Consider the following 72,089-nt stretch of genomic DNA (forward strand, 5'->3'; position numbering starts at 1 on the left):
TAATTCTATGTGCATTCCAATGTAATTATGTCTATCATTTTCAGTTTTGTTACCGTAGAGCCAACAAATGATCTGCTGGTTTCAACTGATGTGTGTGTAAAAAAAAAAAAACAAGACACATACTTCTTTGACATGCTCAGTTGATCATGATCATAAATAACATCATAATTGTAGTAATAACTGTTTTAATAGTTGTGTTGTTCGCAGTATTTCCACCATCTTCAACGCTGATCTGCTTGTCTCTCTGACTTCTGTGTTTGTGGGTGATAATCTTGTGATGCTGCCTGGTATTTCCTGAAAGCAGTTTCAGCAATACATCCAGAAGCTGGTCATGTGGCCCCATGATCAGCTGGATCTGGCATACCGCAGATGTTCAATGCAAACTTCATTACAGGTGAATCATGAGAGAATTGTTTTTAATATAGGCAAAAATTTATAGGCATGTGCAATTAAGGACTGAAAATTTTGTTAACTAGGCTGTAATGGTAATATAACTTTTTTTTTTTATTTTACACTTTAATATTGTTTTGTAATACTGTTCAAATTTAGTGCATGTAAAAGTTCTTTTTTAAGGTTCTTTCAAAAGATTCTGCATCTGAGGTTCTTCTCAGGACGTGTAAACGACCCCCATTGATCTTTGCTTGACCTTTGATGGGTGTCAGACTCAGAACAATAACACTCCAACACATGACGCACTGTGGGTGACCTTGCCAGACTTCTGTGATGTCCCTTGCATCAAAGATCTTGTCTGTATACAGTCAATTGTGTTTTTTGTTCTGGGATAAATCACACCTTTCCCTGTGCACTGCTAAAAGGGAACTCTTTTAAATTAACAATAAACTTTGACTTGGTTATCTGTGTGTTTAAACAGACATTTGTATGATAAACATGTGACAAAGCTGGTGAGGGACCGTTCTCTATGCTGTATCACAAACTGCATTAACAACATAGTGATGATTTTGTAAAGATGTCCTTGCAATACCTTGCTGCATGTGACCAGTTAGGGCATCACATGCCACCAGCCATGCCATCTGTACTGACCACCAAGTGGCACATCTATAACCAGATGTCCAGTATGGTGAGTGCTGTCTTACTACAAAAAGGTAAGAATCATATACCATTTAAAACTCAACTCAACTTTTATTTATAAAGCACTTTCAAAACCATTAGAATGGACCAAAGTGCTGTCCATAAGTAGGCTGATCACTAACTCTAAAATACATACCAACAATAAGTTACATTAAAAACAAGACACAAGAAAATCAAACCATAAATCACTCACAGTTCTCAGACCTAATCAAACGCCAAAGGCTTGATTAAATAAATAAGTCTTCAATCCCTTTTTAAAAATATCCATGCCTGATGAGGTTTTTAAGGATAGAGGCAACACATTCCAAAGTGCAGGAGCCGCCACAGAAAACGCGCGGTCTCCACTACGCCTCAAGCGAGACCGTGGGATGGTTAGGAGCATATTCCGAGAAGAGCGAAGGTGACGTTGAGACTGATAAGGGATTAACATGTCTTTTATGTACTCAGGAGCTTGATCATGTAGTGCTTTAAAAACAAACATCAACACCTTATATTGTATTCTGTATCTAACAGGTAGCCAGTGAAGGGATATCAATAAAGGTGTTATGTGATCCCTTTTTCTGGTATTTGTTAAAAATCTCACTGCAGCATTCTGGACACACTGAAGACGAGTAACCAGTGATTCACTTATGCCCAGATAAAGAGAATTACAATAATCCAGCCGGGTTGAAACAAAGGCATGCACAACAATCTCCAAGTCCTTGTACGAAAGAATTGGTTTCAGTTTAGACAATTTTCTTAAATGAAAGAAAGATGATTTCACAACGCTGTTAACTTGACGGTCAAAGCGTAATTCCGAATCGAGAAAAACTCCAAGGTTCTTTACATAACTTTGCATATTGTTGGACAGTAGTCTATTATTTCCAGCCGGAGCATTCCCAAACTCCTTGTTCCCAAACATAATAAACTCAGTCTTATCCTCATTTAATTGTAAAAAATTATTAGCTAGCCATCCCTTTACCTCAGTCAAGCACTTATAAAAATTAGTAAAAGATGCACAACCATCACACTCCAAAGGAAGGTACAATTGTAAATCATCAGCATAGAGGTGATAGTTAATATTATGCTGCTTAAAAATAGACCCCAGGGGTAACATATACAGAGAAAACAGAGTCGGACCAAGGATTGATCCCTGAGGAACCCCCCAAGAAATAGCAGCAGATGCAGAGACATAATTTCCAATTTTAACAGAGCATGTCCTGTCATGCAAATACGAGGAAAACCACTTAAGGGCTACACCATTGATCCCTACATAATCTCTAAGGCGGTCTATTAAAACTGCGTGATCTAAAGTATCAAAGGCTGCACTTAAATCTAGCATCATTAAAGCAACACTTTTCCCGGAGTCAATACTTAACAAAATATCATTTGTAACCTTCAATAGTGCTGATTCTGTGCTATGTTTGGTCCTAAATCCAGACTGAAAAATATCCATTATGTTATTTACAATCAAGAAATCTGTAAGTTGATTATGGACAACTTTCTCTAAAATCTTATTCATAAAAGGCAATTTTGAAATAGGTCTGAAATTTTTTAACTCATGTGAATCCAAGTTATGTTTTTTTAATACCGGCTCAATAACAGCATGCTTAAACCCTGAAGGTACAATTCCCTGATATAAACTACTATTGATAATCAGAAGTATATTAGGTCCAATAGTGTCTACAACCTCTTTAAACAATCGCGACGGGAGAACGTCATAAAATGAGGTAGTCGGCTTTAAATGCATTATTATCTTTTCCAACTCAACTAATGTAATAGATGCAAATTTACTTAAACAACGAGAAGGATTAATTATATCAGCTACAACATTGCCTACAGGCACAATATTCGACCGAATAAGAACAACCTTATCAATAAAATATTTTAAAAAACTATCACACAGATCCTTAGACGGGAAAGGAAAATAGTTGATAGAAGGACTCAATACTTTATCTATAGTTGAAAATAGTACCTTTGGATTATTTGCATTATGTGATATAATTCGCGAAAAATATGAAGATCTAGCGGCTCTAACAGCGTTTTGATAATTTGATAGAGATTCTCTAAGAATATCATAAGATATCTGCAATTTATCTTTCAGCCACTTACGCTCTGCAAGCCGACAAACCCGCCTCAAATTACGCGTTACATCATTTAACCACGGTCGTTTTTTAACTTTTTGACATCTCATTTTAAAAGGCGCAACATTATCCAAAATTTCAGAGCAAACATTATTAAAAGAATCCACCAATTCATCAGGTCCTACAGCTGACAATATGGTAGGCTCAATATGAAGGGCTAATTCAGTAAAAGCAGTTGAGAACACACTAGATGTAGAAGTAGTGATAACCCTGGACAAGAATGATGGAGGCTGATGAAAGTCATTTGTTGTGGAGGTAAAATTAAACCTAATAGGCATATGATCCGAGATGGCCATTTCTTCAACACAAATATTTTCTATCGTTATCCCCAAAGAAAAGACCAAGTCAAGTGTGTGGCCACGATCGTGTGTAGGACTGGAAACGCATTGAAATAAGTTAAAAGAATCAACTAAATTCAAGAATTCCCTGGTCATGGGTTTACCAGGACAACAAACATGAATGTTAAAATCACCCATAATTAAAATCCTGTCAGCAGATGGAACAACCACGGATAAAAACTCACTAAATTCATCAAGAAAATTCTTATTATAACCAGGAGGCCTATCAAGGCACAAATCACTGGCGAGGGCAAGTCAATCTTCATTAATTGAACTTCAAAACTCTTTGAACTTTCAGCAGGCAGTAACTTGCACTTCATCATGTTATTAAAAATAACAGCCAAGCCTCCACCTCGACGATTATTTCTCGAAGTACTTAAATAGCTACATCCACTTGGTAAAAGCTCAACAAGAGGACTCATATCAGCGTCATTTAGCCAAGTTTCAGTGATAAAAAGAAAGTCCAGTCCATACTTTACATAATAGTCATTCAAGATGAATGTTTTGTTGACAACTGAGCGTGCGTTTATCAAAGCCATGAGCACTGTGGTCGACTCAACGGGCCGATTAGAGGAAGAAACAGCACTTAGCTTCACTGCCCCAGCTCGTCTCACGGAGCGCAAATTTGAGTGTACCGCGTCTCGTCTTTCTCCGTGTAGTCCAGCGCAATGATGTTGATGTGGCAGGCAGAACATGTAACAAATAGGAATGCCGTGACTCCACTGTTGGTCTAGCTCCACTATTCAGGATCCTCAATTTCTTAAGTTTCACCAAGACTCCAGCCCGTATGCCTCGTCTCCTGCGGCGTCTCCTCTTCCAGCACGCGCATCCAGTTACCTGACAGACTTTAAACGGCGGCTGGAACATGCATGGCTGTTCAGCAAAGAATTTCACATTCAAATCACGGCTGCACATATTCAAGGCCGTAGAACGAAGACTTAGCAGCGAAAGGCGATCATAGACCAACTGTGAGCAATCCAAATAATTGATAAAACATAAAAATAAAATAAATAAATAAAAAACAGACATCCTAAATGTAGAGCGACGGCAAGCCAACACACAACCTGGCGCCATCTTGCAAAAGCTTTGTGCAACTGTACATGTCTCCAATAAATACAACTGTATTAAAATACAACTGTATGTCTCCATTTGATTCTTAACTCGGATACAGGCCTCTAGGAGCCAAACGGGAGACATTGATGCATGGTGAGCCTGGGACAGGACTTCCACCTTCCCCTTTGTTGTTAACCCTGACATGTCAGATGAGGCCATACAACGTGGGTAACAACCTCCTCACCATGCCCCAACACTGTCAACATCTGCTTTGCCAGCTGCTGCTCTCTCTGCTTCTCTGAAGTTCCAGGTGTTGCTTCATGAACAACCTTAATCAAAACAACTCAGTTGAGGAAGATGAAGGAAGCAGAGGTTTTAGCTCAAGAGCTGCCCCATCCCCAGCAAACTGCACAAATAGAGTACATGTACAGTAGATACGGACAGCCCAGAAAGAGTTTGGGCAAACAAAGTGTGAGGAGAGAGAGAGATGAGAAATGAAGGAAATAGTTATTTTTGTTAATACGTTTTATATTTAAATATTCTCAATTTCTTTCCTATTTATTTGTTTTCTATTATTTGCCTATCGTTTTTATTTTAAATCATTTATCTGCCTTGAAAAAGGTCATGTAAATTGTATTACCCATTTGTTTTATTTGTATTGCTCATTTTTCTATTAATTCATTAGTTTAAATGTTCAATTGTTTAATAATAAACGAGTATAAAAAATAATAACAATAAAAAATACATAATTAAATTAAATAACTTGATTATAAAAGGTGTGCAGTTATGATGGATTCCTTTAATAGAAATTCTAACCTTAAAACTATTTTTATTTTTAAGTCAAACACATTCGGTTTTTAGTCAGGCTTGGAGAGAAACTGTCTCCTCCTGTCATTTTCCCCTGAAGAAATCTGAGGACACAAATGCATCCACAGCCACTTCATACCTGGTAAGATATGTGATTTTAGTGTTGTGTAGTAATAACCACCCTCAAATTGAGTCATGAAAAAAAAAAAGATTCTCATTATAGACAAAAATTCATAAGCAGGTACAATTTTGTAAATAATGGTAATATCTTAATTTTTTGTAATACTGTAATACTTTTGTAATACTGTTAAAATTAAAACCATATAATGCGTAAATAAACACACTATTTTGTTTTTGTAGTTCTTTTTCAGTTGAGGTTTCATTCAGGATGTGTAAACAAACTCCTGTAATTGATCCTTGCTTGACCTTTGATGGGTGTCAGAGTTAGAACTGACACTCTCACACTGTGATTGACCTCTTGTCAGATTTTGAAGAATCTGAGTTTGTACAGTTTTCTTATTTGTCCAGGAACCATCACACCTTTCCCTCTCCTCTGAAAAAAAGTAACACCTTTTAATGAACTTCAATAAACTTAACAGGCTCTTGTGATAGTTGATAAGGGAGAACACTCTCTGCAATAGCACCGCTATGCTATAATCACAAACTATATGTGAACTACATAGTGTGGACTAGATGAAGAGTTCCTTGCAATACAACCAGTTGTTGCGAACCCAGTTTGATAAACCTTTGATCCTGAAGACAGGCTTTTTACAAAAAACACAACAACAACTAATCATAGCAATTTTATATGTTGCGTTAAATTATTAAAAGTGCATCTACATTTGACTCTTAGATGTAAGGCATGTTTGGAGCACATTAAATCTTCTGTTTTTCAACAATAGGTGGCCAAAAACCTTGTGGAAGCTTCAGTTGGGACTGTATTTTTGTGTGTGATGAGGGAGATGTGACCGTTCTGAAGATGCCAGGGAAACCATAGACCTCCCCTTGATGGACCAGGAGAGGATGGATGTTATCTGGGACAACCAATGGTGTAATCTTCCTTGCATCCATGACCATTGGAGTGTATTTGTACACCCAGACAGGAAGTATTTTCAAAGGGAGGGCTCACTCTTCCTGTAAAGGGTCCACATCCCTGGCCTGAAGTCCTTCCACAACCACCTCAACTAGTTCATAACCAATTAATCTTCATAAAGATTATGCACGCACAACTCAGTGTATAGTTTTGTGACTATTTTTTTATGCAATTTGTAATCATATTGTTAATGTTAAATATCTCATCAGGAACAAGTGCTATTCTTGGGGGTGTTCCAGAAAGCAATTTTAAACTTTCAATCACATATGTGACCCTGGACCACAAAACCAGACATAAGGGTCAATTTTTAGAAACTGAGATTTATATATAGACTGAAAGCTGGTAAAATAAGCTTTCCATTGATGGATGGTTTATTGATAGTTACATTTCTGCCAAATATTGTCCTATTTGAAAATCTAAACATTGAGAAAATCACCTTTAAATTTGTCCAAATTAAGTTCTTAGCAATGCATATTCTTAGTAAAAAATTATACTTGATATATTAACGTAGGAAGTTTACAAAATATCTTTATGGAAAATGATCTTTACTTAATATTGTAATGATTCTTGGCATAAAATATTTTATCTTTTTACTCAAATATACCCTGGGGTTCAGGGTCACATATATCCTGAACTCTTAGTTGATTAAACCAAACCTTGCTTGCTCTGGAGCCTGTACCATGAAGCTAGATTAGCTGGCTAGCCAGGTAAATTTCAGGTTAGTTTGCACTAATGCTGGGTTTTATGTACCACGTAAATTAGCCTTTCGTCGGCCTCTCCCCCAGAACGGCCATTGTCAAATCACACATCATAGCAACCATTACTATGTGAGCAGCTCCGACAAACATTGACTCCAAGCAAGATGGTGAAGCGGTGCGCCCACGGCGTTTGTAAATCGGACACTAGATACCCCGAGAGATTGTCTGGAGGAGTTGTGTTCTTTCTATTCCCAAAGCCGAAAACACAACGTGAGCGGTGCCTACAATGGATAAAACAGTGTGGACGGCCCCACTCCCAGTTAAATGCGTCGAACATTACAGATAATAAAAATAAAAAAATGGATATCTAAATGCCTCATGTTTTATTTTATGAAAGTGAAAGTGAAAGTGAAAGTGAAGTGACATTCAGCCAAGTATGGTGACCCATACTCAGAATTTGTGCTCTGCATTTAACCCATCCGAAATGCACACACACAGAGCAGTGACCACACACACACACACACACTGTGAGCACACACCCGGAGCAGTGGGCAGCCATTTATGCTGCGGCGCCCGGGGAGCAGTTGGGGGTTCGATGCCTTGCTCAAGGGCACCTAAGTCATGGTATTGAAGGTGGAGAGAGAGCTGTTCATGCACTCCCCCCACCCACAATTCCATCCGGCCCGAGACTAGAACTCACAACCCTTCGATTGGGAGTCCAACCCTCTAACCATTAGGCCACGACTTCCCCACTTATCGAGGCTAATGCTTACCGGACTCAAGCGAAATCTGAGAAACCCCATGACCTGTACCTCAAATGCAACTAGCACCGCCCTTGTGGACCAGTCATGCTGGTCATTCTCTTTCATATGTTATGGTCTATTATTGTCTATTGCGAGTAGCGATTTAGTTCAAATACAAGGGTATGTTAGCTAGCTAAACCTACATGTGTGTATTTCATTTTATTATTTTATCTGTTATGCACCTTTTAAGCCAAAGCAATTTTCTATTTGTGAATTCTGTTCATCAGCAATAGAAATAAAACATTCTGATCCTGATTTTCAAAACAACAGAGTAATGTTAGTTAGCTTTGAATGGCTTTGACACACATGTAGGTTTAGCTAGCTAACATACCCTTGTATTTGAACTAAATCGCTACTCGCAATAGACAATAATAGACCATAACATATGAAAGAGAATGACCAGCATGACTGGTCCACAAGGGCGGTGCTAGTTGCATTTGAGGTACAGGTCATGGGGTTTCTCAGATTTCGCTTGAGTCCGGTAAGCATTAGCCTCGATATTATTCGTGTCTCCTTCATTGCATATTTTTATATTTTGAATGTATCCCTCCACTGCATACTGTAACCCCTTTTGCCTTGATCTGGAGGATATTGCGGAGGTATTGCTCCAAAAAAGGTCACTGACATGCACTGGTATACCTCTTCCCAACATGGCAATATGTCACGCTGGTTTAATCAAGCTCCAAATTAATAGTCACTAATGCTAAAAAAAAAGTCTGGCTTAAATGATAAGTAATTTTATGATCATTTTATATAATTATTGTGATTCATATTATTATTAAATGTTTTACACACAAGCAATTTTAGTTTAAAGGGGGGGTGAAATGCTCATTTTCACTCAATATCCTGTTAATCTTGAGTACCTATAGAGTAGTACTGCATCCTTCATAACTCCAAAAAGTCTTTAGTTTTATTATATTCATAAGAGAAAGATAGTCTGTACCGATTTGTTCCAGAAAAACATGACCGGCTGGAGGCGTGACGTGTGGGCGGAGCTAAAGAATCACGAGCACGAGTAAGCTTTTGCGTTGAGAGCGTTTGGAAGCTGTGACACAGTGAGGACAAAACCAACCAAAACAAACCATGGCTAACAGTCAGATTCAGCGTATATTTATGATCCAGAATCAGATCCAGAGGCTGAAATTTAACAAGAGCAGCATCAGCAAAGGCATCTCTATGTGGTATGTACTGAAACTGTATATATTTGCTTAGCGGTTTTGGAAAATGACTTAGTTCCACTTTGTCGTCTTTTTTTTTTTTTTTTTTTTTTTTAGCTGTACATGTGGAAAGTGCAGTTTGATGACAACATCGCATGTTGTTTACTTGATGTGCTCCACATGCGGTTCCAACACACGATCGTGACCCTTTTTAGTTGGGACTGCATTATCCTTAAGAAATAAACGATGTGCAAATCCGGCGTCAAACTGGACCTTGTTTGTAAAACAAGCATCTTCGAAATGCAGGGGAACAAACAAAAACACTTGCACAAGTCCGTTGATGCTCTGTAAAAATAAACTCCATCCACTGGTCCCTTAATGCTGTTTCTCTTTTGGTAATCTGTTCAGGGTTGTCTTGCCCTGGCAACCAAAAACACACTCCTTTTGTGACATTTCGCGACGCTCTCGCTCTGATCAGTGAAGTCTGTTGTGCTCTCAGTGCTCTGCTATATGGGAGCGCGTGCTCTTCCGGCAGACGTGCCCTCAGGACCCATATAAGGAAATTCCGCTCCATCTAACGTCACACAGAGCCATACTCGAAAAAACTTTTCCGAAACTTGTGACAAACCGGAAGGAGTATTTTTGGAACAGAAATACTCCTTCAAACGTACAACTTAATTTTTGAAACTTTGTCCATGTTTAGAATGGGAATCCAACTCTTTAACAGTGTAAAAAACTCAGTATGCATGAAATAGCATTTCACCCCCCCCCCCCTTAACAGTTATTATAAATCATTTATTTTAAATAATGTATAAAGTTCATGTAATATAAATAAGCTGTAGTATCAAAATAGTGCACCATTTTAAAAAAAATCTGACCTTACATATTCAAGTCTCTATCACCATATACACTCACCTAAAGGATTATTAGGAACACCATACCTTATCAAGTAACTGTACGACGCTGTATCCGAATGCAGATAGGAAAAAATGTGTGATTGCTACAGATACAAATACTGGCTGTTACATGACAATTTAAATATGTAATGTCATAATTATAATTTTTTTTAAAAATGTACATATGTAGGCTAATTGTTGCATAAGGCTATACATTAATAAGCGTTTATTGATTAAAAAAAAGATTTAGTGTTTTCATTTACATTAGCATGAACCACGAGTAGTCGAGTAACTCAAGCATTTTTAATTAAAAAAAATCGACTAGTAGAAATCAGTAGCTAGTCTTGCAACCATAAAGATCAGTGCTTGCAACCCCTATACTGTACCACAATAATTAGTATTTCATTATTGTAAAGGGGAAGTTTGAGATGATCTAGGTGTAGACGTAAATAAAACAATCTAACAGGTAGAAAGTTAAATTAGAAACATTTAAACTTTTCAGGTCGCAGTGCACCGCTGGTCATGCACATCCTGTCCTGGAACAATACTGAAAGCTAAGATGGAGAAACAGATGATCATTGCTGTACAAGGAAAGCCATTTTTAAATGAATCTATTAGCAGAGCTACTGAAAGGGATGTTTAGTGCTGGAAATCCATTTATTCTTTGCTGAAACTTCTGCGTCATCATGGAGAGCGGGTCATGGTTGCCCAGCAACAGCAGACGCCACTGGAGCGCAAGCGCAGATTACAGAGTGCTTTGGAAATAAGGAGAGCGGCGCGCCTAGCGTTTTCCACACGTTTTCAGTCGAGACAGCATGCAAATGTGGTTTTGTTTTGAAGGAGAAATTTTTTATTTAATTTTTTTGCTGGACTCGGCCGAGACCAACTAGAAGACTTGGCGAGTCCAATGGCCAAGTCCGAGTGCAAACGCAACGAGTCCGAGACAAGTCCAAGACGACAGAAAAATGTCTCGAGTCCGGACTCGAGTCCAAGACCGGACTCGAGTACTACAGCCCTAAGAACAAGATTATTTATCCTCCTCCTTCATTTTTACACATGACGCTTAAATTTGTCATTCTTCAATCTCTTAACCTTTAGCAAAACCACACATTCATGTGCATGCGCTCCACAAACTCAGGATCAAAGCCTGAGTTGACAAAGAAAGTTGATGAACTAGCATCATGGTACCATCAAAGCCTGATTGGAGAGGTTTGGTTTTGTCAACTCAAAACTAATCCTTCAACTCTGAATTTGTACTGAATTCTGTTTAATCATCCTCTTATTGGTGAGTGAGTTAACAAGCAGAATTGCTGCAAAGGACAGAAAGTTGGCTTGGCTAAAACAGATAGAATTATTATGTGAGGTTATAAGTGTTTACGTTTTCTTTTTGTTGTTTGTAGCTAATAGAAAAAAGACTGAAGCTGTAAAACAGGTGGAGGAGCACCACATTTACTCACTCCGAGGAGTTGGCACTGTCCCTTAATTCAATTCAATTAAATTCAAGTTTATTTGTATAGCATATAAACGATACAAATCATAAAAAAAGCAACTTTACAGAAAATTACGTTTTCATAAGCTTTTAAATGGTGACTGTCAGTTTGTGCGCATATGACAGGATTTTTCAGAAAAATTAATATAAGACGTAGTCGGCCAGACGATGAACATTATTTACAGCAATTATTATGTGCTGCAGTCACACTTGTAGCAATATTTGTTAGTTCTGTTTGTTGATTCATGGTTAGCATCATCTGGGATCCTCTATAGCCCCTTTCACACTGCACGTCGGACCCGCAATATTTCCGGAACATTGCTGGGGCGCCTTCTGTGTGAAAGCAACCACGTCCCGGGATTGATTACCGCATTGAACCCGGGTCGGGGACCTAGTAACATGGGGGGGTTCGACCCGGGACGAGCGCTGTGTGAACAAATGTCAGATCTAATTCCGTGTCGATGATGCGAGTTATCGCACGACTCTTTTACCGGCTGTTTTGAAGGAAGATCAACGTTCGCGACGAAAACATATGTGCAAACTGTAATGAAGCAGAGATCAGTTAGTTCCTCACTTTCCGCGCTGACTCAGAGATCGTTTGCTTGCTTCAGTGAAAGTATAACGTGTCTAGCGTTTTCGACTCGTACATTACACGTCACGCGCTGATGTCACGTGTCTTTACGGGATCTTCAAGGGTTCTGTGTGAAAGCACGCACATATACCGGGTCATCACTGGCAGTGTGAAAGTGCAAAATCTAAGGACCCGGGAACAATTGCAGGAACACTTTACCTGTGTATTTGCCGGAATGGCAGTGTGAAAGGGGCTTATGGGGTCAGCATCATTTCTTCTCAGGTGTTCTGGATCCAGACTGGAGCTTGTGTAAATCCTAGTTATGGAAAAACAGATAAACAAATAGAGACATCATTAGCATAGCTGCTGTCCTCCTTTAGTGGACTTTGCTATCCTAGGAATTACCAAAAGTCCAGCGTTTTGTGACCTTATGGAGCATGATGGATTCTAACTGATTTTTGACTGTAGAGGAAGTAACAGTACATCCGTCTAGTTGCAAGCTGTAGTCTACTAGATTTTGTGTACTGTTTTTTGGTCCAAGAATTAATATCGCTGTCTTATCCAAATTTAATAGGAGAAAAGTATTGGTCATCCAAACGTTTACATTTTTAACACATTCTGTTAGCTTAGATCATTTAGAAGTTTCATCTGGTCTCGTTGAGATATATAGCTGAGTATCAACAGCATAAAAGTGGAAACTAATCCATAAAGGGGCAACATGTATATACTGAAAATAGAAGGGGACCTAGGACGGATCCTTGTGGCACTCCATATTTTACTGGTGATAAATGAGGACTCCCCATTTAAATAAACAAAATGGTAACGATCAGACAGGTAGGATCTAAACCATCTTAGAGCATACCCTTAAATACCTGTATAGTTTTGTAATCTATCTATGAGCATGTCATGATCTATGATGTTGAACGCAGCACTAAGATCAAGTAAAACTAGCAATGAGATGCAGCCTTGATCTGACGCAAGCAGCAAGTCATTTGTAATTTTAACAACTGCAGTTTCTGTGCTATGGTGGAGCCTGAAACCTGACTGAAATTCTTCATACAGATAATTTTGAGATAGGCCTATAATTTGCCAGTTCACTAGGATCTAATTTTGGTTTCTTAATAAGAGGCCTTATAACCGCCAGCTTAAATGGTTTTGGGAGTTAATAATATTGAGAAGCGGTTCTTCGGCTACAGGTAACAACTCTTTCAATAAATTTAGTTGGTACAGGATCTAATAAACATGTTGTTGGTTTAGATGCAGTGATAAGTTTATTAAAAACCTAGGATTGTTTTAGTTATTTTCTATGAGTTTGTGTATATGCTTTGCCCTGGCAGTTTTTAGAGCCAGTCTATAGCTGGACATACTGTTTTTCCACGCAATTCTAAAAACTTCCAAGTTAGTTTTTCTACATTTGCATTGAAGACTACGAGTTTCTTTCTTGAGAGAATGGGCATTACTGTTTTACCATGGCACACTATGTTTTTCTCTAACATTTTTCAATTTGATGGGGCAACAGCTTCTAATATATTAGAGAAAATAGTGCCCATGTTGCCGGTGATTTTGTGTAGTTCATGTATATTTTTGAGTACAAATAGCAGTTGAGATAAATCAGGAAGTTTATTGCGAATCTGTCTTTGGTGGCTGGAACAATAGTTCTGCCCAGACGGTAACGCTGAGCCATATAGTTAATATCAGTGATACGCGGCATGCACGATACAAGGAAATAGTCGGTAACATCATCACTTTGAGGTATGATATCTATATCAGTAAGATCAATTCCATGCGATATAATTAATCTAGTGTATGATTAAAAAGATGAGTGGGCCCAGTGACATTTTGCTGAACTCCAAAAGAGTTTATTAGGTCAGTAAACGCAAGTCCTAATGCATCATTTGTATTATTAATGTGAATATTAAAATCTCCCATGATTAGCGCTTTATCAACTGTAACCAAAAGGTCTGAGAGGAAATCTGCAAATTCTTTTAGGAATTCAGCATACGGCCCTGGTGGTATATACACAGTAGCCAGAGCAAGAGACACAATAGATTTCTTTTGGATATATGACAGTGTAACATTAAGCAAAAGTATTTTGAATGAGTTAAACCTGTAACCTGTTTTCTGGGTAACATTGAGAATATCATTATATATATTGTTGCAACACCTCCGCCACGACCAGTCTGATGGGTCTCATGCTTATAACAGTAGTTCGGTGGAGTAGACTCATTTAGACCAATATAATCATTTGGCTTTAGCCAGGTATCAGTCAAGCAGAGTACATCAAAACTATTATCTGTGATCATTTCATTTACAATAACTGCTTTGTGTGTGAGTGATCTAATATTTATGAGGCTAAACTTAAAAAAAATATTTTTGTTCATTTACTTTAAATTTGTCTGGTTTAAATCATGATAAGATTTTTTCTAGATCCTTCATTAAATTTATATTTTGACCTCACTTAATCAAAGGCGACCTATCATTGAGTAAAAGTTCAGGGTAATCCAAGGTGCAAGGGATCCCTTTGATAAGTCAAAGTGCCATCTAGTTTTCTCAGATGCTTATCGCATTATTACTGAAAGATAGCATACTCCAGCATTGATGGCTTTAAGAAGAGGAAGATTTCCTCCTGTTATCTCCAAAAAAAGAGGCAAAATAGGGAGAAGTTCTGGCAGAGACTCAAAAAGCAGCTCAGATTCTTTCATGCATGTGCACGACTGGTTGTGGACCCTTCATCTGCTATGGCAGATGAGCTGAAGAAAACTATTATGAGAAAACCACTGCAGAATCCAAAATGATATCTCTGCAGACAAAGAGGTTGGATTCTAGAAACATCTTTTTCCAGAAGGAAAAAAAAAACAAAACAAGGAAAGACCTGTGACCGCAGTCAAAAACTAAAGGCAGTCATGATTTACTGGTAAAACCGTCGCAGCACTTATACAAGGAAGACAGTGGAGCTTTGGCTGGTAGAGTAACAGCTCTTGTTGAGACCCATAGTGGTTTATTTCTTTATCATTTAATATTGTAAAATGCTTTTACTGGGGACATGGTGACCCCATCAGGCTACATGTAGAAATCAAGGCATTTCTCTTGCCTTTTGTGATGAGTGCAACGAATACATAACTTTGGAGTCGAAATAGTTTCTGACTGGAGAGCAAGCAGGCCATAACCTTTTCAGCCGGAGCTCCTCTCGCTCTCTCCCTCTATACAAACAATTTTCAGAAGTGGATCCGAATGAACTTTGATATGTGTCCTCTTGCTCTTGGGGAGCTGTTTGTGGAAATATTATTGCCATTAAAAACTCAAGTGTCACACACGCACACCAAAGACATTACGTTGAAAATGTTAGTAATTGTTTAACTGATTTTACTTAGATCAATTTGTTCCCAATTGTATGAGACATTTCTTCCACAAAATAACTTTTTAATAAACAACTACTTCTCAGGTATCACTCATAAATATCGTTTTTTTGCGTGCATGTGTCTGAAAATAGCTGTTGTGTTTCTGATATCATGGAGACGGCTTTTTGAAAAAAGGTTAATAATAATAAAAAATATTCTCCTAAGAAGACAATTCAGCAAGTTTGAGGATAGCCGGTGACATGCTTTTATCTCATTTCAAGCTCTGCTTTAAAAAAACATGAGAAAAACTGTGAGTGTCTTTTTGTTTTTTTCTATCAATAACACATATTTCTTCAACACACAATATCTCACACTTATTTCTTAAACATGCAGTTTCCCACACCACACTCCACTCAATCTTTCCTTCTTTAAAAAGCCACAAACTGAGAGCTATTTGAAGACTCCTATAGTAACTTGCAACACCTGTTTACTTCCTGGCCCATCCCACAGCAAATCAGCCCAAAAGTGAGCTGTACACCCCAAAAACACCAGGAGAGGGTGCTAGAGACACATATAGAAAATATATTTCCACAAAAAGTAACTTTGGCAGAGACTTTCAGCTGCAGTGTTTCCAGTTATCGAAATATATATATATATATATATATATATATATATATATATATATATATATATATATATATATATATATATATATATATATTTTATTCTGACAAAGCATGGTGTGTTTTATACACACACACACACACACACACACACACACACACATATATATATATATATATATATGTATATATATATATATATATATATATATATATATATATATATCTATATATATGTATAGAGAGAGAGAGAGAGAGAGCAACAAATCACCATTCTAGAATGATTTCTGAAGGATCGTGTGACACTGAAAACTGAAGTAATGATGCTGGAAATTCAAGTTTGAAATCACAGGAATAAATTATATTTAAAATCAATCAAAAAAGAAAACAATATTCAAAATATTACTGTTTTTGCTGTAGGCTAATTTGGATCAAATAAATGCAGACTGTTCAAAAACGTTTGTCTGGTAGTCTGTGTGTTTGTGTGTTTATTATAAAACGTGTGTGTGTGTGTGTGTGTTTGTGTCTTGTATATAGGCTATACGTATATCAAATTGTCTTTTTTACGATGGTGTTCATTTTGTTAATATGCTTGTTGCATTACAGTTTTTTTAATAATGCCACAGGAGCAAGAAACATTCTTACGACATATTTTTTTTATTTATTTTTTGCTAAAAAAATGTTTATGTATAACTTAAAGCAATTTATAAAATGTAAGAAATTTAATTTAAGAACCCACTTTTTAATAGTATTTTCCTGATAAAATGCATAATGTATACCTACTGTTTTTTAATTATAAAAAGCACAAATTTCTGTCATCTCACAAGGGGGTATTCCTAATACGTCATCGATGGGCGGCGGTGATTGGCTGCGGAGTGAAGATAACCCCGCCCACGCTCGAGGCACGCTTGTAGGGCGCTCGAGGTACGGGAGGCAACAACAGAAGTGATGGAAGTTTGATCCTGTAACCAGTGAACTTGATCATTTTAAACGTGGCATGAATAACACAACGGAGAGAGTGCAATTCAAAGGGAAATACACAAGAGATATGGTGGATAAAATACACGAGATTGTCTTTTTAAAGAAACGTTTTGGGATGACATCCAATGGTAAGATATGTTTTTCTTTTAATTCAAAAATGTTTTATTATAATAGCGATTGTTATTTATTTTGAGTTTAATACACGTAACAGATCACTTAAGAAGTATTTAGAAGTGTCATTTTTCTATTTGCTGCTAATTAAAAATGACTATGACTTACCAATGACTTTGTATATCCAATGTACCAATTACCGTATTTACAGAAGGGACTTGTGTTTCTTTTTTTTCTGTTTTCGGTGAGAAATAAATACAGAAGAGAGATTTTTAGGAGGAGAGGAGTCAACAACAGGAAAGTTTTTATTTGGACATGGGTCACTGTTCTTTAAGTGCTTGTAAAATGTGAACTTTTGAACTTGGGAAAACCTGCACCCCCATCCAGCAAATTCTAGGATCATTTAGGAATCTGGGCCCTCAACTTGGTCATTACAGTGTTATCTAAACAGCCTCCTTATCTGTACGAGAAAATCATAAATTATAATTTTTTCCCCTTTTAATTAAAGTTGCAATCAACGATAATCACCTGACTGTGCCATTATACTTTGGACTAGAATAATAAAACATCATCATTTACTCACCCTCAAGTCTTTCAAACATGTATAACTTTCATTTTTTGTATGGAACATGTTGCGCTGAAGCTGAATGTTGCCCCGAAGACTCTTTTCCATATAGTAAAGGTGAATAGGTACTGAGGCTCTCATGCTCCAGAAAATGCATTGTGGCAGGTAAAGCATTGGGATGGTCTGATCTAATGTCACAACATCTGTGTTATATTTGAATATATGGGGACACATAGAGAGTTATGGCAGAATTCATATTGATTGATTGTCTCAAATTTCAGTTTGAAGTGCACGTATCACACAGTGTTCATGTCAGCCCCCATTCATGTTAAAAAGTATGAAAAAGAGCAGCTTGGACATTCTGATAAACCTCTTTTGTGTTCAGAAAATGAAATCTGAAGGGTTTGGAATGACTTGAGGGTGAATAAATAATGCAAGAATTTACATATTGATAGGATCAGTTCTTTTAATGCAATTTTGTCATTTTAAAATTGAATTATAGTCTGATCAATGCAGATCTAGAGAATTAATGATTTCAAATAATCCATTTGCATATATTACAAAAACTACATCAGGATTGTCAAATAGTGCGTCTGTGATTAAAAAAAAAACTAACACACCAACTTTTTTTTTCTGGGTGTGAAGTTGAAGGTGTTGGAGAGAGAAAATTAGCCTGTGAGAACTGAATGAGTCGTTTCTCTCTGTCCTTCAAAACCCATCCATAAAGTCATTCTTCTGCACTAACTGCATTAAATGTCCCAGGAGACCACAGATGTCAAATACAGTGGCGTCAGTCGGGTCACTTATTCTCAAAGGTTTGTAAACAGCCAATCAATACAGCCATTCAAACCAATCTTTACAAATTAGGGCTTTATATAAGTATCTTCATTGTTGTTGTTTGACAAAGTGTAAATTTGCTTAGAATCTTAAGAGGAGTGGTTTATAATCGCAGGTAATGTAACGGGTTTCCATGCATTAAAATATCCATGCCACCATAGTTTTTGTTTTTCTAATCTAAATGAAATCAGTCTTTTACTTCACAACCTAGCCACCGCGGTGTGATTTAAAAAGGGGACAGGTTTCTTATCGATGCCTTGCGATATTTGGCATAGATGGGGGGATTAGATTAGTAAATTTCAGTTTTTTTTTTTATCTCAGAGGGCTGTTTAATGGACTTTTGATCAAAGGCAGAAGGAAATAAGGTATATTTCATATGTCTTTTTCTGGTGTGTGTGAGACACATTCTGTGTCTATGTTTAACTGTATGCATTGCAATCTTCTCAATGCAGGTTTCTGTGGTGATCTAATGGATACAGAGAGGCAAGGTAAGGTCAATTTATTTGTAAATGAAGATTTTTTTGTAATTATTATTTTAAGCAAAGAAGTATGGTTTAGATCAACATGTAGTTCGTTTTTATTCTTATGGATTAATTGACTCTTGCTGTGTTCATTTTGAATAAAAAGCATTAAAGGATCATTTTGTTAGATTTCGAAAAGTTAATAAAAATCACTATTTGATGCATGTGTGGCTGTCAATGGCTGTCCCAGGTTATTGTGTGTCAACATCAAATGTCCACCAGGGGGCTTCCCGTCATCGCTAAACCGTTGTTGTTCACTGTGGTTGCAACAACCAAAATGTTGCTTAACATGTACTTGGGCAGTTATGAGTGTTGTGTGTATATGTGTTTGCCGTACTTGTAGTTACTAAAGTTGCTGAGCCAAATACAATGACATGTGATTGTGAAGGCGGCATTTTTCAGCTTTCGGATGCAGCTTGGAATTTTGTGTCGCATTCCAGGAATGCGTATTCCAGGTTTGACCTCTGACCTTTGTTTTGATCATTTGGCTGGCTCTGTGAAAATGAATACACTTGTGCTTACTATCCAGTTAGATTGCCTGGATTAATAGTCTTCTCAGCATATTGGTTATTTCTGTATGGGAATTTCAATATGTAAATTTGATATCAGTTCAAACTCACATTTAAAGTTTGGTTTTGTATGTTAGATTTCAATATATATATATATATATATATATATATATATATATATATATATATATATATATATATATTATGCCAATATGTTAAATAGCTGATTATTATGTTTTTGTTTTTTCTGAAACTGAAAGTATAAACTATTGTACTCTATACCAAAATTTTACTTTTTTTTCATGTGAGCCAGCAGGGTTACACATTTTAGTTTTAGCCCACTAACTTTGGTTGAATTGACTGTTTTCACATACATCTATAAGTCCAGGTTCATCTCAAGTTCATTTCTTCCTCTTTTAGTGTGGCTCATTCTCTACAGACTCTATTGCTCTCTGTCTTTCCCCCTCCTTCTGTATTTCTCTGTATGTATGCTGTGGTGCCAGGTGGTGGCTGTAAGAGGAAAGGTCACTTTCAGTTCAGCCATCGCTGACCTCACTGTGACTGCTGCACGTAAACCTCTGGGAAGCTGTGATGAGGGAAAAGAGGCATGAGGGACCTGTTGAAGCAGCACACCAGAGAAAGACCTCTGTTGTTACTGAGGGTTTTGATTGAATTATGAGGTAAAGCATGATGGGCTGTAAACGTGAAGGTGAAATCTGTTAGCACTGCACTCTGATAGGTTTCTGGGTGAAAATGGATATTTGACAAGAAAGCTTTATATTTTCACTATATTCTTTGGAATCATATCCATTAATAAATCATGGACAATGTGATCAGGAAAGTGCATTTAATCCAGTTTGGATTGACTGATTGAACCATTTAACTTCAAACTTGGTTTAATCTTTTTTTTTTTTTTTTATGTTTTTCACATTATTTTCTCTGTAGCAAATTAATATTATGTCATTAATCCGTTTGATCGCTACTAATACTGCTTACTCAAAGCAACAAACTTCAAACTTTATCCACAACATTGACTATTTTTCCTTTTGGTTGGTCTTTATTCTATTGTATTAGTGCAGCACTTGTTTATTTTATTACTCATTTCTTGCCATGAAAATAGCCCAAGTTGCTGACATGGCATTAACTATACTTCTGTACTATTCGACTCAAACTTATTTATCTGGCAGTTCTGGGAGTGCAGGCATTTAACAGTCCATGGATAAGTTTTATATCCTTTCCAAGAGCACTGAAATGACTCTAAAATGGGTTTTGTCATCTAAAACCACTCTGTACATAGCCACCTCTCAACAATATAAAAGCAGAATAGAAAGGTAAATGTATAGTGACATTAATTTTAATTGCAATATACTATATATTGTATTAGCCGTGTTGATTTGGTAGTACTTGAGGTGTTAAGTGAGGTTTTTAGTCACTGCACATCACCCTTCATTCTGGCAAGTCTATAATCCAAATCCAGTTGCAAAGTAAATTGTCAGTTTGCCTCAGTGTGTGTGTGTGTGTGTGGGCATGTGTGTTTTGCAGGCTAAGTTCAGCATTAGTTTCAGTGCTAATAGAGTTGTGTAGGGCCTAAACCCCCAGTAAAAGCAAAGCACTGCCCTTAATCTGAGCAACCTGTCAGCTTCCTGATCCATCCCTCTGGTTTCCATGGATACTCCGGCTCCCCGTCCAATCCCCAGTGTGTGTGGCTGGTGTGACCAATGGGATTAGGGGGAAAGGGGCCAGTCAGCACGCTGGGTGCTGCGTTAAAGCCGGGAAGGCATCGGATGCTTTTGTTTGGATTTGTGGAGAGGGTCGCCACACTCGCTGTTGGGATGTTGTGTCTGGCACAAGGGTTGTGTTGTGTGACCTGTGCATGCAAATGAATACACACACACGTTTATTTGTGTCAAGTATATACACATATACTGAAAAAAATGGTGTATAAAATTTTCAGTCAGAAATAGCTAAGAACGGAAATAATCTTTTCATTGTCTTTCATTGTTTTCACATTTTTAATATTTTTGTATTTAATATATATATAAATATAAATATATATATATATATATATATATATATATATATATATATATATATTCTTTATATAAATTAATTTTTATATTTTTTGTTTTCATTTTAATTTTGTTAATTTTAACATATTTAACTTTTATTTTAATGCTTTAGTATTTTGTTTTATTTTTACATTGTTATTATTTTGCATTTTATTTTATCATTTTGGTATACATTGTTATCTATTTTTTAATTTTAGTTATTTTAATACATCAACTAAACTATATGAAAGTAAGAAACAATCCTTGGCAACTAACTTAAAATACATTATATCAAATATATTAACAGTTAAAAATGTTTTGGCCTAGAAAAATTAATGACATTTGATTTTATGTGTAAAACTGTATGCTGATAAGCCAAACTTTATCCTTTTTACAAAGACTATTCACTTGTATACTAATGGCATCTCTCAATCACATGCAGCTGTATATATAAATATATGGGCACCTGACAATAATTATGAGCAGTTTGCAAGATTAATATGTTACCCACTGACACATCTTACCTCACTTTCTCCTTGTACTCCAGACACCAAGTCATTGTATTATATTTGCAGATGCAGTTTTGTGTGGGTTTTATTGTTATGCTGTAGTTGAGTCAAACACAAGGGGGCAGTGGAGAGCAGCGGGCTGAATATAAAGGGCTTTTGCTCCTCATGTGCCCTCGATGAACTCAGCACCCAGATGCAGACAGTTGGCTCCGTTCCAACACATGCTTCTCTGCTGTCCTCACATAACAGGGCCAAACACATACCGTCTTCTCTCTCTCGCACACCATTTCTTTCTTTCCCCTTTTAACGTTCTTATCCGTTTTCAAAAGTTGGCGGCAGGTACATTTTTAATTTAACGTTTGTTTCCAGACTCTTTGTTTATGTGTTTCGGGTTATTTTATGAAACATGCCTTTTCCACTTTGATAAGGTGATTTTTAATAATAACAATATTTTTGTAGCACCTTAAAGTTAAAAAGTTAGACGACAAATAACAAACAAACAGAGCAAAACTAAAGTTCACAAACAACGAGCTGAAGAGTAACATTTAGAAAAAAAACATTCTAACAAACATGTAGCAATTAAAGGGATAGTTCACCCAAAAGTGAAAATTATGTCATTAATAACTCTCATTCATGCCGTTCCAAACCCGTGAGACCGCCGTTCATCTTTGGATCACAGTTTAAGATATTTTAGATTTAGTCCGAGAGCTCTCAGTCCCTCCATTGAAGCTGTGTGTACGGTCTACTGTCCATGTCCAGAAAGGTAATAAAAACTTAATCAAAGTAGTCCATGTGACATCAGAGGGTCAGTTAGAATTAGTTGAAGCATCGAAAATACATTTTGGTCCAAAAATAGCAAAAACTATGACTTTATTCAGCATTGTCTTCTCTTTCGGGTCTTTTGTGAGATTTCAAAACACTGCGGTTTAGTGATATCCGGTTCACCGGTTCTTTTGCACGCAAAGTAATGACGTCATTTGCGATGATTTCGGTTTACCCGCGCTCATAACACTAGCACAGAATCAGTTCAGAATCAATCACCAAAAGAATCAGTTCAGTTCAGACGCCCTGTGTGTCGGTTTGCTTCACGCTGAATCACACGTGCGCAGTATCATCAGCTCCTCAGTTCATGAATCGGACGCGTCTGACACAAACGGTTCTTGACTCGTGAACGAGTCGTTATCGGTCTCGGCTCTGTGTTCATTTTCAGTTCTCTCTTCACAGCAGTTCAGTCAGTGTACTGTTTGAGTACATGAATTACTCCGGGATATTGGTTTGTTTTAACTCAAAGGGAGTGAGAGCCACATTAAAAAAGTTAACAGCTTAAGTCTTTTGTGGATTAATGTGTATTGGAGTTTCAAACGATTCGGACTGGATATCACTAAACTGCAGAGTGAGTCATTAATGTCATAATTTTCATTTCTGGGTGAACTAACCCTTTAAGCATTAATAAGCTACATGAACTATGGACTATATAATATAAATTAACTGTGAATATGAACTAGCTATTTAATATATGTTGGGATATAATTATGCCTTTAGTAAGGTAACAAGGCTGACAGTTTCATTTTGTCATTAAAGGTCTTGTTTCAATTTTAAACTAGTTAACCCACAAAGTGCTACAAAGACAGAATGCAATATTGATATATATATGTATTATTTAATATATTTTCAACCAAAGCCTTGAGAAATGCAAATCAGAAGTATTTTCACTAGTGATGCTTCCTTTCAGAGAGCCAGTTCACAGTTTGTTGGAAACGGTGTTATTTTCTTTTTATGCTTGATGCATCTTTTGCTGGTCGTGTTTGACTGGGGGTCAGGCTGCCGGAGTGCTTCCCGGAAATGGGTCAGACTGTTCTCCTGTCACTTCCTGTAGCATCAGTGCGCTCAGTGAGGGAGACGAGGATGTAACTAGCATGAGTCACTGATTTATGTGACAGGGCCGCACACTCGCATTTCCTCTGTGCGTTTCATAGCCTGCCACGTGATTATCTAATCAGCTCATATCATAATCAAGCTATCTGAAACAGAAGCCCAATATGATATTACACAAAACAGATTTTTTTATGCTTCATGCTGTCCCACATTGTGTAAATTGACTATTTTGCTTACATAAAACACTAAATACATTTGACAGTTATGCTGTTTATGTACAGTTCACATCCATATTCAGTGATCTGGACTGAAAACGCCGCAAATGCACATTACAGAATAGAAGGATAGAAGCAAAAATTGTTATAATTGTCTTTCTCTTACAGTACTTTCATCCGTCATGTAATATTACTGAATTTACATGCTACTTTGTACTCTTAAATATTAAGTCTGTTTTTAAGTAGACTTTCAAAAAGTTTATTTGATGTCAAATCAGAAGTTTTACTTCAAAGTACAATTTAAGTCACAGTTTTAGGCATAGTTTAAAGTAAACTTATTTTGATATGCGGCTTCATAACATTAAAGTTGAACTGCTGATGTCACATGGACTATTTTAATGATGTCCTGACAACCTGCGTTGCTGTCTTTGGAGGGTCAGAAAGCTTTTTTCATCAAATATTTCATCAAAAATTTCATCAAAAATATCTTAATTTGTATTTTGAGGCCGAACAAAGGTCTTATGGGTTTGGAACAGCATGAGAGTGAGTAATTAATGACAGATTTTTCATATTTGCGTGAACTAAACTTTAAATATAGTTTTTAATGCAGTAAAATGCAACTTAATCATTTCAACTATTAATTACAAATATATTTAAATACATGACAAGTTTTAACAAAAATGACATAAGAATATTTTAGTTTATCCTAAATGCTTGTCAGTGCATATGGTTCTTCAATTTAACCATATTTCAAAGACAAAAGAAGTAATTATGAAATTCAACTTAAATGTAGGAGTGCTTTTTGACTCATTCAATAAGTAACTTCATGTAATATAAGTTGAAATTATAATGCATTTTTCATTTATTCATAACATGTAGTCAGGTGTATGAAAACAGAATATTAGTTCAAATGTATATTGTTTTCCATAATATGTACTCTTTTTATAAGTATGCTAAAGTGTACTTCTTTGTCTCTTTCCTCTGCATATTTATGAGTTCATTAGAGAAATAACAATGTCTGATTTCTAAATGAATAGTTATAGTAAATTAATAGTAATAGATTTTTAAACCAGTCTGATTTTTATTTTTATTTTTATTATTATCAGTGAATAACAACTTAAAACATGGTCTGACCATTTTTTTCTTGTGATTCTAGTTCAGAAGAATCACAAGTTCTATAGACAACTAATTAAAACATGAATGGCTTTTTGTCCTGTTGTAAAGCTTCAGTGCCCAATCATTGTAAATGCATGGAAAAGAGTGACCAGTCTTCTGAATTGTTTCTTTCTGTTACACAAAATAAGTCATACAAAGTGGAAAGACATGAAGGTGAACAAATGATGACACATTTTTTATTTCTGGATGAGCTATCACTTAAGTGTTAAACTTATTAAACTAGTTAAACTAAGCGAGTTTTCTCCAGCCAAAGACCAATTTATAGCTTAAAAAATGTCCAAGAAATCAGAGGCCAAGACTGTGGTCAGTGCTCTCTCTGCAGACTTGGCTTGTTTGCATGCTTCGGGTTTTAATGCTATTATAGTCCTGTGAGTCAGGTCTCTCTCAGATAGTAAAAGCTCCATATGGGCAGCAGAGACACAAACCCAGCTGTATTCCTCCTTCACCTCAGACACTTTCCACTGTAAAAGACAAACAGAGAAGAGAAAGAGTGGGATTGGGGAGAAGAGAACAAAAAATAAAACGATAGCTTGGTTAAAGCTGACTGGAAAATGTCAATGTGTTAGAAATTTCCCAGCACGTAAAGAAAGCTAAACAGGGCAATTACGTTGGGATTGCTTCCAGATGATTCTATCTCTCTTCCTGCTGAAAAAAGGGGAAGCAAGCTTTTTAAGAACTGAGTGTGCTGAGTGTTTCTCTGTTCATTTGTGCAGAAAGGTCAACGTGGATGAGTGCGAAAAAGGTGTTGCTTAGCTCCTCAGTGGTTACTGTTGTATTTTTATACATTTATTTATTTATGCTGGTTTTTGTGCTGAGTTGTCATCTATTTCGAGTCCGATTTATTTTAGCATGATGCTGGTGAGAAGTCTGGACGGGGTTTAGAGGTCAGCCAAAGCACAACCCCGCAATCCACCGACCAGACAATAGCACAGTTTCATAACTGAGCACACCGATACGTGAGAACTTTGTTATAGGAATTTTCATTCGGTCCTGTGTTTGGTTGAATACAAAAGAAAAGTCAGTGTCTTTAAAGGAGTCTTTTACAAACAAGAGCAAGTTTGGACACGTTAACCTGTGGTGCTCATTTGGGAAATGCAAATTCAAATCTGGCTTGCAACACTTCCCCCTTGTGTTATTTATTTTCTGAATATATTGGGAAGATTCTTTAAGAACTATGTGGTTGTTGAAGTGTCTGAAGTTCAATTTGTTATGCTGGAGTTTGTTATGGTAGTCCTTATATATATATTGGGGTGATGTGGTAATATTTTAGTATTTTTATATACTACTGCAGTTTTTACTAATATGTTGAATGGCCTTTTATTTTATTTAATATTTAGTATTTTTTATATTTTTAGCTTTCCCCCAATTTTTATTATTTTCTTTTTTTTAAATAATTTTAATAATAATGTATATTTTATTTATTTATTTATTTTCAGTAATTTTAATTAACTTATTTTGGTTGGCTGCCAAGGCAACATTTCTATTTTTTTTTATGTAATATATATATATATATATATATATATATATATATATATATATATATATATATATATATATATATACAGTATATATATTATGATTATTTTTTTAATTGACACAAATGTTTTTAATAGTTTTAGTTAACAATGTTGATGGGGGACTCAGTGTCAGGAAATGTTGCGAGCCAGACTCTAACATGTTTTTCTTGAATGAGCACCTCAATCTCATGTTTTGCATTTTTGGAAGAGTTTGCTTGCAAGGCCATTGTGGTCAGTGCAAGGGTGTTCCTGTGTGGTTCCTGAGGCATCTCAAATGATTTTAAATGACAGTTTTCAGGGTGCTTGTATCACTCTATTTATCCATGTTCACAACGATCCAGACCAGAATATGTGAGTGGTGCGGAGCAGAAGTGGAACAGGGAGTGCATTGGTGGGATTTCACCTCAGGCAAAGCAAGGTTATTGGAAAACTGGAGCATCTGTGTTTGCTTGGAGCAATCCTGAAGCACGGCCTGCGGCTTCTTGACTACATCTGAAACTCCGTGCTGGTATTAATTACAATAGCACCCTTGTTGTTCTGATATCGATTATTATAGTAAAATTTCTACTTTATATTTCATCTGTGATTAATAGCGTCAGAAACATCTTGTTATTATGATATACAAAGTAGACTTACTTATTAAGTGGACTTACCTTTCCCCTTTAGTCTTTGCCGGTGTGCTGCTGTCCTTATAACACTGCCCAAATGACTCTTCCCAGAAATCCCTTCACTCCTCCTGCCATTTTTGACTGAGGTTCTTGCACCGCAGTTTGCATTCATTGATCAGTGAGTTGTGTTCATTGGAAACCCACCGACAGCAATGAATGTTTATTGCAGACATTAGTGGGCTAATACACCCATACTGCTCTTTCCAGATCTGTTTCTAGATTGCTCCGCTTACGTCATTTTTTTGGCCACCCTCAGGGTACAGTCAACGGTCGATGGTTTGTTACAGAAGCTCAAAACTCACCGACAGCGTTGAATGTTCACCAAGGGACCAGCAAATCTTGTAGGACAATGGGCCTTTTAGTGTAGACCTACTGTAGAAGCACCAGGTGCGTTTTGGTAGAAAGCTGATCAGAAGTTTTACTTGAAGTTGGAATGGAATTGAAGTCAACATGAAACGGTGAAACTATATAAACAGCATTGGAGCACTTGGAAAACTAAAAACACAATTATGTTGCCTTTTAAACACCCCATGATACTGTTTCTGTCACTTTTAATCATGTTTATTAGCGTTTGTATGCTAGTTTACAAACAAGTTGAATGACGATGACTCATCCTGCACTACACAGATTTTGGTCCTATCAGATGCTCTTTAGAATGCAAATGCCCCGCCCCCTGTACCACCTCCAACTAACTAGCCAGTAAAATGTTTAATGTCTCACCCAAACTTCCCATTTTAACTGTAAATACATCAACACATGACTAAAAGTGGCATTCTTAAGCAGTTTCATGGGGTCGGTAAGAAAATCTGAAGGCTAGAACACGACAAACACATCACAACCTGGCTTTTACTGTTCTTTTAATGTCTCTCTCGATCTCGCCCACTTTTTCGCTGTCTCTCTCTCCAGGCCTGTTCTCTTTACCCTGATCTGAACCCCAGTCTGTGTTTCCTGTGTGAGAGCTCTTTGAGGCAGGCATGCATTATTAATGTATGCTCCCATTTGACTGCTCCTCCAAACTACACAACCAATCCCGGTGACTTTTAAACACTATATGCTGTCATTCCCCCCCCCCCCCCCCCCCCCTCTTCGGCTCAGAAATCAAGAGGGCTGAGTATGCTGGGGGATTTCAAAAATCCCTGATTAGAATATCATGCTAGGTCTGACAATGAAAAGAGAGTGTAAGTCTGCACGGTTCATATGGATGGGCATTTGACATCATTTTATGGCACAAAGAAAGAAAATGTTTAAGGAAGGAAACGTTTAGGGCTGCAGAACTAATCAAATAGTCAAGGTTACGATTAGAGCTGCAATTAAGCGTTTTTCGCTGGAATGGCTTTTAGCAGCCGCAGACATGTCTGTTGAGCACAGGAGTCTTCAAAAGGGGGTACTTCTGGAGCCAATTATTGTTGGGTATGTAACTAATTTTGAAAAAAGTGGCCAATACTTGTAGTTATTGTGTATATAACATCCAATATTGTATATTTAATTGTGCATTCTCTTATTTTTATTTTAAGATTGCTTTCAACAATCATTTAAAATAACTTTGCCAAAACATTAATAATTTAATAACAGGTTAAATTAACTTTTTAGAAAATCTATATTATAATGTTTAGATGCATAAATTCACTTGAAACATAGATTCGTGTGTGTGTGTGTGTGTGTGTGTGTGTGTGATTTATTAAGTCAAAATGGTTTAGAATTTAAATATCGTTAACATTCTCAGCTATAAGATGAAAATAATAACTTGCTCATCAGTATCGACCAGAATTTTAATATTGGTGCATCCCTAACCTTTTGAAAATTGTAATTGCACTTAATTATATTGGCTGTGCACCTATAGTGTACTTAAAATCTTAAATGTATTGATTAATAAAACTGTACTTACAGATAATATTAATGAAACAAACAGCTAGTTGAGTGTACTTAAAAGAGAGCATGCTTTCATGACTATAGTTCTTAACACGCAAGTAAACTTTTTAAAAGTGCACTTTGTAATAAAGATTTGGGAGTAATTATGAAATTTAATCATAAAGATGTACTTAAGACCTACTAAAGTGATTTAACAAAAGGATACATTTTCATCTAATTGCAATTACGTGTCCAGAACAATACATTTATATTGTACTTTTATCTTTTTAAAAGTATGCTAATGTATTTTCACAAGGGTACCCAAATATGCAACATGAAATTAAAGATAAGAGGATAAAGTTAAACGAATTAACTGTCCCTCCAATATTAAGTATATGGCTCGTTTTGATGTAAAATGTACAATATCATATTAGTTCAAAATCCCATAAGACTCTAAACTTGCACGTGATTGGAATGTTATAGTATTGTTACATTGCTTACTTTCTGTGTTTAATTTCATTAAACTAATTCAGTAAAAGCTAATTAATACAACTACAAAATCTATGATTGATTACAATGTGACAATGAAGTCATAAATGTGAATTTACCCTTCCTGATAATCATGCAACCCTAACTGTATTAACAAATACACTTCAGATACTGACTTGAACTAGGTCTTTACTGAAACTAAGCACTGTAGCTTGGGTTATTGCACCTGGTTTCAGCTAAGTGGAATGGTTTAATTGCTGGTGACCTGAATATGTGTGTGTTTGCGAGCAGCTGAAATCCCTAGCCTTGGTGAACCCCATAGCAGACTCTGTACACATCTGCTCACACCAACAATGGACAACTAGTGGACTGGTCATATGTGTGTGTAAAACCTCCCTCATCAGCAAGCGAAAGCATGGTAGTCTCTCTATTCTCTATTAAAAATGCAAACACATTAGCACACGATCCTGATTTCCCTCATTCATCTGAAGCACGCTTGCTTACAGTGTCGGACTGAAGTGCATTTATCGCTCTGTTCCAATAACCAGATCCAGGCCATGAAGCATCTGGTTAGTAAAGCAGCGAATGGGAACGGGAACTTCCCCTTCTGATAGCGCATCCAGTGAGTCTTTCAGGCCACGCTTCCTGCTTCCCGCTGCTAGCTGTGTGTGAAGAGAGGAAAAATAGACCTCAGGCACCCTCTTCTACTTTTACAAGAGTGTAGAAGCGCTGAAAATGACCAATTTCACACCACTGCAGCATTCATTTGAGCAGATATGCCCAGAGACTGCTTTAGATGCAGCTAAAAATGTCTCCTTTTTGAGGCTTTGAACTAGGAATACACTGATATTGAAATTTTAGATGATACTGATTGCCGAAAAATGTATCTATTTATATCCAGTATGAATGCAGATATTATACCGCAATTCCGAATAAATATGATATACTATTTGTATATGATATATACAAATATTTAGAAATTTTCTTTATGTTTCTGTTTCTAAAATACACCTAAAATTCAGACAGGTGTTTATAATTTGGAATCAGTCCTTGGGTTGCACTTTATTTTACAGTACATGTACTTACTGTGTACTTAAAGTGTATTTATCTAAGAAAGTTCTGGTAATACAAGGTAACTACATGGGGTAGGGTTAGGTTTAAGGGTAGGGGTAGGTTCAGGGCTAGTACCTAGTCGTTGACGAATTGCTTTTCCTCTTTTTTTATAAGTCGCTTTGGATAATAGCTTCTGTTAAAAAGCATATGTAAATGCAAATGTAATTCATTGCAGAAAGTTAACTTCTAAAGTTATTGCTTTCTTTTTTTTTCCTTTGGTCTTGTTTTTCTTGTACTTATGCCTAAAGAAAGCAAAAATAATCTTTCCAAACACTCCTCATCTGCCAATGGTCTGACAAACCAAAAGACCTCCCTGAAATTATAAGTATCGGCGTATTTGTTGAAAAATAAAATCACTCTTATATCATTGCTAACCTGTGGTCACATAAGTACAGAACAGTGTGGCGAGAATGTTCTGCTCAGCAACTTTTAGAACAAACGAAGTCATAAAGGTTTGGAACAACATGGATGATGATAGAACTGTCTTTTTGGGTGAAGGATCCCTTTAAACTCAAACATAAAGACAGACTTCAGCCTTAAGTGTGTCAAGTGAATCAAGTGATGAAATATAACAGGACGCTCTCTTAAAGCAGCATTTAAACCGAACACAACTAACCCTGCTGTGTAAAGACCACAGGAAAGAATCAGAAGCATTTGATCTGTCTCTTCACTCACTCCTTCTCTCATCACTTCAGCCATCCATCTATTCATCTTCATCTCTCATCCGTCTCTCTCTTTCTTTGGGAGTTCAAAGACGGTCTCTCCTCTCTCTTAAAACCCCCCACTCACTCACCCACCCACCCGTATCTCTCCTCTCTTTCATAGCCCGCTGGTCTAGGCCTCATTAGAATGGCGAGGACTTGAGCTGCTGAATATGTATGCTGCTCAGGAGAGGAGAGGAGGGATTGTGGATTAAGGGAATGAAAGAGGAGGCTGCCGGGTCTCTGATGTTGGCCGTGACATTTCCATGATGGCGGCTGTCTGTCGGAGCTCATTGTTCAGAGTCAGAGCCGAACGACTTTCACTTCTCCATCAGCGTGTATCTTCGTCAGTCAAACTCGCGAGGCGTTCTGTGGGAGAGAGAGAGACAGTCACTTAGACACTGACCTATTTACTGCAAGTGTCAAAAAACAGACACCTCTGAAATGAGGAATGCACCAAACAAGACTGCATTGATATTCTACAACATAAAGATTTCTTCTGTATTAAATAAATATTAAATAAATGTATGTTTTGGCTTTTTTAAGAAATGTAAGATACAAATTTAAAGATCCATTTGCAAACATTTACATTGATAAAACTAGAACTAAATAAAATTGAAAAAATTAAATCCAACATTCAAAATGAAAGACTACATCATAACATTCTGAATACAAAAAAAATGACTCATCTTATCATTTTTTGCAATTGGCTTTCTTTCTTGCATCTATTTGCATACTGGATTTTGATTGGTCTTATAATTTTGTAAACACAAAGTGTATTTAAAAAAAATACATATAATGTTCAGAAAAACCATGAAAACTCATTATTTTCTACACATAGCTACTATTTGAAGTTGAATAAAGCATAAAGTAACCTTGATGAGGTGATACGCCACTAAATAAGTGTTTGTCTAAAGATGTGTGGAGCCAAATAATATCTTAACACACATATAACAGACACTTGATTTGGAGGTCTAATCCGGGTTTAATCTGTTCTGTAGTCACCATGCTGCCACAGTGTTTGCTTCAAACTGAGGCTAATCTCCATAGCTCACGTCCGATTGCTCTTTATCGCCACACACACGCGCGTCTCGCTAATGCGGCTGTGGAAAAGAGTAAAATTGATACGCTTAAGCTGTGGGGCAATTACGATTACTAAATGTTGACGTATCCCTTTGTCCATGTGTGAGCGATTTACTGTGTCTACTGTGTTTGTTTTCACATTACCGTTAATGTCAGTTTTGATATGGCAGGTTATCAAATGATGTCAATTAAACATGGAAAATGTGCACATCCTAGCCGACTTGATGTGACAAAACTTGTATTCTAAGTGGTTTGCATACATTACCATCCAATACACTCAATAAACGCTGCACGTTCGCGACTCTTAGGTCGACTTGGCTAATGAGGCACTTGTAAAGTACTTAACTTAAGCGTTTCTCTGCATTCCGAGAAAGATGCTGACACCCTGACGATGACTGCGGGTTGATCTTAAAGAAATCAGGAGGCTTCTCCATTCACATTTCAAAGAGCGACTAAAGCTCAGTGGATTAGAGCGAGCGAGCGGTTTGACAGGCCCTCGGAAAGCATTAACCACAGTGCTGGCAGTGCCACAGCTCCGACTCTCATCCCTTTGTGTGGGTTAAGAGCATTATCATACACACTCCCCTTCTCATGCTGCCGTCTTCACTCCTGGCTCCACTGTTTCATCTTTCTCTCACTCCCGTCTCCGCTTGTCTCATGCACACTCAACCACACACCTTTCGCTCCTTCAGCGAGTGTGAGGTGCTTTAGTAATGTGTTACAGAGGAACTTCAGTCCTTATCTTCTGCTGAGGCTGCAATCTTCCACAGCTCAATCCCTTCCTGTGTCTTTCTCCACATCACTAAATGGATTTGATCTACTTGATGTACACAAACAAACTATGAACAAACTAGGTGCAGTTTTTGACCCTTTTTATTGATTTTAGAAGCAAAGGTGGAGTGAATTGTATAAGTGCATGTTGCATGCCGAATTCAAACCTAAGAGCCACTTCTCTGAGTGTTTTAGGAGTAAGCGGCACTGACAAAGGAATCAAAGGATTTGAATGATACCTGGTTAAAAAAGGACTCACTTTATGATCCAAGACGCATTAAACACTTAACCCCATTAAAAGTATAGTTGGCCCCTAAAAGACTTTGTTTTTCTGTGAGATGTTTTGAAGAATGGTTTTGAAAAAGCTTTTTGCCCTAATATTCTTTAAAAAAGATATTCAGGTTTGCAACCCTAGCTGTCTTGGTATAATAAAATCTGCTTTGATTTTGACAATCCAAGATTAATTATGTCTGTTTCATACCAGGTGATGGCCAACCCACTTGGGCATAAATACATTTTTCTGCACATAATCATAAGATTGCTCACTCCAGTATTCACATTGCATTGAATAAAAGTCATTTTTATCATCTGAAATGGAGCCTACCCACTTTCCCTTCTTAACTTCAGAGAGGGCAAAAAGGTATTTCTTTATGACTTCACACGCTCATGTAGTCTCTGGCTGCGAGAAGACCATAAACTACTGAAGGATTGTACGGCTTACACCTCAAGTGGCCGCTGAAACTGTGCATAGATGATGGTGAACTCGTAATTTCACCTCCACAGTGTCGTTACAACGCTGCACTTGAAAAGCTGACATGATATTTACAGCGTGCCATTTCTCTGAACATTCACTTTTCTCAGTTCGATCTATCTGGAGAGAGTAGAGGAACAGTGAACAGATGTGTGACACAACCGTCATGCTAAACCGCAGCGGCACATCTGCGATGGAGGGGTGCCGTAATCTGCGGGTCTGGCCAAATCACAATAGGCTGACCTATTCTCTCCTGTCTGGTGTATAATCAGAGCAGGGGTGAGAGGGCCAAACAGGATTCCCGCCAATGGATTAGGCCGGCGTATTATATTGAGAATGAAAACGGATGATGGGAGGAAGCGTTTTTTATGTGTATGCATGTCACTAAGACAATTTTACAGAATGTTGGTCAGTGGGTCTGATTAGGGCACTCTTCCTCTCCGCCTTACAGTCGCATCAAAGACTTCCATATCCTGTCCCACACTCTCCCGCCCCTGACGTCCCATCCCCCCAGACTCAGAGCTGTCTGATAATCTTGCGCACAGAGTGTGTATGCATGTGGAGCTTTGTATTGGCTGGCTGGAGACTATGAATCTTTTTTTTTTTCAAGCGTGGGACTTGTCTCTTCTTAACTCAAAGACATCAAGCAGTGATATGATCTTTGATGGGATTTTTTGTGGCAGATCAGTCAAATGCTCTGTGAGTGAAGGTGGGGGGAAAGGTTGAGCGAGTGTGTTCCTGCCTGTATTGGTACAACTGAACAAGACTCTACATGTTGGGTAATTCACAGCGTCTGCCATAAACACTGTCTGTATCCTGAGCAGGACATTCTTGGACATAAACACGTTTTATTGCGTCAGACTGGTTCCTGTGAAGATTAGAATCATGCCGGTGTTGCTGGTTTGTTTGATTATCCAGGAATAAATATTTTCAACCACTGGCTCGTTTAACTATTTAGTGATGCTTTGAGGACTCAATAATGCCCCTTCTTGTCTCTGTGGATTAAGACCTTTGGACAAAAGCATTGGAAAAATAGGCAGACAACATTTGCTGTCACTCAATACATTCCTACCCTTGTGACCCCCACCCACACGTACACACACTCGCACGCACAAAGAAAAAACACAGGCTTCTTGTCATAATTACAGACCTTTTCCCTCCCTCTTGTTTTAGCAGTTAAAGTGAACTCACTGCACTCTTTTTTTTGCCTTGTACAAATCTGCCCGATCACACCCCAGCACAAACCAAAACAGTGAGAATCCAGCTTCATGCAGCATCAAATTCTTTGCTCCTTTTTGTATTTAGAGAGCAAGAGTCTGGCAACCTCTAACCCTTGGGGGCCCCATCGCTCACCCCATCTTTCTCTCTCTCCCAGCAACCGGCTGACCCCAAACAGCTCCAAGCCTCGATGAAGCTTGGACTAGTCTGTCTGGAGGGGGTCTGATGCTTTTGTCTTGCTGTCTGCTTTTAACCCCCCCACCACACACACCTCCTCACTTCTGAACGCTCTCGGCCACATCGCACCGTCCCGCAGTGGACCGGATGGAGAAACTCTCCAACTAGGACAAGGCCACGAAAACCTGCCATCCAGCTCATTCACAACCCTCTCTCATGTCTGTCCCAGCGGTATGACTAGGGGGATAGTGGAACTAATAGGGATCATCACACTTTTTCTCTCAGACGGCCGTCTGGACGCGGTCTGGCCCGGGAGCTTTGCATGTGAAAAGCGTAAGCCCTCATTCAGAACTCAGATAACAGAAAAGCAAACAAGCACATAACGGCGGAATGCCCTGAATGAACTCTGGCAGAGTGAAAGCGCACGGCACATTGCCGCGTCACACTCCAAACGACTTTTGAGCCACAACAAAGGGATAGAATTTGAAAAAAATAAGAGGTTAGGAAGTGAAATGAGATTAAAGTACTTACCCCTCACTGTAAGGTCACCAAAGCCCACTTGCTGTTTTGAGAATATTAGAGACCAAAAATGTTTTTCCTATCAAAAAGTAGCTTCCAAAATCTCGAGTCCCTTCTTGAGTGCAATATGAGTTAACTTCCAGAAAAATCAGTCTTTCCTCCGTACATATTTTTCTCTCTCTCATCTTTCTTTGCCTCTCTCACACTCATTTGCCCCTCTGCATTTGCTCCCGAACCAAGCACACGCAGTCAGTTACAAAGCAAACTGTAGGTAGACAGAGTCCTCAGCCGGTCCCACACACACTCACAGCCTTGTCTCAGGCTGCTGGAACGAGCTATATATGACTCGGTTGATGGACAGGGGCACATTCTGTCAGGTGACAGAAAGAAGCTCCTCCTATTGGCTGGCTGAGGCCAGGCCCGGGGCTAGAGTGCTGTGATTGGTTGGTTTTGAGGTTGCTGAAAGAAGAATCTCTCAGTATTCCAGACTACTGTTCTGGCCGGGGCAGGGCAGGACTGCTGCACTCTGTCAGTCCTAACACTAATCATTGTGAGCAAGCGAGAGAGAGCGAGAGAAAGAGAAAGAGAAAGAGAAAAAACTATTTAGTTGCTGCGGACAAGAATAGTCAGAGTTGCAAATCTTGCTTGGCTATTTTGCCTCAATAAAAGTGTCAAGTTGTGAGGTTTAGGAAGCAGGGATGTTGGTTGCCAGCTTCTTTCAGTGCTGTGTTTCTCATTTAATGCAAAAAAAAAAAAAAAAAAAAAAAACAGAAATACTGAAATAACACACAGAAAAACATGTTTTGTTATTGTTATTGTTACAAAATGGAGGACAAATATGGTCTGTCTTCAGAATTGCATTAAAACAATCCAAAATTTTCTCTAGTGTTTTATTTAGTTTTCCATCTTTTCTGTTGGTAATTTAAATGGTTCAAAAGTATTGATTTTACTTAAAGCATAATTTTAACAGTAGAATGTTTTCTGATGACTGGCTTTTTGTTGACAGTTATAAATATGAGATGAAAGGAACATAACAATAATTTTTTAAATGCGCTGTTTACAAAAAAATAAGTTAATTAGCTCACATAAAACCATCATGTATATACATCAGTGGCGTTCCGTCCATATAAGCTGCGAATACTCTGCATACACAGGCCATTTCAGAGGATAAGTTCACAGAATAATTAATACAAAACATGATTATAAATTAATCCCTTGTCATTTGAAATGTAACTTTAAGCTTAAAGAGTTAGGAATAAGTACGTAAAATTATTTATTTGCCAAACGGCAGTAAGTTTATGTAAATCGACGTCAGTTACAGAAGCTTCCGGGCGAGTGGATTCTCTGCAGCTTTGGCGCCTCCGCTCTATCGCTGTGACTCGTCAGGATTGTAGCGCGTTCTCATTGGTTTACTGGCCTGCAGCTAATTTCATGCGCAAGGTAAGCTGTCCGCGAAGCACTCGCCCAAGCGGAAAAATGCACTGTTGCTGTCAGATCTCAATTGACGAAAATCACATTGTGTTTGATGCAAAACCAAATTGACTAAATCAAAAGAAAAAACATGTTGTAACTGTATTTTCATCTTTAAAAACGTGGGCTATATAAAACTTGAATAATACAAAAACATCAGGAAAAGAAAAAACCGTGAATCCTCGGAACCTTTTGGACATTAACATGTTATAGTTCCCTTTGTTTTGCGTATGCGCTTACAGTTAAAGTCCTGCTCTGATGTTATTTGCAATGTTACTTGGCAATATTTTAAAGATATTATTTTTAGGGCTATTTTGGTCTGTTATTGGAGTAGTATCACCTAGGTGGGAGTTTTAACTCCAATTCACTAAAAATAAATAAAATAATTCAAAAACAATTACAATTTTAGAGATTCCCCATCTCCTTCTGAATACTACGTACCATAACGTAACTGTAAACGTTATTTTGTGTTTTTTTTCTAGCATTCAATTAACAATGAATAAAACTGACACAATATAAAAAGGATTGGAGATGAATTTAATTTACAAATAGGGTTTGAAATGTGCATAATTTTTAACTACATTAATTTGAACAAACAATTTACAGGTGAACTTAAAATAAGCACAGCCAACGTTTTGAATATACTACTGGTGTAACAACACTACATGTATTCTTGTATATATAAATGTAAATCTGTCTCCAAAACATGGAGAATTATAACAATCTCGAAGAAAATTCACAACAGTAAGATCTAAACATTATCTAATTTGTGAATGCAGATATTAAAATTTGACACGTGATGATTTGCACCAGATGACGTCACTGACATGTTGTATATCTAGTAACCTGGTTTGGGTTGAATATGAGCTTTCCATGTTTAACTAAGATTTCCGAGGGATTGCATAAGAGAACACACAACAAATAACTACGTAATTTCACATACATTATTTTAAAGAATTAATTTTTCAATAATGTACTAACTTTTTCATATTTATGATAATTTTGTGTATATAATATATATAATTTGTGTTTTGTTTTAGTATTTTTTTGTTGTTGTAAATTTAATACTTTTAAATAAATGATAAGTTTACGATTAAAAATGTTTTCAAATTTGGTCGGTTGAATACAGTTTGACGCTAAAATATGGTTGCTGTTGACTATAATGATTGCAATTTTTGTAAAATGGACAGAAATTTTTGTCAAAACTTGCAACAATAAAGCACTGTCTCAATAGTAACACTGCAAATTAGAAAATCGTCTATCATATCTGTTAGCAACTGTGGTAAAAATATTTTTCAAACTATCATATCAGACATAAATAGGTACTCTGCTACTCGAAGATTGTGAAATGTCCTCCTCCCTACATGTTCAGTTGGTCTTTCTCCCTCAGCCTGGTTTTATAGTCTGCTATTGTTTTCTATTGCTGTTCAGATGTTACAGATAAGGCTGCAGTCGTACTGTATCTCCGAGGTGATGTGAAGCGCCATCACGCTTTATTCTGTTCCCCCGATCATGACGACAAAGCCACGCTGGGAACGGAACCAAACACTTTCATTCTTATCTAACGTCTCGCCCACGGCCATATAACTCCTTTTCCTCTTGTTTCTCTTGACGCCTTTTTGGTCCGCAGAAAAGCAGGCCTCTGTCGAGATGGGAACATTCTCGCCATGCCTTTGCATTCAAATGCGTGTCCATATGCATGATTGTGTAGCACAGTGAGCAGTCAGATGGAATAGATGTGAGTTGTGCCCAAGATGGCACCCCGGTGCCCCCCAGCGTAAACAGAGCATGAGTGTGGATGAGCAGGGCCGAGGGGCGGGGGCAGCCGAACCATAAAATCATCTCGTTAGTATCCTCTGATTGGCACATCCGACTGAGGCTGATGTGAGGAGATTGCTAGGCCCATTTCTGCTGCTCGGCTCTCTGAGCGTTGGCCTTATCCTGCTTCCGCTTCACTTAGCAGAGCATTAGATCTTCACTCAGATATGCTTCCTCCCCCATGCTTCCTGGCACAGGGAGTCGCAACACAGACATGTTAATTGAATGTAAACCTAGCTGTAGTTGTGTACGCAAAGCAGGGTTGGAATCGGCTGCTGATGTAGGTGATGAAATGTGGAATTTGCTAAAATGCTAAAAAGACCAATTTCCGTTCTATGAGGATGGATGTGAGAGTTGTAAAGTGTCACGCTATTTAATCACCCTCATGTTGTTTCAACTGTAAGTGATACAAAAGAGGACATTTTGAAGTGCTACACTGAACACTGAATCCTTTTTTATACCATTGTGTGATATGTGACTTGGCTGGAGACTTCAAAAGCTTGGTCTTGAACCTCCTGTACTGTTAGTTCTTTGTCTCATGTGAGGAACAGATATCTTGCATTGAAGTTCATTGAATAGTTCACTAAAACATGAAAATGTTGAAATGTCGAAGTGTTCCATTTGTATCATCTCAGGTTTTATACATGCACAGTAATAAAGCAATAAGCCCCAAGAAGCCGTGGTTCATGATTGCTTTAATAAAACGGTTATTCCATATATGTAGTAAGGTTTCACAGAATAAAACAGAGCAAATAAGATCTAATGATATAAATAAAAACAGTATTCTTTCACCAAACAATGTAGTCCGTCAGAAACAGTTGTGGTTCCAGAAAAGTGGTTGCCGAGTAACACACAGAAGTGGTTCCTGTGGCTCAGTGGTAGAGCAGTGTGTTAGCAGTGCAAAAGGTTGTGGGTTCAATTCCCAGGGAACACACGTACTAGTACTAGTAGTATAAATTTATATAGCCTGAATGCACTGTAAGTCGTTTGGATGTATGGTGTATGTTTTTAGTGTAATTTACAACAGCTTCAAACACAGCTCAACCAATCAGAATCAAGGACAGGAACTATCCGTTTTATAAGGTGAGTTTAACGTTTTCAGAAGTTTTTAATGTGAATTTGAAAGCTTTGGGAAAAGCATGAAAACATTAGTGTGGACAGGGAGAGTTTTTAAATAAAAATTAAAGCTGATTAATGTAGCTGTTGTTTGTATGTATTGTTGGAAAAATTAATTAGCCAAACAGTTTCCTGAAACGTAGTGACTTTGTTGCACTTCCGTCACTTAAACTATGTTTTTCTAACAATATAGAATGTTTGGTAATGGTGTCAGATTTTGTTAATGAGGTGGTGCAGCAATAACTTATTCTAATTAAATGGTTGAGATCAAATTAATCTAGATTCAAGAATTAAAATTTTTGTTAAACCAGTTTACAGTGGTACAAATGACAGTTGAACAGTTGATTTGTAAAAACAGATAACTCCGATAATTTTCAAAAGTCATATTATGCATTCCAATTAATCTCAATCAAACTGCAGTTGGGTTATTTTGATTAGGTTAAAAAAGAACAAAACAATACAGCTAACTAACACAATAATAATAATAATACATATATATTTTTTTTTATAAAACATGATAACAATAAAAACACACACACAAAAAAAGAAAAAAAACAGAGTTATCTGTTTTTACAAATGAACTCTTCTCGTATCCTACATGTTCAGAAATTAAATAAGAAAAAAATTCAAAAAAAATTTTTGGCTAAAATGTAGATATTTCGTTTTAGAGCTCAACTCAAAAGACAATTTAAATTCAAAATAACAAAGTACATCACAAGTAGTAGGAAATTATTAAACAGTAAATGTTTTAAAAAACAAACAAACAGAAAATAACAGCAGAAAATATCAAACATCAACCATAGAGAAGTAGCTTTTGCATTCCACTGCACTCTTTGTTTCTTCTTTGTAAACCTGCATTTGATGGAAATTATGTTTTGACCATAGCACTCACATTCTGTGAATTTTGCAGCGATAATTAAACCATGGCAGAACAGTATAGTAAAATGTATTTCTTTATAAAAGGGAAACTGCCCAGCCCTAAGGCTGCCGGCTAATGCACTGCATTAGGGGTACTGTAGTTTAGAAATCTAATTCCGCTTTGGTGCGAACAATGGCGTTTGGAGCTGCTATGCTTAGCACTCTCTCTCCACGAACACATTAAAAACAACATCTGGGTCGTCTGGGGCAGTGCTGGCCACATGTGCAGCCCGAGTGAAGTAATCTCTGCTCGGCCTTTGTCTCAGATCAGAAATATCCACAGGCTGAAATGAAGTGTTGCATGCTTTTTTATTACAAAAACATTTGTGAAGTTGCATTTTATACATTGTAGAATGAAATAAATGTTTATTTTTTTAAACTTTAAAGATATGTACTGTAAATAAAATCTGATGCAAACAGATGTGATTTTGCACACGCTGAGCTAGAAATCTTTGCTTCAGTAGCTCTTACTTACAACAGACTTTCACTAGTTGTTTTCCTATCTATAATTTTTACAGAGGAGTTTGTTCATACACAAACTTTTTGTGGAAAAAGTATTTTCACTCAGAAATTTCTAGTAATTTTCCAAATGGCAAGTAACACACTGAATTAAACATGAAATTTTGTAGCAGGAAAACTGAAAAAGTATTTTCTTATAAACTATAGTATATATATATATATATATATATATATATATATATATATATATATATATATATATATATATATATTACAATAAAAAAAACATGTTCTGCAGTATACATAATTTGCCTTATTTAAATAAGATATTTTATACATTATAATTAAAAACGTTTGCTGTTTCCAGCCACCAATTTTAACGTGGATACCACATTTAAAAAAGAAATAATAATAAAAAAAAGGAATTGGAAGGGAATGGCAAGCTATAAATTCTAAACAATGTGCAAAAAAACAACAACAACATAATATATGGTGGAAAAACATTAACCAATTAATTTACTTGATGTACAAGAAAAAAGGGAGAGGAAATAAAAGATAGTTAGTTTTTTTTTTAAACACAAGCGTTTAAAAGCTGGCCTTATCCAGTGTTCAGGCTGTGGTTTGTTTCTGGTTTGAACGAAAGTGGGTTTGTTGACATCTCTCCATCTGAAACCCAAGGTGGACAAACAATAACAGGGAAGCACTTTCTCCGGTTCAAGACTTCCCATCAGTCAAATTCCCATTCCATTCCCCTTCAATTAGAGCAAATCTTACACCCAAGTCTGCTACCTACTCATACTAACACATCCATTAGATAAAGATGAATTCATTTTTTTTTTTTTTTTTTTTTTTACATAACATAAGAGTTAGTCAAGAGTAAAGATTGGGGGAGGGGGAGGTACTTGAATTCCCCCCAAATGAACCCATTGATTCTAAAACACGCTCTAAAAGTGATTGGCCTCTTCCTGTGCCGCCCCAACTCAAAGTTTAAGAGGCTTTGTGCAAAACACAAAGTCATTCCAAGCTTACATATTTGGATGGGGATGAGTTTTGTGATGTGTTTGTTGCCCTGTGGCCTATGCAGCTTTGAAAGGTTATCATATCTGAATTGTTTAGACTCTTGCTGTTATAGATTGGCCGTGTGCTCTCTTACATCAGACAATTTCATCAGTAAATGTCATGCTACAGAACTTGTCTCCCCCAGCCAGGCTAGAAGTGCTTTAGCTGGTTCTTTCTGTTCACTAATGGCCTGGGTTTTAGATTTTGGCAGCAGTGGCAGTGGCGGTTTGGGCGGGAATGAGAGCCACATGTCGAGTGCTGAATCGTGCCTGCAGTGAGCTGGATTATTTTAGGGAAAACCCTCTGCTTAGGGCGCATTTTTACTTTACTCTGTCACCAAGCAGAGTCCTGCAGAGATTCACGGGCCCTGCTGCTCATTATGGTGTCAGCACAGTACATTGGAGACTTGGCCAAGCCACGTATGATGTCATATTTAAAATGGTGTACGACTGAAATTTTATTACACCATTATTGGATGAGAGTCATGGAGTTAGATCAGCTGTGTTGGCTGCATTGTTTAGGAGTATGCAGTGATTTGTTAGTATTGTTTGCACTACTAACTAACTCTGGAAATGCACAGTATTTAAAACAACATCTATATAAAAACAAAGATAGTACATTTATTTGAAACATTATTTTTGTCAAATGTATATGTTGAAATAGAAATTCTAAATGCATTTACTGTTAATTTTGATCAAGTTATTGCTCACTTTCTGAATTAATTTAAAGTATTAAAGTATTAATTTTCATTTATAAAAGAATTACGCATGTGTTTGCCTGTGGTAATAAACAAGAGAGCAACACCACAAATTGATTTTGATTTCTAAACACTGCGTTCAGGACTTAGATTTAAGCATCATATTGATTATGAAACCAGTCTAGAGTAGTTTATCTAGACTAAATAGCCATAAATAGCCAAATTCATACTTTTTTATGTTGTTTATTTATTGGATATTACATTTAAATTGAGCTGCAATATTTGAAATAATTCACAAAATGAATGTGCCAGAAATTCAGACAAGTTAAAGCTTTTTTTAAATTTGAGAACTGTTTGGCCAAGTATGGTTTCTATTATAGTTCGAAGAAGGAAAAAATAACAAAAGCAACAACTATGATTTGTTGGAATGCTGAAGGTAGACATATAACAGACAAAATAGAGTGATTTCAGGGAAAGAATGAAACTCTTTGTTGAAATGTTATGATCTTGAGTAGTTTATGTTATAGAGTCATACACATCTGTGAATCGTGGATGCTTTGATTGTTATTACATAGAGAGACAATGGGTCAGTTTCAGTGGAATGTAATGTGAGCAGAGAGGCACATAAAGCAAGCACAGATTGTTCTCTGGAACTATTATCCCATCAACACAAAGAAACATGTATCCTTACAATAATTCCATATTTAACACAGAGCAAGGGTTTGTGAAAATGATCTACATTTAAAGGGATTGTAGGAAAAAAATTCTAATTTTACTGATAAAAAGAGTGAATAAAAAAAGTCAAGAATGGTCATCTATACACTGATAACAATTTTGCATCTTTTACACAACTAAGATAAAAATTGGATTTACCCAGCTCCCATTTATTTAGATACTTTCGGACACGGAAATTGACAGCTATGTCAAACTTATCCTGCTTATCTAAACTATAATCAAAAGTAAGGCACTCTCATGAATTAAGTCCAGGTATGTGATACACCCATATATTAATTTAACAATATATTGGTAACTATAATCATTGCAGCTAATTGTTAGACAAATATTCTAAGATCTCCTCCCAAAAATCTTTTATTTTGTTTATGTTTTGAGCCATCTGTCAAATGGCTTTTTGGCTGTAATTATCACTAGTGATTTCATTCACTGATCATCTAGATCTTGTAATGTTAGACAGATTTGATCTTCTGGTTATAGTTGTAAACCTGATGAGATCACATAAACCTTGTCTAAATATTGATTTTGGGACTTGAGGAAAGTCTTTCTGTTGCTGTAGTTAAGTGTCATAAATCAGATTGTCAAAATCCCCATCTTCCATTATTACTGGCAGCTAAACTCCACTTTGTGAAGATGATTGCTCCAGGAATGTTTCCAGGTCCTGGCAATGAACTGGATAAGGCACAAACGTTAATAGAGAAGTCAAAGGAATGTGTGTCAGACTGTTTTGTGAACAAACATAATACAAAGGGACATAAAAAAAGGTCTTAAATGCTTGGCAAGGTTGGATTAATTTTAATTAAAATACATGTAATCCTTTAGAAATTATTCTAATGCTGATTTGCTGCTCAAGAAACATTTCTCATGATCATCAATGTTGAAAGTACTTTTTTTTTAAAAGAACAGAAAATAGAAATCTAACATTGTAGATGTCTTTACTGTCACTTTTGATCAATTTATTATGTACCTGCTGAGCAGTACACATTTAATAGTTAATGTATTATGCATTCGGTGGCAATAGGAAGTCTGAGCAATTCTGTCAATGGAGCAGAGAGAGAGTAGCTGAAAGACATTTATTCTAGGTCACAATACAATAATGATCAGTAAAGCACATACATGAATATGCATTGGTTATCTGCTGAAATCCAGCATGAATCATTTACCCACCTTGTAGTTTTTTACAAGTTTGCAATTCTTAACAAAATCACATATTTAAAACTTACTTAAACAAGGAAATTCATGCATGTCTTTTTTCACCAGTTTTTGGGGGTTTAACTATAGCCCTTCACATTCCACACAGTCTGCATTCGCAGAATTACTGTCTGCTTGGTTTTTAACAGGTTGTTTAATTAAAATAAAGTTAATACTAGTTTGCAACCCTCTTCAGTCACTCTTTGAAAGATCTTTGGGTGTTGATTGATTGGATTTACAGATAGCCTCTTCCGGAATTTAAACTTCCACTTATGATACAGTGACAATATAACATTTCAAAAGACTAGGGATTTTTTTTTTTTCAATCTACATTCCCCACACATACTCACAGACTGTAATTGGTGTTACTAACATATAATTTTTAATGCAATCATATGGGTATATCTAACTTTCTGTGATTTTCAACCAATTGGTCAAGCCTTTGTTCTGGTAAACAAGCATTTGTCTTCAGTTTGTCTACTATGGGGCTGTTTATATGACGTTTTCAGCTAAAAATAACTAAAAGTTTGCCTGTTTGTTTACTCGACAACAGCATTTTGGGGATTGAAAACTAATATTTTTGAAAACGGGTTACAAAGTGCAAGTTATCATTTCCGTGTAAACACCCCAAATGGCAATCTTTGAAAACAATGGTGTCATGCATGTGCGTAGTATGTGTAGGGAAGTAGACATGCGCAATACGTGTCGATTTTAAATGCAAGAATGAACAAACATACACAACAATGGCGGAGTACATGGTACTGTCGTTGCTGCTCAAGAGTTTGCTAATGCTTCTTCAGCAAAGTGTGGATTTACTTCACCAATATTACAATCAACAGCAGAGATGCATCAAATACAACATATAGTCATCATCACTTCTCTACAGGTACTGTTTACTAACAAGGTGACAGCACCAACTACTGGCCCGGCATACGTAATACAGCGTTTTTGGCCATTTTCATGGATAAGTTTAAACGTAAAAACTTTTTAAAAACGCAAGGTAGATACTTTTTCTCTTTTTGACTACATCGTTGTCATGTAAACGTAGCCTAAGATCCTTCAGTGCTTGTGTGTTCTGCTCAGAAACTTCATGATCCCTGACATGTTCCCCACCCCCAACTCACACACACACACACACAAGGAACTTGGGGCCCCCTAACCGCATCCTGCAGCTGTCTCCCGAGTGACAGACTCATTTCAAACTGTTTTAAACTCAGCTATTACCTTTAGCTCAATGAGGCCAGCCCAAACCGGCACATGCTGTACTATGGTCTGATTTGTGCAAGTTAACAAGTCTAAAATGGGAATCTATTACATTTTGGGGGGAAATGTCTTGAAACTAAATATAATCTTTTCTGCCATTCTAGTGGACATTAAGCAATTATTCAGTTTTTGTGCTTCTCTAGTTTTCCTAAAGTAAACTGCTCTTTAAAGTGAACTTACAAATTTAAGTTATGGTTTGGTAAATACCTCAGTTTTGACGTCAGGGTTGGGTAAGGTTTCTTACAGCTGGAGGGAAAAAAAACTATCTATCTATATACTGTATATAGGAAGGGATGATCGCGGTTACTCGTGCTCCATGCTGCCGTTAGAACTGAGCCATTTATACAGCGATCTATCACCCCAAAGAGTGCCAAAATGGCATGTATGGCTGAATTTCCTGAAATTTTTTCATGATTTGTTCTGGACAAATACCGAACCTAAAGACTTATACCAACAATTTTCAAAAAATACATGTGCCATTTCACCCCAAGTGATAACTAATCACTGCATTTATGTCTACAGTTTTCCTAACAATTATTATTATATTTTTATTAACTCAGGACGTCTTCTTAGACTCTTTTCACACCTTTTACATTTGTTAAAATGCATTTTTATCAGTCTGATCGCAAGTCAATAATGCTATAGTCAAGTCACCTTTATTTATGTAGTTTACTTTTCATCCATAGCCTCTGTGCAATTAAGTCAATAATATTGCTGAATATTAACTGTCCCCAAATAACTAGTTCTCCTTATAGTGTGGTTTAATTCCAGGATCCATCATGAAGCAGATCTTTCAGTATATTTCTTCTAGTTTGTTCTCCTTGAAGATCAGGATACATCATGCCAGCATTTGGTGGGGAGTTGAAGCTGGCCATAGGGTCTGTTCAGAAGGCTTGTTTGGTTCTCTTAGTCTTTGCTTGAGATCTGTACCAATGGCTGTTTAAATACAGGTTCAGATGTGGCCTAAAATGTTTTGAGCTTGTTCACTTTTCGTAAATGCATTCAAACAAATTGCTTTTGCTGTGTAGACGAATGTGTTTGAACTGGCACAAAATAACTCATGTTTGCCACCCACTGACCTAACAAACTTTGTTATGGTGTGCCAAAAGAGAGAAGTTTGGCAACTCAAAAAAAAAGAAAAATATAAAGAAAAATATAAATGATAAATGATTAGTACAAAAGTGAATGTTTAAAGAGCCAGTAAGATGAAAATTTTAAGCTTCCTATCACTGTTTATAAGTTTATAAGTACATTAGGTTTAAATCCATCCAAGGTTAAAAAACATTGTCATTTTGTCAAAATATCATTTTAAAATTACCTCAATTCTCAGAGATCCCCAAACGGTTCGCGCGAAGCTGTTCAAAAGATTCAGTTTCCTTAAACCCCACCTTTCGGTAGCATACTGTGTTCTGATTGGTCAACTAACATAGTCAGGTTTGATTGGTTGTTCCGCACACACCTCCACGGTAAACTATGTGTTAGCATCTGTTTGGGGTGAATTATGTCTCATTCCTCTCATCGCGAAGAAAACAGTAAAATAAAAAACTTGAACAGCCTCGCTGCTTTTTCTTCTGCGTGGGTGTATTCAAGCTGCGCGCTTCAGTTTGAATCTGAATAGCACGTTCAGCGCGGGGGCGTGGTCACATAACGAAGGGAGACATGAAAAACAGACATCGCGTTGTTTTCAATATGGATTACTTTATCACAGAATATCTGTTAGCAGCACTTGTTAAGTTTTAAAGTAGACATGTCAAGCTTTCTATAGATATCTCTCTCATGTCTCTTCGTTGAGTATTCACGGAGTTACACTTCATTTTAATGAGGTGTTTGTACATGACGATCAGCACAAACAAAGGCTGCAGACAGCACACATACTGATAAGACGCTCGGGAGAAAACAGACACATAACTTCAAAATCATACTTTGCGTTGTGATTCGGAGATGCTCGTTCTAAATAAAGTTGGCAATGAACCATCTTTTATGGCCAAACGCTTTGAAAATCCCGCTGTACTCACAGTCATCAGTGAAATGTTGTGAACACAACAAAAGGGATTTGTTGTACTGCTCTGGTATTGTGGTGAAAATGAATTTTAGCCATTGGTTCTTCTGATCTTCATTCTTTGGCAGTGAAAATAAAACAAACGGTCTCCTCGACATGATGCTCTCACACCAAACAGAGCGTCTGTGTGGGGGGTGGGGCAGGTCAGAGTACCGTTTCTCTCAAGACAGTAGGCGGAGATTATTATGCAAAGTGCTCCTAGTGACGTACATAGAGATGGGCAAAGGATTTGAAATCTATAACGACTCGTTTCAGCGACTGAGTCGACTCCTTACTTTAGAAGCCAATAACTTTATAAATCGTGTACTTTTTGGTTTAATTATTTGCACATTGTTTACACAGATGGACAGCTACATCATACACTGTAAATTTCATGCAGACTTTAATCTAATCCAGACAGAAATATCAGTGGATTTTTGTTTTGCACAGTGTTTTGCTCTTTAGCACATGTTCATTATGGATTAACATCTGTTTGCCTGCTTTTCAGGTGAAATACCAGTTTATGATCCCAGTACTGCATAATGGCATCCTATCTGATATAAAAGTACATTTCACTGTGGTTAGGGTGACCATATGAGCCCTTTTTCCCAGGACGCGTCCTTGCCAGGATTTCTATATTGCCTAAAACATCCAAAGGAGTTTGACCAATAGCATGCAGGTCTGGTACATAATCAACCAATCGTGGCGTGTGAGAAGGTGAGATCTACAGAGAATGATCAAAGCAATGCAAATACACGTACATGTTAGGTGTTTGTACCTTTATTCATCTTGAAGCGTCACTGCGCACCGATCATTGTATGACACCAAAGAACCAAGAGAGTGATTTGAATGCATAAGGAGCCATCTGCTCTGCTCTCTATAGCTCTTATGAATGTCATACTATGATCGATCTGCACAACACAAACAGCCAGAATCTGGATATTTTAGGTAATATAAAAATCATGGCAAGGACGCGTCTTGGGAAAATGACTCATATGGTCACCCTACAGACTGTGGTTATGTCTGTTTGTATGTAGCATATTTTAAGGTAAGAATAGCTTCTTATCAAGCTATTCTTCCTTTCTGACGCTCCTCGCACTCGCTTCAAGCGGGGCTCGAACCCAGGTCTCTGGCACACACTAACAAGGAGGCTAAATGGCTCCGTTACACTCACCCCCCTAAACCTCACTCCCATCCGGGTCACGGCACCAATGTAACTCCTCTCTCCTGGGTCCTCTCCGCCACTCCTCATAATCGCTCCGTGCGGGGTTCAAACCCGGGTCTCCGGCATGGGAGGCGGACCCACTAACAAGGAGGCCAAATGGCTACAGCCACTAGCGCCTGTCGCTATTGCGTCTCTTGAGATCGGGGAGTGAGGTTTACCTGCACAGCACTACTCGCTGGCCTCCGTTACATTTACATTACATTTACATTTATTCATTTAAAATAACGCTTTTATCCAAAGCGACTTACAATTGCTATATATGTCAGAGGTCGCACGCCTCTGGAGCAACTAGGGGTTAAGTGTCTTGCTCAGGGACACACTGGTGTCTCACAGTGGATTCGAACCCGGGTCTCCCACACCACAGACGTGTGTCTTATCCACACACACACACATATATAAGTATTTTAACATTATGCATATCATCAGTTTGAGTTAAAGACCCATCAGCTTGTAACTTTTGCTATTTTTCTAAAATTTCAAATGTTGGTATTAGTCAATTTCATTTTTAAATCTGAATAAAAATCAGTTAAATGTTGACATTATCCTTCAGATTTCTGTAATCATTGAATCAGCTGCCTATGAAGTGATGCACAATATGTTTTGGAATACAACAAATGTGTTACAGCAAACACATTTATCGTAATGTAAGGAAACATATTTCATTCAGTTTTTAACCTACTGACCTGAGCTCATCACCTGTCCCAGTCAAATGATTGTCTGTCTTTTCACCAACAGCCCGCAGTGAACCATGAACCCCCCCACCCCCCCCACCGAATAAGTGGGAAACTAGGTCATTGAGCCAGGCTGCCAGTAGTGGCAGTGTTCTATGTCTCTCTCTTTTTTGAAGCTTAAATAGGCCTTTTATGTAACATGGGGGTGGGGGATACATGTTCGTGTAGACGCTATATGTATGTGAATCTCCCAGCAGCTCAGGAAGGGAAATAGTCTGAGGAATTACTATACACTTCTCTCCCTTTTTTCCTTTTTTAGTTCCTGGAAAACATGGGCTTCTTTTATCCAACGATTCTGAAGCATATCCTTTGAAGTAGATTTTTCATGCTTTGCACGCTCAGCAACCATAGCTGCGCATGTGTGAAATAGATTGAATTAAGATAATCATAAAAAAAAAAAAAAAACGTTGTATGCAACTGATTTATCTCTTTTGTTTTTACAGGTTCTTTTCTTTTGCTTTTACCCAAATTTTTTATCCACATAACTTTTTTTTTTTTATCTAACTTGCAATGCATGTACTGTGTATTGGAAAATGTAATTTCAGTGTTCATGTTGATTCCATGTTGACCTTTGATGTTTTCAGCAAATGTTTTGATTTAGTAACTCAAAAATATCAAGAGGCATGAATGTCAAATAAACAGTAAAATAATTTATTCTTCCTATTTTGTATCCACTTAAGTGTAGATATTATAAAAAATATTTAGAAACGTATTGTCCTAGGTAACATTATTATAAAAATAAACACATTTCTTTCAGTTTTCATTTGAGTTATTTGTACTAGTTATTGTTTATTGTGATTTTAGAACATTAACTTAAAAGTTACAACAAAATGCAAAAATGTTTTTAGTTTATAATTTGTCATCTAATAGTTCTATTTTATATTATTTCAGTTCACCAAATGATTTTAATATTTAAAGTTTTAATTGACAGTAATGGCACTGGATTATCATGAATATAATATATTTGTTATTTTTTTATGAACTGTCAAGATCAATTTGTTTGTTTTTTTTCAGAAATGTAAGATTTTTTTTCATAGAAGGGGTGTGTTTAATTTTAATGTGTTTAACTTGATAAGCAAAACAACTGCTTTATAATGTTGCAAAGTTACATTTACAATCATGGTTGTGAAACTAACGCAGTCTCGAGGCGTTCCATACTGTCCAGATGTTTGACCCCCTTGTTTCCTGCCCAGGAAAGCATGTGCACATCTGCATCCTTTTCTTGCGACATCATTATCTGCTGCTGCCTTTCGTTACAGGCAAGTTCTATACCTGGGAGAATGGATGTATTGAGTAAGGTAAATTAATGTTTTGACATTTTTAAACCTATAAACAAACTCTGGAGTGTTGAAAAGAGGAGCTGAGAAGAACAGATTGCAGAGCTGCCCGTCGTAATGCAGAGCTTTGATCTTCCACCCTGTCTTCTTGTGTTGGAGTTCTTTGAACTGAGTGCTTGGGGTCAAACATGTGGGTGTTGGGCGTCTTTATAGGGTTTCCTGTGAAACGGACACTCATGAGAGGTGATCGAGGGCAAGGAAACCCCAGACGCCCCTCAGTTGGATCGGGTCGTAGAGTGACAACACAGACATGATCTTCAGTGCCTTGTATTGTGTATATAAGGGGGAGTGTTAGACAAAACAAAAACAGAGATAGTTGACAGGTGTCCAGGTCTGAAATACTTTTGTCCTGACTTCCAGAATCAACCGTTTCTGAAGGTCACTATATTATGATGAAGTCATTGTGTTTTACAGCTATACATCACCAGTGTGAAGTATTTGGCATAATTATTAGTTTCAATTATTGGTTTGTAAATTTATTTACATTACATTTTGTAATTATTAAAGATGCACAATATCCGATATGCCGATATTCTTCAAGTCATTTTGGGCCGAAAGCCAATGCAGATACCGATACCGATATATTTCCTTTTGTTTGGAAACAACACCAAGTCTCTCCTGTGCAGAAATTATTAACAAATTATTTAAAATGTTGGTTAGGCCAACAGCGCCCCCCTTTATAAATAAACCATCTTACCAGATGGGCATCAGGACCTGGGGGAGGCTGCCGCTGCTGCTACTGCAAGCCTAGTGACTGTTGACACTATCACACACCATCTTGTATGTGCATTCTTAAATTAAATGCAGGATCCAAAAGGGTGAATCTAATCATAATTCAGGCGAAAATTTGCTTCAGGAATGACAACACTGCTGATGTGATCTAATCACTAGCACACCCTCAGCATGTGCGAGTTAATCATCTTATCAGCAAGTCGTATCAGCATATTTTTTCATATCGGGCTGATGACGATATTTGCATTTTAAGATATTATCGGCCGATTCCGATAACGGTCCACTAATATCATGCATCTCTAGTAAATATAGTTCAAGTTAAATGGGATGACAGTACTTTTAGAAGGGAAAATATTAAGAGAAAGAAGAATTACAGAGAGTCAATAAATTATAAATAATGTACTGTCCCTGAATGAATGTAAATCCATAAAAAGTAACTGTAATCTGATTGAGCATTTTTAAATTTAATATTCTTTAATTATGAATACATAATTTTTGAGCACATAATCCAGATTACATTTAATAAATTACTACCCATCACTGAAAATATACATATATTTATACTATTATATTATATAAAAAATGTATTTTTGGGTCAGGTTCATCCAATCCAACCTTACATATGTCAGATAATGTCAGCGTAGTACTTCGAAGTGTGTTATGTATAGTAACTTTAAATAGTCAGTCATTGAGAGTCTGAACAAGGGAGTATATTTACATTGCAGTGATGTGCTGGTGATCCTGTAAACATATGGATTTAGATTTTCACTGCTTTCTCCTTCAATCCAATTCCTTAGTGATTCATTACTGTCTCCAGAAAAGGAGGCCAATGAATAAAATGGCCTCCGTTTGCTCTTTTCTGCATCTCTTTGAAGTGTTAATGAAGCAGTGGCTGCGTGATTAAGTCGAGATGGCTATCTGAACCGGCGTACATCGCCTCGTCTTATGCACCAAAGCACGATAGCATGGCCCCAATGAGAGACACTGGCTCTTTCTCTCCCGTTACTTGCGGTGCTTAAATTATTTATCTGGTTTGGGGAAGCCCAACTCACTGAACAGGAAGAGAGTATTTTTAGCCTGAAGTCGGGGGTGTGGAGGTCTGAGAAAGCTCCCGGGACGCTCTCGTGTGTTTATTCTCTCTTCATTCTTCTCTCTCGTGTCCTTTACTCTCTCGCTTTCTTGCGTGAGAAAGATCTGAGTAAGGAGGAGAGACTGTGTTACTGGGTTACCCAGTTCTGTCAGTGAGCCCGGGGATGCTCCTGCCTTGAGAACTTCTAAAATGGTGTGTCATGAAGACTTTCATAGGACATTTTGTTTACCATTGGACTATCATTCTCTCACTGCTAACATGCCCTCTTCTCATGCTCACATTTTAACAAATAGGCATGAGGCCTGTACAAAACATCACACTGACAGGTTTTACTCCTATATTTTCCTATAAAATTTACTTAAATGGAACATAGGATGCCCATTTTCCTCATGAAATGTCTGCAGCATACTTTGGTTAAAATCCACGAAGGACGTATAAAACATCACCCTTTTTAGCTTGTCAAAAACAGCTCTGTTCACATTGAGCTGTTTCAGTGCATGTCTCTTTAAATGTTAATGAGCTACTGGTTACCCCAGCCCTCTCTTCTGTTTTTTTTTGCATTTGGTGATGCATTATACCATCAAAAGCAAAACTAATCCACTGTGTCCTCAGTGGCTCTGATGTTGGGAAATAATGAAGACTCTTATGTTCACTTTTAGATCCAACTACAAAACACCTGAATTGCTTATGAGACATTGTTGTTGCTACAGCTGCTTGAGTGCAGAGAAGAAGATGTAAAACGTACAATTGTCTGAGGAAATATGCTAATACAGGACCGACCGTCAGAAGTCAATGGCGGGGAAAACCAAAATGGCTTGATAATTGAGACTTTAGGTTTTCAGTAATAAAATATGGAGTGAATGGATGAGTTTATGTCACGAAAGAAGATATTTTGAAGAATGTTGGTAACCAAACAGTTGGCGGCAGCCATTGGTTTCCATCATATATTTCCCATACTCTGGAAGTCAGTGGCTGCCATCAACTGTTTGGCCACCAACATTTTTCAAAATAATGTTTCCAAAATTTGTTTCCAGTTCCAAAAAGATCCCTTCAGTGAACAGTTCTTAAAAGAATTTGGGCGCTTCTCATTTCTTATTTGCGCATCCTCATTTCGTTTTGTTTGCTTCACCTCCCTTAGGATATGGAGGAAGGATTCAAGGAAAGAAAATGAGGACAGAGGAAACCAAAGGAATGATTATTTGTACATTGGAATATTCTAGACCACTCAAGTGTCACTTCAAAGCGTCATCATTTGCGCTAAAGATATCTATCTGCCCTTATGTTGTTAAAGTTTGTTATTTAAAATATTCATAGTAAATATAAATAAAGCAAGTTGCCGTTTAAATATATGACATGTATGATTTATTTAAACTGTAAAGGTAAAATATAAATTAAAATTATAATTACAGATGTGAAGGGGCAGGAGAATTTATATGTGCATCAGGTTTTTTCGATGAAAAAGACTTCCATGTAGGATACACATGAGTATCCTCACTTATAGCTGCTCTGGAAGCGTCCTCGCTCCTCATTACTCGCATCCTCGTGGTACAATTAGAGAAATGAGATGTCCTTTAAGATGGCTGAGTTTGATTGGTTTCCAGGTCACAAGCTTGAGGCGGAAGAGCGAAGAAATGAGGAAGGATCAATTTGAGTATTGAGAAGCACCAAGTTTTTTTTTCTTTCTGAAGTGTGAAGAACATTTTACAACCCAGGCTCATTGGATATACATGTTTCCGGCTAGATTTCTGCAAACCTGAAATACATGTCTTACAGTAAATTTTGCTGCACTTTACAGGTGACATGTTGACAAAAAAGTGCTAAGAGCGATATCATTTTTGCAGATGTATGTTTATTTAACAACCCAGTGACACATTTTTGCTAAATTATATTGTGGTACTTGCAGCCTGTCTCAGAACACTTTCAAAGTAAATATGCAATGACTGGCACTACTTAAAAGAAACCTGACTCTGGCAGCGTTTTATTATGTTGGTTAACACATGTTTTATGGCAATATGAAAATGAATGGTTCTTTGGGGGATGCAAAAAAAATCGCATTTGAAGGATGCAAAAAAAATCGGATTTGAAATAATGTACCCCCCCCCCAAACCTAACATACAATGTTAAAAGGTTAGTTCACCCATAAATGAAAATTAGCCTGTTTTACTCAACTTTAAGGCATCCTAGGTGTATATGACTTTCAATCTAATCCAAACAAAGTTATATGAAATATTGTCTCCGCTCTTCTAATCTTTATAATATCGGTAGACAGATTGACTTGTTTGACTCGTACCTGGTGCTGAAGTGAAGTTGGAGTTTGCGTCTGAAATGTCTCTGGCTTGATGTGTTGATAATGACATTCTGTGACTAGATGAATGCAGAAAAAGAGAAAGGAGACAGAGGTAGCAGTTGTGGGGCGGCAAGTTGCGTTAAATGTTATTAACCACGTTAAACATAAAAATATGATTGCCTACTAAACACGCTAATTTTGACAGCACTTATATTTATAATATATTACAATACATGAGGCCTTTCTTCACCCCCTGGAGCTGTGTGATGCACATTTTATAATGGATGAATGCACTTTATTTGACTTCTTTTGGACTGTAAAAAAAAGTGCCGGGACAATTTTTCATTTGACTCTGATTGGATTTGTCTGAAAAAAAAGTCATACACAAAGGATGCCTTGAGGGTGAGGACAACATGGGCTAATTTTCATTTTTGGGTGAACTAACTCTTTAAAAAAGGCACATGAGAGATAAAAACATTCACTGAAGCAACCACGTTGTTCTAGCTTCTTTCTGTGAGGCTTTGAGCTCTTTTCTGGGTGCTTGTCAACCACTCACCGAACTCGTACACTGAGCTAGTTATGTGATACAAACGTCAAAATGTATTCATTTACAAATCATGCACAAGTGTTTTGCATAGCATAGTGTTGTGCAAGGAATCATGCAAAAATAAGTCTTAAATAATTGATAATCTGCCCCATATTTATAATTTGTGTGGCACAGAACAAAAGTAGTTTCACTGTTTTAGTGTTCATTCCAGGTAGAAAGCCTGCAGCCATACAACATACCGTATTTGTGTAAAGAAAGCCCAAAATCTTTCCCTCTTCCGTGCAATATTGAATTTAACATGAGCATGAATGACATTTGTTAGTGTTGGTGTAATGGGACAATTATCAGCAAATTAATTTAATTTTTGTTTGTTCCTTAAACAAAGTGATCAAAAGTACCAAAGTGTTTACATTCTTAAAACATTCCACACACACACACACACAAAAGGGTTCAGAACAACATGAGGGTGAGTACATGGTGACAGATGTTTTTTTTTTTTTAGGTGACCTGTTCCTTCTAAAAGGCCCCATAAGACCTGCAGCCTACAGGAATTCTTGTTCAGACAACAAAAACTTTTTTTGCCGCGGTCATGTCAGTGTGTGTTATAAGCCGCTAAGGATATATATCATGATAGTTCCTCTTAGTCATTCTAACTGGTGTTGACGTTATGTTTGAGCACTGCCTGACTTAAGAAAACATGTTGTAGAACAGAAAGTGAGTAGCTGTTGTAATGGCTGTAACTTTTTACCACTAAAGAGTGAAAAGAATAAGGGTACATTGGCTTAATTAAAATAATAATAATAATAATAAAGTACGCTTTTGAGCTTAAGGAGGTTTACATGACACTGTTTTCAACTAAAAATTTAAATATTTTTATGCATTTTGACAATTCATTCACACAACAACAGCCTTTTGTGTCCCAGAAAATCCAAACTTGTGAAAACAGGTATCAAAGTGCAAGTTCATGAAAACTATTATGTTATTGTCTCCATGTAAACTACGAAAACCGGAATTTGTAAAAAATGATGTCATGTTCATGCTTATTGTGTGTTTAGTCTAGGAATGCTAATAGGCGTGTACTAGTGTTTCTTTACAAAGCTACATTGCAATCTACTGGCCTGGCATGAATAATACAGTGTTTTCATTTTTTTTAGGCACCTGTACGTGAAACATTTCTGGTCGTATATTTATTTCTGTTCGTATATTTTTGTTGTGTAAACTTACGCTAAAATTGCTGGAGTGTTTTTAGTATAGCTTAGTTTTCCAATTGGCGTTAATTCTCCCGCTAACTAGCACTGATTTACAGTTTGTTCTTTATCTTTAAACCTTAAGATTTTAATGCAAACACGTGTCTGTAGTAAAGCTGCCGAGATAATACATTGCTGTGTATTGGCTTAAACTGTAAAATATAAATATTTTAAGTACGCTATAGTATGGTGAAAATTTGATCATTGGCATAGTATGCACAAAGATTTCATAGCTGGACATCCTATGTCATCTGCTGGAATGCCTCTCTCTTGTGAACGTGTGTATGATGAAGATAGAGATTACAGTTTATAAAGTTTTAAATATGAATTTTTTTTCTTACACAGATGCATTGATTTGCTTATTAACCCCCAGAGCTATGTAGAGCTCTTTTTATGATGGATGGATGCACTTTTTTGTGCTTCAAAATCTCGACCACCATAAACTGCTATTATGAAGCTTTGAAGAGCCAGGGATTTTTTAAATATAACTCCGATTGTATTCATCTGAAAGAAGCTAAAGTCATATACACCTATGATGGCTTGAGGGTGAGTAAATCATGGGGTAATTTTCATTTTTTGGTAAACTATCCTTTAAAATATATTTATAAAAGAAATATGTAGAAAATAAAGTATCTGTTGCAGGGGCTTAAATTTTTTACCACTAAAGAGTAAAAAGGTTTAGAAAAGTTGTTTTTTATTTTGGTCAAAAGTCTATTTGAGTTGTATGCTAAGGTATGCAAAAAATAACTATAATCATAGTATGACCAGATTTTGCTTTTCTCAACAAACCAATATCTATTTGCCTTATTCCAATATCTTTGCCTTAGCAAACATAAGTATGATTAAAATATAAAATCGCAACCTAACAGCGAATCAGAGGTGTGTAACACAATATATTAGCCTTGGATTTAACTCCTCCTTCTCAAATCTACTCTTAATTCCCACTCCCAACATATCCTTTTCTCCAATTAGCATTAAAACAGAGGTTCACCAAAAAAAAAAATAACATTGCTATGAAAACAAACACACAAAGCGGTGTGAGAACAGCACTGCTGCGTCCTGCATATATACAGCAGCAAAGCGGAGCAGCACACGGCCAGCCCTTTGTTTGATGTAATATACTTTGACATATTGAGACTAATTTTTTGCCTACAGACCTTAACAGCTGTGGCCTAATTCTGTTTTATCCCCCCATCCCCCCCACCACCACATTTTGCCTTGTAAGGCAGAGTTATTCCTGGCATATGAGGTTTGACGGTGCGCTGCATTGTCATACACTATGACCACCCAGTGGACAGGACAGTAGCCTTGGGATTAATATATGGAAGGGGGTCAGGCCGGGCCCACGGGATGGGCTCTGATGACTGTGAAGCTAAAGAGGAAAGAAGGGGAATGTGGTGATCCAACTGTGTTTACATATCCCCTCTCTCCCGCACCGCCCGGCGTGCTAATCACCCTGTCAAGTTAAATGAGCATTCGCTGTGTGTATATATTCATATTTCTCTGGGGAACAAATAATGGGGTCAGTGCCAGGGTCAAAATGCAAACACGTTATGCGTAACTAATGACTGTTGGAGCAGTTTTGTGAGTCATGTTTAGTTGTTTGTCTTCCGATTAAGTGCCTGTTATACGTGTTTTTGTTTTTTTTTTCAACAGAGCGCACGGAATACATTCAATAACTTCACAAATTCAGTTTTATTTTTAAAGCGTTTTTAAGTTCTCCTTGCTGCATTAACAAATAATTTTGATAGGCAAATATGTGGAAGTAAAAGCTACCATTTTGTCTTTCTTTCTATACACTACCATTCAAAAGTCATCAGTGTCCAGTCTTCAGTGTCACATAAAAAAGGTTAATGATTCAAATCTATATTTTATAGCTTGAGCCAATGAAAAATAAATAACTTGTCATAAACAATATTTTTATGTCTATGAAAAATATTTTATAAAACATACCACAAAGTATGTTTGTAAATAAATAAAATAATGGAACATTCATGCCATTTTGTGTTTTATTTAAATTCAATTCCAAATGTTAATTTAAAACACAACAAAAAAATATTTTTTTATCTGAAAACATTCCATCTCAGAATCACAATAAAACAGCATCAAAACTGTATGGTTTTATTCCGCTCTGAGTTCACAATATTGACAGTACTGAATATTGAGGTTGAGCATTACCCGCTGAATAAAATATTATGAGTTCTACAAGGACATTAATTAGTTTTTTTAAGTTGGAATCTTGTAATTATGGCGTTTTTGTAAGAGAAGTATCCAGATTTCAAACAAAATAAGACTTAAATATAGACTTATACTTATATTTATACACAGTGATGGAGTCAGTCTATTTTTCTTTATTTGGCTCGGCTCTGTGTTCATCTTCAGTTCTCTCTTCACAGCAGTTCAGTCAGTGTACTGTTTGAGTGCATGAATTACTCCGGGATATTGGTTTGTTTTAACTCAGAGGGAGTGTCAGACACATTAAAAAAGTTAACAGCTTAAGTCATTTGTGGATTAATTCATATTAGAGATGCGAACTGTTTAAAATGATTCAGTTCGATTTGGTGAACTGAATGATTCGTTCGCAAACCGGATATCCAGACTGCTTTGATTTGAACTCTCTCTCACAACAGACACAGAAGAGAAGACAATGCTGAATAAAGTCGTCATTTTTGCTATTTTTGGACCAAAATGTATTTTCGATGCTTCAAAATATTCTAACTGACCCTCTGATGTCACATGGACTACTTTGATTATGTTTTTCTTACTTTTCTGGACATGGACAGTATACCCTACACACAGCTTCAATGGAGGGACTGAGAGCTCTCGGACTAAATCTAAAATATCTTAAACTGTGTTCAGAAGATAAACGGAGATCTTACGGGTTTGAAACAACATGAGGGTAAGTTATTAATTACATACATTTGCTCTATGGGTGAACTAACCCTTTAAGTTATTTACCCAGGTTGTGAATCAACCCTGCAAAAATCATTTTGCTTTTCCTTTTTAAATGAACTATCCCTAAAACAAACAAAAGAAACAACGACATAATCAATCTTTCATGAAGATTAAGTGATTTTTTTTTTTTTTTTTTTTGCTGTTGATTATCGTTTTAAATGGACAATCATAAAATATCAACCCTGTTACCAAGATCTTGTATAATAAACAACTGATAATTGAAAAGTGGACATAAGTTGTTTCACAGCTTTGGGTTGTAAGGCTTGTAAGATTAAACTGTCAACACTTTCTAAAGCTGGTGTTATAACCCAGCATACAGTATATTCAAATACTGTATATAAAAATATTTTAATTTAGTTTTAGATGCATATTATTATTTTGTTTACATTTAATGATAATATTTGTCTCATAGAATGTTTAAAATCCTACTTAAATTTACTTTTAATCCTTAAAATTGACTTGATACTGCTTAATTGATACATTTAACGTTTAGCTATCTTATTCAGATGGCCAACTCCTCTTGTCTCGTATGATCATACATACCTGTTCAGAACAAATACCTGTGTAAGAGTGTAAGAGTGCATACCAGCGCTATCACATCCGACAGGCTACGGCACGTCTGATGAAGCGCACCGAGGACAGCTGAGCACGTCATCAGCATACAGATCGAGCAGACGCTGTGTAGAGATACGTCTGATGATACCCTCATGCACGACAAAATGAAAATGCTTAACTAGCGTGAAAATGGATCAATTATTTATAGGGCTGTGTTACACTTGTATTCATGGTACATTTCTCATCTGTGTAATTTTGTTGCACATGTCACAAATGTAATGAAAAAACAAATAGAGCGTAAAATAGTCGCATATGCTATAGGTATATGTCTTTTTAAAGAATTATGTGCCATGATGCTCATGTTACAAGCATCACTATTATTCTTGGTCAATGTTATACTACTACACACATGAATGATATTTTAAATCGTGGAGCTTGTTGAGGAGAGGTGTACTATTATTTTTCTAAGCAATCTAACTTGTGATTGTCATCTGGTGTATGATAAAATCTAACATTTTGACTACAAGGCCCCCCGTAGCCCACAACAATATTATAACCTAGTTTCGTATTTCATCTGTGGGCAGTCCAATTTTTGTGTAAATTAGCTATTTTATTCAAATGAGAATAAAAAAATGTGGAATTTATGTAAGTCATGTAATTCGTAATTGAATGGGATAAGATAAACACAAGCGGTTTTCTGCATATTATATATTCTTTTTTAGAATAAATTATGTTATTGTAAATTACATACATATTTGCAAATTGTTCAAACTCATTTTTTCCTATTTTCTTATTTACTCTTTTTCTAATATATATATATATATATATATATATATATATATATATATATATATATATGTATATATATATATATATATGTAGGTGCATCTCATAAATTAGAATGTCGTGGAAATCGACTTGTATCAATTTTGCTTGACAAGCCTCATAAGCTGCAGTTTTCTTGGTTGGTTGTGCATCTTTTTATTCCACACTTTTTCCTTCCATTCAACTTTCTGTTAACATGCTTGGATACAGCACTCTGTGAACAGCCAGCTTCTTTGGCAATGAATGTTTGTGGTTTACCCTCCTTGTGAAGGGTCTCAGTGATTGTCTTCTGGACAACTGTCAGATCTGTAGTCTTCCCCATGATTGTATAACCTAGTGACCCAAACTGAGAGACCATTTTGGAGACTTGGAAACCTTTGCAGGTGTTTTGAGTTGATTAGCTGATGGCATGTCAACATATTCTAATTTGTTGAAAACTGGTGGGTTTTTGTTAAATGTGAGCCAAAACAGTCACAATTAAAAGAACCAAAGATTTAAACTACTTCAGTCTGTGTGCATTGAATTTATACATGAGTTTCATAATTTAAGTTGAATTACTGAAATAAATGAACTTTTCCACAACATTCTAATTTATTGAGATGCACCTGTATATATACAAACAAAATATTCATAATTAAATGTTTTATGAGTTTACTGATCTTCAAGGTTCCTTTCTTTTTAACAAATTAATCTAGAACTCTTCCTTCATCACTAGATATATAAAACACACTAATAATATAATATTAATATTGATTTATATATTCAGGACCCTCCAGAGGTTCTTCAGATGGAACAAACAGTTGTTAAGGGATGAATTAAAATAAGAAACTAATTTTAATTTTTAGTTGTTTGTAACTTATTTTATATTATTTTTAATAATTTATGTCTTCTTTGGACCTCAGGTTGAGAACCATTGCCTACGACTGTGATATTCATCTCCCTCCTTCGGTGAACACCCTAGAATCCACCTAGCAACCATTTAGCAATGTATTAAAGCACTCAAAACACCTTAACAACCGAGGACCAATGCCCAGCAGATGTTATGTCACATGAAAAAACTCAGATTGGTTTGTGTTGTCTGTAGAGGATTGAAAAGAACACATGCTGAAGAGCAACTATAAATTCAGGATGTTAAACCAAAGCAGGTGTGCCTCTCGACTTCCAGTGACACACACTCCTCGGTCCAGACTGACAGGATGTCTACCTGGAAAAGATCCATTCAAGCTGCATGATCAGCTATAGTTTCATGTTCTAGTCATTGAGAATGAAGGTTGGCCTGCATTCCTCACAGTCTACGTGTTACGATGAGGAATGAGGGATTAATCATGCCAGATTTACAGCAATGCGTCAGCACGACTGTCTTTCAACGCCCCAGTGACTATCACTCACCACCAATCTGATCTGCCTCATTTTACTCTAGACGAAAGACTGCGTGGTGAGCTAAAGTTTATTTTCTTAACTAAGTGTTCGAAGCTTGTAGACACATGAAACCAATGTTTTTTTTTTTTTAGTTGAAGGGATCATTTACCCAAAATTAAAAATTATGTCATCAGATATTTACCCCCATATCATTCCAAGCTTGTCAGATTTTAAAACGTTCATGCAGCTCCTTTCCGTACGAAGAAAGTGAATGGTGAACAAATCTCACACAATCACATAACAGCTTTGAATTATAGAAATTGATAAGTGATAGTGAACTCTGTGTCCCATTGCTTCAAAATACAGCATGCCTGGATGGAAGGAGACAAATGTCAGGTGTCCTAAAGTGAAAAACATGGTGATGAACTAAAGGTGAAGAGGTTGAAAAATAACAGTGAAAGAGTAAGATAAGGTAAGATATATGCTATAGCTAGCTAAGGTAAAATATATGCTACAGCAAACCGCTGTGGGTTTACACTACAAAGATTGTATTAAAAATGGATTAGTTTTCCATTTGTGTTTTTGAAAGATTTACATAAAGATGACAATATTGTCATTCACTGGCAATCCTCATTCACACGGATCGACAAAAACATCTTAAAATGCTGTATTAGTATGCCAGGCCACTAGATGGTGCTGTCACTTTGTAAAGAAACACTACACACCTGCGCACATGCACATTCTTTAAGTATGTTTTCTTGCATACCTATAGAATGAACCGATAATGCTCATGATGTTACTGTTTCCACAAATTGGCATTTCAGAAGTTTTTAAAGTTTTCAAAGACTTGCATTTTAAAGTTTGCATTTTCCCGTCTCCAAAACGTTTTTTGTTGCTGCATAAAACGTGTCCCGTTTAATTGAAAACAAGGTCATGTAAATGCCCCCTCAACTTAAAACTACAAACAAAAAACTGTTACTTGAAATAAACTAAAATATTCTTATTAAAAGAACTAAAAATGAAATAAAATGAATAAAAACTAAGAAGACATTTAGAAACAAACTTAAGAAATATGTCAAAAAGGACAACAAAATTGCTAAAACTTTAAAATTAACAATAAAAGCAGAAAACATAAAAATAAAAAAAAACAATTATAAAGTCCTTTTTGGAGCTTGACAGCTGATCCCTATTCACTTAATGTATGGAAACGAGCAGCATGAACATCCTGAGAAATATCTTCTTTTTTGTTCCATACAGAAAAGAAAGTTATGTGGATTTAGAGTGATGTGAGGGGTTTTGGGGTTGAATTTTTCCCAGTAGCGTGCTGCGTGACCTCCTTTATTTGGTGTAGTTTATGGTGACAGCATCTGATCTGGGATCTGCTGTAAAGTACCATGCCTTACAGACAGCTCGGTGTCCAGCCCAGTTATGATTACAGGACATCCCAGAGCTAATAACAGGCTTGGCCTCCCCTCAGTTCCTGTAGCCAAGGAGCTGTAATGTTAACATTAGACACATACACAGTGTCATTATGCTCCACCCTGAGCCTACAGAGGCGCCCAGCCTGTCATTTCACAAGGCAGATCACAGGCAGGGGAGCGGGGGTCTGACACCACGGCCCGTACCACTCAAATAAATGAAAGCTTGGAGTAGGAGGGCAGATGAAAAGAAAGCGATCGGCTGGTGTTAAGAAGCTACGGTGACCCAAGATAAGAAAAAATAGGAAACTGATATGGCAAATGTTTCATGACTCATTAGAAACGAATGTGGCTAAAGATAACGCATCAAGAATGATGCCTCATTCCTGTGGCTTGTTGAGGAGAGGTGGGATTTTCTTGTGATTTGTGATTTTTGTCTGGTAGATGATAGTGTCCCATTGGCTTGCATTGGAGGAGGGACCCGTGTCATACAGTATCTATTGATTATAATTTCAATGGGTTTGAAAAAAACGACCCTAGCGACTGCATAGCAATACTGTAAAAACACTCTGAAGTAGCTTCATGTGAAAATAAACCTGACATTTGGTTTATAAAACATGAAAGTGTTCAGTGAATATAATTAAATTGAGGAAAACTTTCTGATGCAATTTAATTTAGCCTTACAGCAAAAATAACTAGTTCGAGTGGATTTATTATAGCTGTTTTAATATTAACGTCTACTAAATTCAAGGAAAGTAAAAAGAACTGATCTGGATTCAGGTATGCGCTCATGCGCCACCATAATAAAGTCATGTTCAGAGCAAATAAAACAAATGAATTGAGTAAATAAAGCCCAGTTAACTTACTGAAATAGAAAAATCAATTTCTTTGGCAAAATGTTCAACAATTGCGTCGCATTAGATCATTACAATAGTTAAACTGATCGAGCAGCAAAAATCAATTTTCTGAGTGTAATTCCACGAGTGAATAGACAGACGCAGGCAAAATCGCAGATCGAGTTCGCTTGGAATCGCTGATGCCGTGTTTGGGAGTTAAAGATCATAGACCGGTTTAGGGATAAACAGAGGGTTCGAAGAGATTCAATTACATGCCTACATCATCAGCTTCTGCTCCTCTGCATTAGTCTGTGTGCGACACTGTGGCCTTTAGTGGGGCGATGCGAGCTTCGTGTGGGCCTCATCATGAATAAAATAATGTTGGTATTTTAGCTGCGTTGAGTGCAGGGAGGGAACTGGAGCAAGAGAATTGCGGCGAGGTTCACGGCTGTTTTTTCCGCAGGCGTGGAGCGTGAAACGCACTAATGTGATCTGACAGTTCTGGAGCAAGTAGAGGAGGGCTGGACAGAAAAAGGAGGAGAGAAAAAGAGGGGCAATGAGGAGAAAAACGAGGGGGAGGGAAGACAGCGAAAGTCCAGGAGAGATGGGGGATGATGTGGATGAGTGTTATGTATTGAGGTCATGAATGCAGAAGGCTTGATCTTTTGTGACCTCTGGAGTCCCTCTCTTTTTCTTTAAGTGATTAACCCTTTGTTTACGGAGTGACGAGGCCTCTCGGTGAAAGCGAGTGTGTGCAAACATCGGCGTAGTGTGATTATGCTCTATACATTTTTGCTGTATATTCGCTCATATGTTAAGGCTCTTTGTCCTTTGTTGAAATGTCAATGACGGCATCGAACCGTGAAAGAACGGTTCAACGTCATCTGACATTTTTTACTTGACATAGTGATGGAAACTCTTATCTGACAGAAACCCTCGTTGTCTCCTTAGTTTAGGAAATTGTACAACAAATCAAAAAATGTCAGATTCGTTCAATAAATATTGCACATCATTCAGTTTTCTGCACTGCAAATCTCTGCGGTGAAATGTTTAGAGTATAGCCAGAAATTAAATGTCAATTTTTCACCCTTATGTCATTTCCAAACCGGTTTGACTGTGACTACATGAGAAGTTTAGAAGAACGTTCACGCTGCTCTTTTCCTTACAATGAAAGTAGATGAGGACCAGGGGCCGTCAAGCTCCAAAAAGACCAAAACTAGGTTATATCATAAATGTAGTCCATACGACTTATTATATTTAAGTGTTCTGAAGTCATATAGTTTTTAAGCGAGTACACTCTGAAAATCCTATTTATAATTAAATACTGTAAGTACTTAAGTTACAGAACTAAAATATTTGTATTGCAAATTGAATGTAGTGTTTTTAGACACGTAGACGCAATGTTAATTGCATGAAATGTGAATATTTTAAAGTTTCAATTTAATGCAAATGTGTTATTTCATAATTACTTATTGTCTTTGAAATATGGTTAAAGTTTACTACAGAATGGACTGACAAGCTTTCATATTAAACAAAAATATAATTAATGTCATTTCTATCAAAACTTTGTTATATATTTCAATGTTTATAACTACAAATATGCAATGAAGTAGCAATTTAGAACATTTAAATAGCAATAATTTTATTGTAAATAACGTTGCATAACACTACAGCTAAAAATTATAATCGATACGTTACATGTTCTTTAGCTTGTTAGTCTACACATCAATTTACACATGCCCAAAAATGGAAATCCAATTATTTAAAATGTACTCTCTAATTCTCTGGTCACCATTCACTTTCATTTTATGGAAAAGAGCAGCTTGAACATTTTGCTTAATTTCTCTTTTTTTTGTTCCACGAAGGACAAAAAGTGAGTTTTGAAAGAGTAAATGCAATTTTTATGGGTGAGATTTTCCTTAAAGTGAATTATATTATCTTAAATTGTATGTTGCAGAAAATTTAGAAAACATGCATATCATAACCACAATAAAATCAGTTTGAGTTATAGGGTTAACATGCTCTAATATCCAGTGCCAAGTGCAGATTCTCTGTGCCAGTAGTAATCTATGTATGTTTTTCAACACTTAATAGGGTGAAGAAACTTCCTCTAACTACTGTTAGTGACAGAAGAGGTTATTAAATATTTGATTAGCTATTTTAATTATTCATCAGATTTGTCATAATCACATTAATCATGTTATATTAAAGTTGTGCTTTACACTGTTGAGTCAGATGTTGGCTGTTGGTGTGAATCTAAGTATTTGAGATGCCTCCCAAAATCCCGCAGTCTTGGCAGCTTCTCAACACTCCTGCTGCCCCGTGCCAAGAAAAAGCAACACCTGCAGAACTGGAACTCCCATTACTATGCATTTATGTAATGAAAAAAAAAAAAAAAACAGTTTCTAATAATTCAGCTGTATGGCGTTAACTGCCATGCTCAGATAGGGAAAAGTTTGCATGTTTAAGGAGCCAAATGAGGCATATTTTATGAACTTTTATGAGCTAAATTTAGAGCAAACATGCCTGGGGAAAAAGAAATGATGCTTATTATTAAGGGATATATTCATTTATTAAAAATACTTAAAAATGCAATTAATACATACAATGTCTTGAATGCATGTCTTCTATGACCATGATTTTAATTTATGTATTAAAATCAGTTATTTAATATTTAATTTATTTATTTATTAATTTTATTTAATTTATTTATTTATTAATTTTCATATTTTTAAGGGAAACAATGTCATGTCATTTGACCTGATTTCATATTAAAGAGAGAAAAAAAAGTCTCATTAAAAGAATTAGTTAGTTAGGCAGTCTCCAAAATAATAATAAAATAATATTATAACAAAAGTGATTTACTACTAAAAAAAATACTGTAAAAAATTATTTTTAAAAACAGAAATAAAGGAAGATGTATATATATATATATATATATATATATATATATATATATATATATATATATATATATATATATATAAATCATTTTTTTTCTTTGTTATATCACATATTTTTTAGATCACCCTCACTGCATAAATACAAATCCAACAGTGTATGTTTGTATAAATATTCCAAATAGTCTCATAAGCTCATGAAGCAGTATGCATAATCATTATAACAGAAAGTGCAAAATGCTTAAAAAATAGATTTACTGCCGAACACGTCAGAACGTCTCAGCTGGATGAACAGACTCACACACTCAACGCAGTGCAGGTGTTTGTGTGTTTGACTCCTGAAGTCAGTAAGTTTCTGAATGGACGTTTGCTTTAGGAATCCTGACTGAGGTGATTTATTGGAATGCGACCCAGGGGCTGTTCCTGTGCTTGGGGTGGAGAGGTTAACCACGCACCGACTCAGTCATCGGCATCCCTGCATTTGCTCGAATTTAAACCATCGTCACAAAGTTCCCAAAACTGCTCTAACAACCTTTAAAAGCCACCAATGAGGAAGACACCCAAATCAAAGAACGGACTCAAACCGCAGTTCTTTAGAACACTACAATAAGTTATTCACGTGCTGGTTTCGGTCATTAAGTTGAGTTTTGTTCTGATGTATCATGCTCATGGTGAGTCACGGTTTTGGTGAATACATTTAGGTTTCTTTTTGAACGTTCCCTGAGGCAAATCACCTGATTTAACGGTGTTAACGGTAATACTTCCAAGTCACAAGCCTGAACCATAGCTAGAATTAAACTGTGCTGTTCTCTGTGTTGAATGTATCTCTGTTCATGTCTCCGTGCAAATAAACATTAATGCACAGATTGCAGCAATGTCTGGGTGGAACAGAGCCAGACCTGGGAGGGTCACTCATCTCTCGGAAGTCCACTGCTGCCCCCTGCTGCCTCAACTCAACAAGTGCACACTTTCTGTTCTGTTCTTTTTTTTCTTTTCTTTTCTTTTCTTTTCTTTTCTTTTCTTTTCTTTTCAATGAATTAATAGTGGCTGGAATTTTTGTGATTTTCTTTCTTTCTTTCTTTCTTTTTTATGTACATTTTCTGTTGATACAAAATGCCAGTGGAGATGACAGATTACCCTGAACATACAGCAGAGAAGATTTTTTTTTGTCAAAATAATAAACCTTCATGAAACACATAAACATTTTTACATATATGGCCATTTTCATTCATTTTCTCCCCCAGTCTGTTTATATTTAACTCTCTCTCTTTTTCCTGTATACATTTTAACCAAAAATCTTCATGCAAAAAGTTATTCATGTCTCTACTGTATTTATGCATTTAGCAATTTATATCTCTCCTCTACTGTGAACAATCGTATCAGGAGTGACCGTTACAATGTGATGAGCGCCAGAGATCGATAAGTAACCAAAGCCTTGAGAAGAGAAGAGGCAGACTCGCTCGTAATGTAATCTGCTGCGTCATAAATCCAATCTGGTCCTGAGTGGCCGTGACCCCACATAACTCAAGTCACTCATTCATCATTCACATCACAGTTTACGGAATAATTAGCAGTTTTAAAAAGATCCATTTTCTCTTTTCGATCCTGGGTTGGCGCATTTGTTCTTTTGTTTCTGTTGAATGTGTGTCGGGTGATGTTTGACTGGTGGTTTAGCAGCGTGTGCCTCGTTCTCATCAACTGTTTTTATTTATTAAAAGGTTGACCGCAATATTCGAGAGAGGACTGGAAATAAGGGCAAGGGGGGAAACAGGTTCCTGAAACAGGATCAGGAAATGCCAAACCTGTCTCGCATGTGAGCACAGTGACTCTCTATCTAGAGATAGATTCATGTAGGCCTACTATTAATCAATTCATCTGTTAATATTTGGTCATTTTGGGATTGTTGGCCAATTTCACACTTGACTAAAATAACATTTGGCTTTCTCTCGTGTATTGAAGATTGTTGTTGCAAATTCTGATTATTTAAATAAAAGAGCAACATCATCTGGTTGACGTAAATGAAGTTTGACTAAAGTTGTGACAGTTCCTTTTTGTGAAGATCTTAAAATCATTTCGAGTAAGTTGACACGGAGAACTATTTGTTGAAAAGGGTTTACTTTACTTTCTATTAAGTATCTTGAAAAAAGTATCACAGATTCCAAATTTTGAATGTCAAAATGTGCTTAGATTCTGTGAAGATGTCACAGTGTCAAATATTGGGGTCAGTAAGAAAAAAAGAATATTTATATTCAGCAAAGATCCATTAAGTTGGTCACTTAAGACATTTAGAATGTCACAAAGATTTCTGTTTCAAACAAATGCTGTTCTTTTGAGCTTTATTTCATCAAATCCTCAGGGAAAACAATATCTCATGTTGAAAAATATTAAGCAGCGTGAAGTGTTTCTTAAGCATCAAATCACCATATTAGAATGATTTCTGAAGGATCATGTGACACTAAAGACTGGTACTGAAAATTCAGTTTTGCATCACAGGAATAAATTACATTGTAAAATGTATTCAAATAGAAGACAGTGATTTTAAATTGCAATTTTTTTTGTTTTGTTTTTAAAAATCAAATAAAGGCAGTTTGGGTGATAAATGGGGCACTTCTGAACAGTTGCAGGACAAGTATAAATCTGAACTATTGGCACAAACAGTCCAGTATTAGACAACCTCTAGCCTATAGATATCTCCAACATTAAAACAGACTAATTAAATATATATCTGACAGCCTTATGGTTTTGTATGTTAAAAATACCCATACCCATCATCAAAACACCCATATCCTGTTTATATCGCAATTCTGCTGTTGTCTTCAGTTGCTTGTGCTTCATCAAAATAATGCTCTGTTTAGAAATATTAGCTGGTATGAATAGGAATTAAGTCTTGTGCGTAACCCAACAGTGACCTTACCCTTAGGCCCACTCGTAGCCCATGCTAGTGCCTCCGTCCGCGCACAAGCTAACAGGAAATGCAACATACTTCGGTCAACTTTGACCTCAG

At 36.7% G+C, this 72,089-nt stretch overlaps 1 long non-coding RNA gene across 2 annotated transcripts; it reads left to right on the top strand.

The window, feature by feature from the left end:
* Positions 1-16,996: 16,996 nt before the first annotated feature.
* On the top strand, positions 16,997-51,488 carry LOC127963993 (uncharacterized). 2 transcript variants are annotated; one of them, XR_008154972.1, is made up of 3 exons: positions 16,997-17,187; positions 19,025-19,060; positions 51,257-51,488. It is a non-coding gene; the product is annotated as an uncharacterized LOC127963993 (long non-coding RNA). The 2 variants fall into 2 exon arrangements; XR_008154971.1 differs by lacking the exon at positions 51,257-51,488 and adding an exon at positions 20,106-20,739.
* The last annotated feature ends 20,601 nt before the right edge of the window (positions 51,489-72,089 follow it).

The sequence above is a fragment of the Carassius gibelio genome, chromosome B8, assembly GCF_023724105.1.
Source record: "Carassius gibelio isolate Cgi1373 ecotype wild population from Czech Republic chromosome B8, carGib1.2-hapl.c, whole genome shotgun sequence".
In the NCBI taxonomy this organism is placed as follows: domain Eukaryota; kingdom Metazoa; phylum Chordata; class Actinopteri; order Cypriniformes; family Cyprinidae; genus Carassius; species Carassius gibelio.